Source organism: Rhincodon typus, chromosome 18 (genome assembly GCF_021869965.1).
Source record: "Rhincodon typus isolate 14 chromosome 18, sRhiTyp1.1, whole genome shotgun sequence".
NCBI classification, from domain to species: Eukaryota; Metazoa; Chordata; class Chondrichthyes; order Orectolobiformes; family Rhincodontidae; genus Rhincodon; species Rhincodon typus.
Window position 1 is genome coordinate 32,279,397 of NC_063349.1, and position 72,089 is coordinate 32,351,485.

The following is a 72,089-nucleotide window of genomic DNA, read 5'->3' on the forward strand; positions in this document are numbered from 1 at the left end:
AGGCTGAAATAGGGTGGGGCTATTTTCCCTGGAGCGTCAGAGGCTGACCTTATAGAATTTATAAAATCATGTGGGGCGTAAATAAGGTGAATAACCAAGGTCTTTTTCCCAGGGTAGGGGAGTTCAGAACCAGAAAGCATAGGTTTAAGGTGAAAAAGGAAAGATTTAAAAGGGACCTAAGGGGCAACTTTTTCACACAGAGTGTGGTGCATGTATGGAATGAGCTGCCAGAGGAAGTGGTGGAGGCTTGTACAATTACAACAATAAAAAAGCATCTGGATGGGTATATGAATAGGAAGGGTTTAGAGGGATATTGGCCAAATGCTGGCAAATGGGACTAGATTAATTTAGAATATCTGGTCAGAATAGATCAGTTGGGCTGAAAGGTCTGTTTCCATGCTATACAGCTCTATGACTGTTAAATGTGAATGCCATTTCTGCAGCATTGCTTTTGCAGTGAAATCATTTTCATCTCATGCCATCTGTATGTCTTTTAAGTACGGAAGAAGTGGAGTTCTAGTGTAATCATGTAACTGTCTCTTTTCAGTTAACCTTGGACAAAGTTACCTTTTCCCAGTTCAAAATATTTCACTTGGGAAAAACTGCCCCCGAAATGAGTAAAGGAAAATAAATTGGCTAAGTGTTTATTAATCTCCTTGTAGATGTTTTCTAATTAATCTGTAGGGACACTACCAGTACACAACAAGAGCCCCCTTCCATCCTCTTTGTATTGGGATTACACTAACTTTCAGCATGTGTGATGGAAATGATTGGGAGTATTCACTAAAGCATTTACAAACTATTGAGTGTTTCTACCAGCTTACTTGTTTGTTAATGCCTGTGTTGAGTTTAAACTATAGAACTCAAAGAAAATGCTTCATTTCTGAAGAAGGGTCATTGGACATAAAACTTTAACTCTGTTTCTCTCTCCACAGATGTTGCCGGACCTGTTGAGTTTCTCCAACAGTTTGTTTTCATTTGTTTTAGATCTCCTGCATCTGTAGTTCTTTGTTTTGTCTTTTTTTAAAATAATGCTTAGTTTGTTACTCGGGATGAATTAATGTGGGTCTAGCTCATTCACTGTGGTTTAAGGGGAAAGAACTGAAGAAATGTTGGAAACAGTGGACTCCCCAAAGATACCTCAAAATGAATCAAAATAGTTGCGTGTAATTATGCATTTTATATTTTTAAATGTAAAATTGTGCCTTCACCTGGACATCAGAAGCCTCCGATCAGAAGTTTTCCAGCCAGGAAAGATCATTCTGGGCAGGGGCTTGATCAACAAGTGATTAGGTTACCAGGCAGAAATATGATCTGCACAGCAATCGATTAAAGCAGAAGGGATGGTCTGAAAGCAAGGTTGCTCACGGCAGGGAGGGAATTGAAATCCGTGTGAGTGACCAACACTTTTTTACACTCCTTGGACAAGGTAATTACTGAGCAACATTCACAGCCTCCAGGGAACAGGTTGATTTATTTTTCACTGCTCCTAAATCATTATCCCCAGTTCAAGAGAGCACACATAAAATATATTAATTTTTTCTATAAAGCTGACACGGCAAAATAAAATCAGCTCAAAGCAGCTTCTTGAGAATGATATTTAAGCGAAGGCTAAGTGCCTACATCAGAAGCAAAAATAAATTGTCAATAACAGTGCAGGTTTCCATCGAAAGGCCATTTACAATTGTTTTTGAACAACAAATATAATAACTTTTTGACTCATCAAGTCCACTCCTCTTATACCATGTACAGCGTACCTTATATCAACTGTAGTATATTGTGAGAAAGTTCTCCACAACTACTCCATGATCTTGAAGGTAAATACTGGTTAACAGTTTCCCTTGAAGAAATACAGGGATAATGTGTTTGATGCATGGTCAGCAAGCTGACACAAGGATGAACTTCAGCTCCCAACCTAATGCCTGAGTTATGTCTTTCTCACAATGTGATGTTCCAACGTAAGTGGTTTAATTGGCCAAGATGAAAGAACAACATGTCTGACCATATTGGAAGCTCCTCAAGGTGATAGGTGGCAGAAAGTGGCCACGGACAAGAATGTGGCATAAAGGATTAATAGTTATTACACTAATATCCAGAATGCATCATCAGTAATGTCGCATCACATGGAACTGCAAATTCTTCTCCAAGTCACGCCGTCCTGTTTTGGCGCAAGATTGCTGACCTTCATTATGCCTTGGCAAAGCCTTTGAACTCTGTCCCTAACAACATTGTGGATTGCCTACAACACATTTGTATGCAGTGGTTCAAGAAGGCAGCTCACCACCACCTCCTCAAAAACAATTAGCATGGTCAATAAATACAGATCATAAAGAAGTATAAGTGGACATATGTCAAAAAACTAAAGCATTTTGATTACAGCTTTAAGACACAGTGCCACAGATTTGCAAATTCACCACCTAAATGGAGGATTCTTACAAGCTCCCTTTCCTTCCCGTATTAGTTGAGAAATCTGATAATGGTTTCTCCACAACTATCCACATCAATCCACCTTTGCTAGTCAGTATACACATTAGGATTCTTGCAGCTCAATGTGTTTAAAGATTGGCTTGATTGCCAATTGTGTAAATAGGACCAAGTCATTGTTCAGTGTACAAATTTATTGGTGAGAATACATCAAAGTCATCCTGCTGGAAAATTGCTACCTGGATCATATAATTGCTTAATTAAAAGAACTGCAGATTGTGGAGATCTAAAATAAAAAAAAAACAGAAATTGCTGGTGAAACTCAGCAGGGCTGGCAACATCGGTGGGAAGAAAGCAGAGTTAATGTTTCGATTCTGTGATTCTTCATCAGAATGGACTGAAAATGTTAACTCTGCTTTCTTCCCACAGATGCTGCCAGAGCTGCTGAGTTTCACCAGCAATTTCTGTTTTTGTTTCAAATAATTTCCTGTTGTGTATCACTCATACTCATGAATGGATCGAAGGCTGCCATTTTCAACACTGAAAAGTTTACAATCTACCTTAAGTTACCCTGTAAGTGTAAGGCATCTCAAAACATCAGGCAAAAGTTTGTGAAGCCGGCTATTTCACACTGCTGCTACATAGTAGCAACATGAAAGTTTCAACTGGAAAAGGACATTAGCCCTATTGCAAACAAGTAGTGCATAACTTTAATAATAATATTGTGATGTCATATTTTTATTAAAGTTTAAACTAAATCATGTTCACTTGAAATTAAGAATTCTAGAGGTATGTACAGAAAGATGGAATTAGCTTATTTTGAGGGGTGTAATGGTCATTAAAGCTGCGCAAAAATTATGTGAGCTTCTGCACATGCATTAATTTTCTAGATACCATGCTTTTTCCACAGAAGGACATTTAGTGAGAGAGGAATAGGAGTAGGTCACTCAGCCAGTCCAGTCTGTCATTATTTAGTCCAATCACGGCTCATCAAGCACTTCAGTGCCTTTAAGATACCCTAGTCCCATAACCCTGTGTGCCATTGGTAATCAGAAATCTATTAATCTCTACTATAAGTGTACTCAAAGACAGAGCTTTAACAGCCTTCTGTGGTTGAGAATTCCAAAGGATCACACACTCTGAGTAAAAGAATTTCTCCTCATCTCAGACCTAAGTAATATCCCCCTTAATTTTAAGTATTTTGCCTTAGACTCCCCAACCAGGGAAAACAGCTGACTTGCATCTAGCCAGTCTATCCCTTTAAGTAGAAGAAATTCGCTGTGGACTTCACTGCCGACTATGCCCCTGACTTTCATATCTGTTGTACGGCTTGCTGCAGGTTCTGCATGTTTGGCATGAATGCTGAGGACATATGGTACAGGTACTCGAGTGACGTGGCATAGTGATGTAAGACAAGATGTATGAGCCAGTGACTGACGGCTGCAGCACAACCTGCCCACTTGTTTGGATGTGTAACTACATCACTTGCTAATGCAAGGCCCAGCAAGGCAAGGCTTGCATGCTGTGGGCGTACTGGGAGGCACAAGGTGAATGCAAGCTGAGAAAGTGATAGAGCAGCCTCAGCAGGCAACCTCTGTCTGTGCAGTACCTAATGCACCCATACACTGCTGGTCATCAGTGTGACCTGCTAGACCAGTTTTCCATTGCAGGATGTAGTGCCATTCATTGGAGAATAGCAGAATGGTGGCAATGATTCCTTAAAAGTGGAGTGCCAGTGTCTGGTGTGGAAGGGTACATACATCCAGTGCTGATCGATCGTGCCCTGCACTGTAGTTTGCCCCTGGGTAACATGGAAGACTTTTGGAGCAAGTAGCAAGTTGAAACCACAATGTCAAGTTTTCCCAATGGTTAGATTCTATGATGAGTTTGGTAAGATTGCAGCCCATGGTGAGCTGGGCTGTTAACAAAACATTTAGCATGCAACAATGTGCATCAATTGGGAGAATTTCAGCATGTCACTTGAGAACAACAAACAAGATCTAACAAGATGATCACAATGTTGAGATCAGTACAGACTCAATGGGCCGAAGACCTCTGTGTATGATTCTATTGGCCTTGCCAAACATCTCACCCAATTCTACCTATCATCTCACCACAGCCCACACTGGTTGGACCTGGTGAGATTCCACCCATAATAACAACATATTCTGTACTTGTGTGATATATACGTTGATTCCTCAACATGGAAGAAAACCAGAAGTGGATCTTTCCATTCTATTTATGGGGCAACTTTTCTATGTCTGGTTGCCCTTGTGAGTGAACTTTCCAGGTTAATTTGGGGATTTCAGGGGTGGATCTACCTACAACTCCTGTGTATTGTGAGCACTGTCTCCCACTTTTAACATGGATACAAGGAGGATCTTTTTTTTGCATTGGTCATTAATCTCTAGCATACTAGAGCAGTCCATAGATTGACGAAACTGTTAATGGCAGTACCCTTAGGAACATTAACATACAGACGGATCTGGGTGTGCAGTTCCACAGTTCCATAAACGTGGCAACACAGGTGGCCAAAGTGATTAAGAAGGCATATGGCATGCTTGCCTTCATCGGCTGGGGCATGGAGTACAAGAGTTGGCAAAACATGTTGCAGCTATATAAAACCCTTGTTAGGCCACATTTGGAGTATTGTGTGCAGTTTTGATTGCCACATTACCAGAAGGAGGTGCAAGTTTTGGAGAGAGTGCAAAGAAGGTTCACCAGGATGTTGCCCAGTCTCCAGGGCATTGGCTATGAGGAAAGGTTAAAAAAGACTAGGATTGTTTTCAGTGGAAAGATGGCGACTGAGAGGAGACCTGATAGACGTCTACAAAATTATGAGAGGCATAGATAGGGTGGATAGTCAGATGCTTTTTCCCAGGGTTGAAGTTTCAATTACAAGGGGACACAGGTTCAAGGTGAGAGGATAAAAGTTTAAGGGAAATGTGCAAGGAAAGTTTTTCACAAAGAGAGTAGTAGGAGCTTAGAATGCACTGCCAGAGGAGGTGGTGGAAGCAGGCACGTTGGCGACATGTAAGAGTCATCTGGATGGTTATGCGAATAGGGAGGGAATAGAGGGATACAGATCAAATAAGGGCAGAAGGTTTGTTTCTTAGTTTAGTCAAGGCATGATGATCAGCACAAGCTTGGAGGACTGAAGGGCCTGTTCCTGTGCTGTACTTCTCTTTTGTCCTTTTTGTTCTTTTGTTCTTAACTTGCTTGACCAACTACTTTTTGAAAGGCATGGAACCAGATTTCAAGCTGCTGGTGACTCATATGAAGTACCATTATAGAAGGAGACCAAGAAATATGAGGGACACAATAAATTTAAAACTGTAAAGCCTTCCTTTCCAAGTTAGTCAGTACTGGTAGAAGTGGTTGGAAACATGTATCTCTGCATAGTGCTCCCTGTTCTCTTTTTTAACTCATTCTCCCTATTCCTTCTGCCCATACTCCCATTGAAAACAACCTCCACTTGTTTATCATGACCCAATCATATTGATTGGCTAAATTTAATTTGTGGTACCATTTATTTTTTCTTTACTGGTAGCATTGTATCATTTGTCAGTGCCGCTTTAAATATTTCAGAGGCATACGAGTCAAATTCAGAAGTGAAGGACATATAGAGCTAGGTCTCTTATTTCAAACCAATATTCCTGGGTGTTAATATCAATAGTGATCTGATCTGTCCATAGGAAGACAGGCATCATTCATCTTCTTTAATTTTACTCTGTAACTGCATAATTCAGGGCATTCTGTATTCTGATAGAAGTATTTCAGCTTTTATCATTAATGAAGACTTGAGGTAGCTTTGAAATCAAAGTTATGTTCATTCTTTTTGATATCTATTACATTTCTTTTGAAAGCAATAGACAAAATACAAGAGAAGGTAGTAGCAAGTTAAACAATGAACAGACACTGATAGTGTGATAGTTCTTAGGTTGATGCAGTATACCAAACTAAGCATAATCTGAAAAAGTATGGTTTAAAGGAAGTATTTTGCTATTCTTCTGGATAATCCAGTTTTAATCGTTTTTTTAATGAATATTGTAAACTTTAGATAATCCTAATAATGTTAGTGATTGACTTTGTAGTGAGATTCTAGCATTTGGCTGTAAATTCAAACCCTGTGGTCAAGCTCGTGGACATAAGAACATAAGAACTAGGAGCAGGAGTAGGCCGTCCGGCCCTTTGAGCCTGCTCCGCCATTCAATAAGATCATGGCTGATCTTTTTGTGGACTCAGATCCACTTACCCGCATTCTCACCCTATCCCTTAATTCCTTTATTGTTCAAAAAAAATCTACCTTATCTTTAAAAACGTTTACTGAAGTAGCGTCAACTACTTCACTGGGCAAGGAATTCCATAGATTAACAACCCTCTGGGTGAAGAAGTTCCTTCTCAATTCAGTCCTAAATCTGCTCCCTCTAATCTTGAGGCTATGCCCTCTTGTCCTAGCTTCACCTGCCAGTGGAAACATCCTTTCTACTTCTATCTTATCTATTCCCTTCATAATTTTATATGTTTCTATAAGATCTCCCCTCAATATTCTGAATTCCAATGAATATAATCCCAATCTATTCAGTCTCTTCTCATAAGCCAACCCCGTCAACTCCGGAATCAACCTAGTGAACCTCCTTTGCACCCCCTCCAGGGCCAATACATCCTTTCTCAAGTAAAGAGACCAAAACTGCACACAGTACTCCAGGTGTGGCCTCACCAGCACCTTGTACAGCTGCAACATAACCTCTCTGCTGTTAATCTCAATCCCTTTAGCAATGAAGGACAAAATTCCATTTGCCTTCCTAATTACTTGTTGTACCTGCAGACCTACCTTCCGTGATTCATGCACAAGGACACCCAGGTCCCTCTGCATAGCAGCATGCTGCAACTTTTTACCATTCAAGTAATAATCCTTTTTACTATTACTCCTACCAAAATGTATGACTTCACATTTATTTACATTGTATTCCATCTGCCAGACCTTTGCCCACTCACTCAATGTATCTATGTTCCTCTGCAAAGTTTCACAGTCCTCTGCACACTTTGCTCTGCCACTCATCTTAGTGTCATCTGCAAACTTTGACACCCTACATGTGGTCCCCAACTCCAAATCATCTATATAAGTTGTAAATAATTGCAGTCCCAACACCGATCCCTGAGGCACACCACTAGTCACTGACTGCCAGCTAGAATAGCACTCATTTATCCCCACTCTTTGCTTCCTGTTAGTCAACCAATCCTCTATCCATGCTAATACTTTACCCTTAACGCCATGCATCCTTAACTTATGCAGTAGCCTCTTGTGCGGCACCTTGTCGAAGGCCTTTTGGAAATCTAGGTACACCACAACCACTGGGTTCCCATTGTCCACCTGGCTCGTAATGTCTTCATAGAATTCCAAAAGATTTGTCAAGCATGACCTACCCTTCATGAGCCCATGCTGCATCTGCCCAACGGGACAATTCCTATCAAGATGCCTTGCTATTTCTTCCTTGATAATAGACTCAAGCATCTTCCCCACTACAGAGATTAAGCTAACCAGTCTATAATTCCCCATCTTTTGTCTACTTCCCTTTTTAAACAGTGGCGTCAGATTTGCTGTTTTCCAATCTGCTGGGACTGCCCCAGAGTCCAGCGAATTTTGGAAAATTACTGCCAGTGCACCTGCTATTTCTCCCGCCATCTCTTTTAGTACCCTGGGATGCATTCCATCAGGGCCAGGAGACTTATCAATCCTTAGCTCCATTAGCTTGCCCAACACTACCTCTTCCGTAATAATGATTGTTTCCAGGTCCTCACCTACCTTCGTCTCTTTGTCAATTACTGGCATGTTATTAGTGTCCTCCACTGTGAAGGCCGATACAAAATACCTGTTCAATGCCTCGGCCATTTCATCATATCCCATAACTAAATTCCCCTTCTCATCCTCTAAAGGGCCAACGTTTACTTTAGCCACTCTTTTTCGTTTTATATATTTATAGAAACTTTTGCTATCTGTCTTTATATTCTGTGCTAGTTTTTTCTCATGTTCTATCTTACTTTTCTTTATAACTCTTTTTGTGGCTTTCTATTGCATATAATCCAAACAGAAATTGTGAAAAAAATTAAGAAAGAAGGAAGTTTTGAATCACCATCTACGTTGGCAGAGACATGTGTTCTTTGAGATGTGACATAAGAATGAGACCATCCTGACTGTTCAGGTGGATGTTAAGGATCCCATGGTACTATCTGAAGAAGAACAAAGGAATTTTCTGTGAAGTAAAGCCACTTCAAGACATTCTCTGCCTATGATTAAATAGGCAAGTTTTGAACCAGGTGAAGTTGGTTCCATGTATCTAGACCACAGTAGCCTGTGTTTAATGAATCTGATTGCACTTTTGTTTTGAGAAGCTGTTGTAGCGCACAGGGGAATGTCTACTTATGCTATTTATTTGGAATTCCAGAAGGTACTTAACCATATTCCTCTTAAGAGACTGTTCACTAAAGTTGAAATTCATGGAATTGGAAGCAAATTATTGACCTTTTATTTCTATTCATTTGTGGGATGTGGGCGTCGCTGGCTGGCCAGTATTTTTTTCCCATCTCCAGTTGCCCTTGAGAAGGTGGTGGTGAGCTGCCTTCTTGAACCACTGCAGTCCACCAGCTGTAGGTTGACCCACGATGCCATTAGGGAGAGAATTCCAGGATTTTGACCCAGCAACAGTGAAGGAACAGGGATATATTTCTAAGTCAGGATGGTGAGTGGCTTGAAGGGGAACTTGGAGGTGATGGCGTTCCCATATGCTAACTATCAGGACATATAAGGGACATATAGAAACATAGAAGATTGGAGCATAAGGAGGCCATTCGGCCCTTTGAGCCTGCTCTGCCATTCATCGCAATCATGGCTGATCGTCCAACTCAATAGCCTAATCCTGTTTTCTTCCCATAACCTTTGATCCCATTCATCCTAAGTGCTATATTTGGCCACCTCTTGAATATGTTCAATGTTTTGGCATCAACGACTTCCTGTAGTAATGAATTCCACAGGCTCATCACTCTTAGGGTGAAGAAATATTTCTTCATCTACATCTTAAATGGTCTACCCCAAATCCTCAAACTGTGACCCCTGGTTCTGGACACACCCACCATCAGGAACATCCTCCCTGCATCTACCCTGTCTAGTCCTGTTAGAATTTTATAAGTTGCTGTGAGATCCCCCCTCATTCATCTGAACTTCAACGAAAACAATCCCAGCCTAGTCAATCTCTCCTAATATGTTAGTACTCCAATCCAGATTCAGCCTGGTAAACCTTCGCTGCACTCCCACAAGAGCAAGAGCATCCTTCCTCAGAAAAGGAGACCAAAACTGCACACAATATTCTAGGTGTGGCCTCACCAAGGTCCTGTACAACTGCAACAACACACCCCTGCTCCTCAACTCAAAACTTCTTACAATGACGGCCAACATACCATTTGCCTTCTTTACCATCTGCTGCACTTGCATGCTTACCTTCAGCGACTGGTGCACAAGGACACCCAGGCCCCGCTGCACACTCCCCTCTCCCAATTTACAGCCACTCAGGCAGTAATCTGCCTTCTTGTTTTTGCTTCCAAAGTGAATAACCTCATGTTTATCCAAATTATACTACATCTGCCATTGATTTGCCCACTCACCCATCCTATTGAGATCATGCTGAAGGATCTCTGCATCGTCGTCACAGTTCAACCTTCCACCCAACTTGGTATCATCTGCAAACTTGGAGATGTTACATTTTGTTCCCTCATCCAAATCATTAATATATATTGTGAATAGCTGGGGTCCCAGCACCAATCTCTGTGGCACCCCACTAGTTACTGCCTACCAATTTGAAAAGGACCCATTAATTCATACTCTTTGCTTCCTCTCTGCCAACCAGTTTTCTATCATTCTCAATGCACTCTCCCCAAAACTATGCACTTTTATCTTGCACAATAGTCTCGTATGTAGGACTTTGTCAAACGTTTACTGAAAGTCCAAATATACTACATTGACTGGCTCCCCCTTGTCAACTCTACGAGTTACATTTTCATAGAATTCTAACAGATTTGTCAAGGATGATTTCCCCTTCATAAATTCATGCTGACTCTGTCTGATCCTGCCACAGCTTTCTATAAAGTCCGCTATAAAATACTTGACAATGGATTTGAAAATTTTCTTCACTACTGATGTTGGGCTTACTGGTCTATAATTCCCTGTTTTCTCATTACCTCCCTTTTTGAATGTTGGAGTGACATTAGCTATCCTCCAATCTGCAGGGACTGTTCCAGAGTCTATAGAATCCTAGAAGATGACCACCAATGCATCCACTATCTCTAGAGCCACTTCCTTAAGTACTCTGGGATATAGAATATCAGGCCCTGGGGATTTACCCACCTTCAATCCCATCAATTTTCCCAGCACCATTTGTCTACTAATATTGACCTCCCTCAGTTCTTCCCTGTCACTAAATCTTGCATTCTCCAACATTTCTGGTATCTGATTTGTATCCGCTTTTGGGAAGGCAGAACAGAAGTATGTATTCACTTGCTCGGTCATTTCTTTGTCCCCCATTGTACATTCCTCCGTTTCTGTCTGTAAGGGGCCTACATTTGTCTTCACCAATCTTTTCTGTTTATGTGCCTATAGAAACTCTTAGTGTCAGTCTTTATGTTCTCTGCAAGCTTACCTTTGTACTGCATTTTGTCCTTCTTAATTAATCCCTTCGTCCTTCTTTTCTGAATTCTAAACTGCTCCCAATCCTCAAACATATTATTTTTCTTGGCCAATGTGTATGCTTCTTCCTTGGATCAGATCCTATCTCTTATTTCCTTTGTAAGCCATGAATTGATTCTCTTACCCATTTTGCTTTTGTGCCAGACGGGAATAAACTGTCGTTTCAGATCCCCCATGCATTCCTTGAATGTTTGCCACTGTCACCCCTTTAAGTAACTGTCCCCAATCTATCAAGGCCAACTCACACCTCATGTTTTCATAGTTTCCTTTATTAAGATTCAGCACCGTAGTCTCTGAATCAACAACCTCACTTTCCACCTTGATAAAAAATTCTATCATGTTATTGTCGCTCATCCTTAAGGGGTCTCACACATCTAGATTGACAATGATTCCCTTCTCATTACACAGCACCCAGTATAAGATGGCCTGCTCTCTAGTTGGTTCCTCCACATATTGGTCAAGAAAACTATCCCATATACACCCCAGGAATTCCTCCTCTACTGCATTGTGGCTAATTTGATTTGCCCAATCTATGTGCAGATTAAAATCACCCATGATCACTGATATTCCCTTAGCAGATGCATCTCTAATTTCCTGTTTATTGCCATTCCCAACATCACCAGGGCAGTTTGGGGGTCTATATATGACACCCACTAATGTTTTTTGCCACTTGGTATTTCTTAACTCTACCCATATAGGCTGCACATTGTCAGAAGTAATATCCTTTCTCACTATTGTGTTAATTTTCTCTTTAACCAACAATTCCACTCCACTACCTGTTCCTTTTTGCCTGTCCTTCCTAAATGCTGAATACCCTGGGACATTCAGTTCCCATCCCTGGTCACCCTGCAGCCATGTAATCCTAATTATATCATACCCATTTACATCTATCTGTGCAATTAGTTCATCCACTTTATTGCAAATGTTCTGCACATTAAGGCACAAAGGCTTTTAAGTTTGTCTTTTTAACATTTTTATCTGGCTCTTATTTTTCTCAAAGCCCCGTTTGAATTTTGACCTTGGTTTCTCTGCCTATCACTTTTCTTATTTCCTTTTCTAGTTTTTTTTCTTGTCCTTGCTCCCTTCTTCTCTGACTCCTGACCCCTGGCTTATTTGTTTATACTCAAATATAGTCAAGTTAACAGGCTGTGACTAGTGGTACCCCCTAAAAGATCTCTGTTGGATCTCAGTTAGTTACTACAATTATTAATGACATGGATGATGGGATGGACAAACCATATATCCAATATTCCGCTGACACAAAGATAGGTAGCACTATAAACAATGTGACTGGAGACATAAAATTACAAAAAGATATTAATAGATTAAGTAAATGGGCAAAGCCATGTCAAATGGATTATGATAGAAGATAAATATGAACTCATCCACTTTAGATGTATAATAGATGGAGCAGAGTACTTTCTAAAGAATGAAAATCTAGAAACAGCAGAGGTTCAAATGGACTTAGAGGCCCATGTAGATTATTAAAATGCCATGAACAGGTACATAAAATAATTAAAAATGTTTTTGGAATGCTGGCCTTTCTCACAAAAGGACTTGAATACATAGAGATGAAAGTCACGCCAAATCTATACAGTGCCTGAGCTAGACCATACTTGAAGCACCGTATGCAGTTCTGGCACCACATTTTAGGAAGGATGTATTTGCCTTGGAAGGAGAGTAACTTAGATTTACCAGACTGATACATAAATCCCAAGGATTACACAAATAAAGGTTATATTCCCTTAACTTTAGAAGATTATGGAGTGATTTGATTGAAGAATACATAATTAAAAACGGAACTGATGGGGTAGATGAGACAAGCCATTTCCATTAGTAATAACTGGAGGCAATTTTCAAGGAGCCCACATTCTTCCTGACCAGCCTGTGTTTCCTAATTTAATTATTTTTAAAACACTGTGTTAGTTTTGATATCCTTGAATATTTCTTTTTATCCTCCCTTTTTGCACTCTTGCTATCAGTTTTGTCACCCTTCCCTGTTTTTGTATCAGAGTTAACTAAATCAAGCTCATTGTTGAATCCAAATGGCCTATTCTCTTTTTAATTGCATTGTTGCAGGAAACTATCCTGAACACACTCCAGATATTCACTGCCTCTCTAAAATGGGCTAGGTTGCTTATCCAATGTATGTGAAAATTAAAATCTCCAATTATAGCCACCATGTCTTTGCTACATGTTGTCTAATCTTCGTACCACTCCATAGCTCCTACCTGGGACACATACACGAGTTCACTACATTTTTAAAACTTTATTTTCTTACTTCTAGCTACAAAGCCTCACTGCCAGCTAAGGTCTTATTACATCATATTTTATCATTTAAATGATTTTGAACTTAATTAGTAGAACTACTCTGCCACCTCTACATTTTCCCAGGCTTTCCTGTAGACTTTAGAACTTGGCATGCTTAGCTCCCAGCCCTGATCATCTTGTAGTGTCTCAGTATTAAAGTGACATTTGTACATGCAATTCATTTAGTTTGTTCTTTATACTTTGCCTGTTTTTATAAAGAATGTTTATTTAGGCCACACTTTGCAAACTTTTCCTGTGCATATTGACGCATTCCTTAGCTCCCTCTCCTACTTTAATTACTTTGCATCATTCAGTTTTCCATTTACTTTAGAGACTAAAGCATAATTTCTGACTCACACTCTTCCTTTTCATTTGTTTTCAAACTATTATTCATACAACCTTTTGCACCTTAACCCTACCCTTCCCTGCACCCATTTACTAGTTTAAAATCCTCATGACAATCCTATTTATCCTGCCAGGACTCTGCTCCCAGCCCAGTTGAAGTAGAGCCTGTCTCAACAGTAGAGTTCCTTCCTGTCTCGGTACAGGCGCCAATGCAGTCCCATGAAGTAGAAGCACTTTTTCCATACCACTCCTTCAGCCATGTGTTAACCTCTGTAACCTGATTACCTGATCTGTAAATCACATCCATTTGAATGTGGTTTGAGTAATAATCCAGAGATTATAACCCTGATGATTCAGTTCTTTAATTCGTCTCCTATTTCTTGGCACTCTCTAAACAGGGCGGCTTCTTGCGCATTCATCCCCATGTTGCTGGTCCCAACATGGATATTTTGACTAATTTCATACTATGTATAGCTTGGAAAAATTGCTTTTCAAAATAAGTGCTAATTATTTGTGCAATGAAGCAGTGATTAATTGTGACAGCTGTTTACCTATCTGAAAACTGATTCATCTTCAAGCAAATGTCTTCACGTCATTAGATGAAGTTCAACATTTAATTTTGGTAGAATCCTGCGAATATTAAAATGTTGTGATTTGATGTTTTTCTTTAAAACCGTATAATAAAGCAGACAGCGTTCTCAGTTTTATTAATAGGGAACTACAGTACAAATGCAAGGAAGTATTGCTGAACGTGCACAAGACACTTGTTAGACCTCAGCTGGAGTATTTTGTAAGTTGTGGACACCACATTATAGGAAAGACGCAAATGCATTGGAATGTGTGCAGAAGCTATTTATGAGAATGGTTGCAGGAATGAGTAACCAGCTATGAGGATAGATTAAAGAAGTTGAGACTGTTCTCCCTGGAGAGAAGAAAGCTGAGAGATCTGTTTGAGGTTTTCAAAATCATCCGTGGGCTGAACAGAGTAGATAGGGTAAAGCTGTTTCTGTTTCTAAAAGAAAGAAGAACAGGTGGGTACAGGTTTAAAGTGACATCCAAATGAAGCAAGGATGATGTGAGAAAATACATTTCCACACAGCGAGTAGTTAGGGTATGAAATGCATTGTCTGGAAATGTGGCAAAGTCAGCTTCAATTGAGCCATTCAAGAGGGCATTGGATGGGTTTTCAAATAGAAATGGTGTGCAGGGACATGGGGAAAAGGCAGGAGATTGGCACGAGATAATGAAGGTTGACTGGATAATATAGCTGATGCAGGCATGATGGGCCACATGGTCTGCTTCTGCACTAATAATTTTCATTCTGTGATAATAATAGCAAAATGCACAAAAATAGAACAAATGTAATTATTTATGACACTTTTTTGCAGTCACAGTCAACCAGCATCCAACAAGTAGATTAATATATTCATAAAACAGATTTTTTTAATCACATCAATTTCTAAGTTTCATACTAACCATAACAATTTTTATTTAGGAGGGAAGTTTTAAAGTCCTATGTCTTGTCATCATAAACTATCACCACAGCAAGAGAAAACTGAAAATGACAGAAGTGTTTTTAAATAATACAATATTGATAATGGTTTCTGCATTCCAGTAACATAATTCAGAGCAGCACTTATACACTTAATGGTAAGGTCCTGGGGAGTGTTGCTGAACAAAGAGACCTTGGAGCACAGGTTCATAGTTCCTTGAAAGTGGAGTCATAGGTAGAAAGGATAGTGAAGAAGGTGTTTGGTATGCTTGCCTTTATTGGTCAGTACATTTAATTATAGGAGTTGGAGGTCATGTTGCGACTGTACAAGACATTGTTTAGGCCACTTTTGGAATACTGCATTCAAGTCTGGTCTCCCTGCTATGGGAAGAATGTTGTGAAGTTTGAAAGGGTTCAGAAAAGATTTGCAAGGATGTTGCCAGGGCTGGAGTGTTTGAGCTATAGAGAGGGGCATGGATAGGGTGAATAGCCAATGTCTTTTCCCCAGGGTAGGGGAGTCCAAGACTAGAGGGCATAGTTTATGGTGAGAGGGCAAAGATATAGAGACCTAATGGGCAACATTTTCATGCAGAATATGATGCATGTATGGAATGAGCTTCCGGAGGAAGTGGTGGAGGCTGGTACAATTAGAACATTTAAAAGGTATCTGGATGGGTATATGAGTAGGTAGTGTTTAGATGGATATAGGCCAAATGCTGCCAATTGGGACTAGATTAATTTAGGATATCTAGTTGGCATGGACGTTAGACCAAAGGGTCTGTTTCCGTGCTGTACAGCTCTATGACTCACAATGTGTCTCTTTGCAATATTAACCCAATGATTTCAAATAAATTTAACCAAGTAAATTTGTGCTTTATTTTTTATGAATATTTTTCAACTCAAAGTACAGATTTCTGATGTGTAGAAGGTTTCCTTATTCAGCAATACAAAATAACATGACATTATATAAAGCAAAATTATCACTACAATTCCAAAAAAAAAATTTCATCTGAGGAAACAAAGCAATAACATTTACTTCAACAAAACTCATCAGTCTGACTTAACTGTGCTGGAGATCAACTGGTACCTGAGAAAATTTATTATCCTTATTAACCATGCCCTATCGATGTGGGTACTTATATTTGATGACAACAAATCATGCAGAAATCTTTAACTTATAGTAGTTTTTGAAATTATTTTTTAAAAAGTGAAATGCAGAAAAGCCTTTGTATTTTTCAAAGATAATTCTTCTTCCAAACGAATCTCCTAATTTACAGTGACAACAAGGTGCAGGGCTGGATGAACACAGCAGGCCAAGCAGCATCATAGGAGCAGAGAGGCTGATGTTTCGGGCCTAGACCCTTCTCCTAATTTACAGTATCCATTTGGAACATTGCATTTAAAAAAATCCTACTCAATGCAATGATTTCCTGAGTGTGTGTTTGTGAGTTTTGCATTCATGTATGTTGAATATATGGCACCTACTGGAGTGGTCTAATGATGAACAGCTCCTCCAACACTAGTAATATTGAGGGCACATGAATGTCAGAAATTATCCTTTTCTAGATTAACTTATTGCTTCTCTGTTTCTGTCAATAAAATACACAGATTCAAATTTCTTAAATTCTGAATATGACATTCAGCCTTGCAAACATAGATCTTGGCACTACTACTTTAAATGTCAACAAAATTGATTCTATTATTCTGATTTAGGTTTGTGCAGTGATCAGAATTTGTGAAATTATTTTTTAAAAATTGCTCCCTTTCCTGGGATTGTGATTGAGGTTAGTAATGGTTCCATGGACAGTGACAGGTTTCCTGAATAATGACTGCTCTTCCTGTACTAGCTAACACAGTGAATGGGACTAAGCTACTTGATTGCCTTGGGAAGAGGAAGAGTTGGACCCTCATCTCATGTCTGCGCCGATGGCCAGGAGCTAAACAAGCAGAAAAATATTGAGGGAATACAGAGGATGGTTTACTCATTGCCTTCCCACTGCTATAGTATTTTGCCAATGACAGGGGAGATAGCAGACAACCCAACCTCCTCAGAGGCCAACTGAGCAGTTTAAGTTGACAATCAAGGTGCAGTTTACTAGCAGTTTGTGGCCCTGTGCTATGTTGGGCTATCACCTGGTGAACTCTGGTAGTCTCTCTACGGGTATTTCTGATTGGATACTGTGACAGCAACATTCATCCTCTGCCCTCAAATAACACCATATCCTCTCCCTCATGGGCATGCCTGAATGGGCGTAGGACCCCGAACCACTTACCTTATACTAAGGGAGGCCCACACACTGACTGTGCTAGGCCTGAATGGCTACAATCCCTCTGATTGACTGGCATCACTTAAAGGTGAGACCACCATTTCTAAAGAATGGGAACTCTGATGTCAGTTTGAAGTTCCCGGTTAATGGCTGTGGAGCATTGGCCCCTAATTTTCCAGCTTGCCATTGCAGCCATCACCATTCTGCCAAAACTCCAGGCTCTCCTTTCCAACATTTGTCACTGGACAGCAATCAATAACAAGAAGCCTTAATGATTTTTACCTCTCCCTGGGCCAGGAACATTGGGGATAATGAATTTGTCCCCACCATTGCCCTGACAGAAATCGATAGATTGGAGTGGATCAGTATGTTTATCCTATGAGCTACTTGGCAAGCGATGTATGCATCTGCCTGCCCACTGGAGGACTGTCTATTTAGCCAGCCCTCAAGCATCTGGTGGAATGACATTTGGTTAAATACCAGGTGGGGGAATGTCCTCTGTGCTTTTAGAACCTCCCTGCAATCCAAATTCAGTCTAGGACCATTGTCTCTCTCTCACACACACACACACACACACACACACACACACACACCGTGATGAGCTGCCCAGCAGCATGGCTCAATGATCAATGCTACTTTATCAGCCTTTGCCCCAGCTCCAAGCCGTTGCCTCAGCTCCTGATCTTTGTCCTGCTTCCAGATGATCAGTACCAGGCTCCCCTGGACCTGCAGAAATTCTGCTTCAAAAGTGGAATCTGCATATACATAGACAGTGATGTTAATACAAGTGGAAGGTAGCAACATTAGCAGGGTTGGGTTGATAGCTCAGTTGGCTGAATAGTTGGTGTTTAGTGCAGAATGATACTAACAGCATGGGTTCAATTCCCACACTAGCTGAGGTTACAATGAAGGACTCTCCTTCTCAACCTCTCCCCTTACCTGATGCATGGTGACTCTCAGGTTAAATCACCAGCAGTCATCTCTGTCTAATAGCCCTATGATCTCACATGTGATAACTTTATCTTTCATGACATTGACACATTCTAGTGTCAGGACGTCTGCTGCCTGTCACCAGTCACCAGTCATCTGAATGTGTGGAAATGGCTATTTTGACAGGCCAAATTGTTCAGGCCAATGACTGTTAAACTAATTGGTCAGCAGGCCACCCGAACTATGAACAGGCTGCTTTAGGATATGAAGAGCTTTGCTATAAATTTAGTTTGCTTACTGAAGTCTTCCTAAACTAATACAGAAAACTATCAAAACTAAAACTATGATTTCACCGTTGAATAAATGGTTGGGGAACATATATGTTTCTAGCAAGAATTATGGAAATAGATCATGGTAGGGAACAAAGACATACTGATTATTCTAACACAAGGCTGAAATATCTTATGGATGATATCGAAAACATTTACCTGCATTGAGATACCAACAAAATAAAACTTTCCATTTTTAATTTCTAAGGTTGGAGCAATTTGCTGTTTTCAAACTCTTTTGACTTCACAACCTGACTTTACATCCTGAATACATTTCATTACAATTTAATAGCAAAGGGCTTATCAGTTACTAAGAACAATAGGCTGCATTTCTGGGAAGGAAAGGGATATATCCTACTTAATCCTTTCATAACAAACACCCTGTTTGTACAGAAAACAACATAAATTTTCAATATTTAAATAATTTAGGATACAAGGAAAAGTAGGAGCAGCTCTAAATGCAGAAGAAAGAATTAAAATTGAAGATGGTTTTGCATTAGTCAATAATGAGAAGAAAGGTGAGTGTTGACTGTCCCATGGTCCATGTCCGAACTGACCCTTGCTGTTCATGTATGATCAAGCCAATCAGCATTCTTAGGAGCTTTGCACGTGTGCACATCCGTCATTTCATGGCATTCCTTACAGCGGACCACACAACACCAATGAAATTTACATTCACATTTCGTCACTCGCATGACACGGGATGTGTCATAGCCACGTCCACAACACATCACTTCACATCCATCCATTCCTCGAGAGGTCCTGTTACACACTCTGCCTGCTGTACCCAAAGAACCTGGTAAATAAGGATAAATATCACAGTTCTTTACAACAGTGAAAACATGTAACTGATAGTTGACATAACATTTGCTTTTCACATGAAGAACCTACAGTGCGTTTAAAATGCTGAACTATATGAACCATGATAAAGATTATATTTCTGCTGTTTCTTAGGCCAGTTTTCAGTATCTGATTAGCATGCAGCTGTCTGATACATGATAGCACAAAAAGAACATCAAACTGTGACCTGTTATTCTATGTGGTTGTGAATGATTAATGAGGCAATTTATCTCTACTTTGCACTGTAATGTTAAAGTTGACAGGTGATCCATTATAGAAGCTGAACATTTACTGAGCTTATTATAAAGTAAAATGGTACCTTCTCTGATCGAAAACAATGCACAATTTAATTGTATAGGAAAGCAAGGGCTTTGATCAGTTAACAAAAATGTGCTCAAGGGCAACTGAGTTCAATGTTTCCTTGAGTATATGTATATTTTCCCTGTTCAATTGTTCCCCTCCTCCCTGAAGTCATTGCCTCCTGCTGGATTGTACATCTGTGTTCTCCAGAGCCCTCTGGAACCTTAGCCATCTAGTTATTCTTCACCCAGGTGCCTAACCAGTGACTTACAGCAAGCTCATTATCCATTGAAATTTGAGACCCATCTTTCTCTTCACTGAACACATCACATGTGCTTTCCAGCAGTAGTCATTGGATGGTAATTGGAAGTGGCAATCCTGACTGGTCAGATTAGAATAACCCTATTCCCTGAGGCTGAGATTCACAAACACAAGACAAACAGAAAGGACAGCCAGCAACTTCCCTGGCTTGCATGGAAATGCCTTTAACACAAATTCAGAAAGTCATATGAACTAGTTTAAAATTCTAGGTACCACAGAGTTTTAATTTGTATTTAATTAATTATTTAAATTTATACACAAGAGCGTCATAACCTTTTTGTGTCTTCACTCAAAATTCAGCAAAATTGTCATTCTGTTATAGTCTTGGATATTTTATTCATGGAGTGTGAAATTGATCGACTCCAGCAGTGTGAAATGGGCTCAAAATAAATTGACAGATAGTTTTCACTGCTATGGCTTTGACTTTAATTTGGCAACGATTTTTAATTTCAACCCAAGTAAATATGACAGCACACTAGGAAATGCCTCCAAAAAGAGTTTAAACTATCATTTTGTGAACTTCAGTGGAAAAGAATCAGACGCAGCAAATAATCGACTGCCAATTTACTGTGTGCCCATTTTGCACTGCTGGCATAGATCAACTGCACTCCCAATATCTTATTACCTGCTTGACTCTGCATTTCTGAATGATAGATACTGAGGCGGGTACTACTGATAACACAGCAGGACAAGAAGGCTTACAAAACTACTTTCAGTTGGTGATGAATCCATAATTCACAATTATGTCATCCCGATAGATTAGTGGAGAATATCTTATAAAGGCATCATGTACGTTATCATGTTAAATCTCTAGTAGAGGATTCGTTCTCAAATTTTACAAATATTTTTAATGTTAGCTGTTAATTATAGTTGACTGATATTCACTGGGACCTGGAAAATGGTTAAATACATTCAGTTGGAACCTTTACATTAGAATTTGACAATAAACAGCTCTTTTTGGGCTGATTTTAACTCATCAGTTAAGGATGCCTAAAACTTTTTCTTTCAATTTGTGTCTATTTTATAACTTTGTGATTTTTTCTTCATTACTTCATTGATCTTTTTGATCACTCAGCTAATGTCTCAAATTCGACAGAGTCCACTGTTAAAGGAGAGGGTTACTCTAGCTTTATTCTTATGCACAACACTTCCACATACTGTCATGTGTTAATTTAATACAATATGTTATCAACTGAGAAATAAATCAACAGAGATCTATGAAAACTGGGGTGTGAGAAGAATGTGTTTCTAGTCCATAGCAGCGCATCTAAGCCACTTGTACATAATTGAATGACATGAGTGATACAAACAATTTAAAATGCATCGAACTCTAAGAACAGAAAATTAGATTCCTCTTGAGACTTATACTGCACACAAGAATCAATTCAAAACAAGAACTGAAGGTGGAATGTGTAAGAGGTCAATGGCATCAGAAACTGATTTTGGAAAAGATACATTACTGATTGGACGGTTTATTTTCACCAGAATCCAAGGTTGAAGGTTATTAGGATTAGAGTTAACTGAAGCAGAGCTCATTTCAGAAAATGTGTATTTTCTGCTGTAAATATGCAAACATTTAAAGATAATTTGAGTTGACTTGCAAGCCTCCATTAACAAAATGATTTAGTACCACCAGAAACTAAAAGCCTATTGGGATTCATATATGAAAACACAAGATTATTGGCAGAGGCAGAGATGTGTCTATGTAAGGAATGCTGAAATGATCAATCTGAGCACATGTCATATAAGATGGCAGTTGAAGCACTTGACTAGAATCAATGGATCTTCTGAGCAGAGAAATTTGCAGGACTTCATCTCTGAGATCCAAGCTATTTTTTGAACAGCTTTTAAAGTGTTAGATATCCTCTCAAAGAAACAATTAGACTCTGTGATCAGAGGAGCTCAAAAATATACAGAAACTGGTGTTTGTGTAACTGATCTATGTGAAATAATGATTAATATAAACCTGGATGAAGTGCAAAATGGTCTTAGATGGCTGAACAATGCATAAACGGAATTCAGATTTCCTGTTTCTTTTACAAATATTCCACTGTAATGATTATTATTATTCTTGTAAACTAAAAGGAAAATGCCATAGATGCTGGAAATCTGAAATAAAAATAGAAAGTGCTGGAGAAACTCCACAGGTCTGGCAGATTCGTTGAAGAGAGAAGCACAATTAATGTTTTAAATCCAACATGCCTTTTTTCAGGACTGAATGGGATCGGAAAAATTGTACTTCTTAGGCTGTAGACAGAGGGGTAGGAGGAACAAGTGAAACAGATTGAGAGGATGATCAGAGCAAAAGACAAAGGAGTAGCTCATGGCGGTGAAGCTCAGAGCCCTGCTTTAAAAGGGGTGTAATTGAAGATGTTAAAAGGACAAAATGGGTCTGCTCTGCCAAGACATACAGTAACTGTGTGTGTGCGTGTGCGTGTGAGTGTGCGTTCGTGTTTGTGTGCGCGCGCGCGCGTGTGTGTATGTGGTGGTTGGTGGGTGCCCAGCGGTGATCGGGTATAGTTGGAGGACGTAAGAAAAATCAAGGATACAGAGGTGTCATGTTCTGACATTTAGAAATTCAACATTGAGTCATAAAGGTTTTAAAGTATCTAAGCAGGAAATGAAGTGTTGCTCCTTGAGCTGGTTTTATGCTCTGTTGGAACATTGCAGCAGGTCCAAGGCAGAACTATTTGCTTGGCTTATTGAAATGGCAAACAAATGGAAGGTTGGGTCACTCCTACAGACAGGGTAGAGGTGTTCTGCAAGGCGGTCACCCAGTCTGCATTTGGTGTCGCCAATGTAAAGGAGACCGCACTATGAGCAGCAAATATAATAGGCTAGATCAAAAGAAGTACAAGTAAAAATCTGCTTCACCTGGAAAGTGTGTTTGGGCCTTGGACAGTAAGGAGGATGGAGGTGAATAGGTAAGTGTTATACCCTCTGCGGTACATAAGAAGGTGCCATGGGTGAGTGAGGCAGTATTAAGAATGATGGAGGAGTTGACCAGAGGGAATGGTCCCTGTGGAATGCTGACAGTGGAGGGAAGGAGAAGATTTGCTGCTCATATCCTGCTGGAGGTGATGGAATTTATACCCTTTATACATTTCTATTTTCCAATTGCCACCATTTGCAACATCTTTGTCCTAGTTTCTGAGCACCTTATGAGCACAATCTGTTCCACTTGCTCCTATTCCTCTTCTCCACCAGAACCCACCCCCCCGAACTCTGTGTACTGCTGTAAAGAGACAATTTTTCAACCCTTTCAGTTCTGAAGAAGTCATACTAGCCTTAAACATTAACAGTTCCATTCTTTCAATTTTGCTGCCAGACCTGCTGTGTGTCTCCAGCACTCTCTGTTTTTACATATAGTATTCTTGGTTGGTTTTTGCCTGTCCTGATCAGATGCAGCATCACTTCTACAGTTTGTAAATGAAAACAGTCATTGTGGCACCGAGATTCGTTGTGGTCTTCCTGCACTGGGAGACAGAGGGGTACTAACAAATTAGTCACGCTACTAAAATGCAATAATTCAAGTTTCAACCAAGCAAAACAAAAAAAAAGTGATAAATGCTGGAGCCTAGAGTAAATACATGAAGGAAACTGTGGACTGTGGAACCTTTAGGACTGTGTAAGTACTGGCTGCCTGCAAAACTCTCACCAAGCTAAGTCAAAGGTAAATGTTCAGGTTTTACAATTTAGACAGGGAACCAACCCAAGGCGCTTTCTCTGGGAACTGATTTCTGAAGCAACTAGGATTGATTTTTAAACTATACAGCCATGAAGCAGATTACTGTATTAAACTAAAGCTTTTTAAAAAGTCAAATATTTTGATTAAATTACAGAATGGAAACATTGAATGTAACTCTTGTAATTTTGATTAAAGCCTCTGACACAAAAAGCCTCAAAAATGATATCTTTCATAAATCTGCCAATACTGAGTATGTTGGCAGTAGCTGTGAAAATGTGGTGTCTGATTGGCTGTAGTATCTGAGTTTTGTTGTCAGAACCTGTCACAGAATTAGCACTTTACTATCATCCTTATACAGTTAATCACCACTTGTAACTTCAGACTACAGAATTACTCAGATTCCAAAATAAATGGTCAGGTGTGTGAACTCCATAAAATTAATGCTGCATTTTTTAGGACTAATCATAGTGTGAAAACATCAATTAAAAAAATGCAGCAAATAAAATGTTAAGCATCAGTGGAAAAGGACTGTTGGCTTCTCCTCTGAAGTGATTTTAGGAGCGTACAAAAACCTGACCAATGATAGATATTCCATTGGCATTTCAAAGCAATAAAAGATGAGACAGATACCAGAGAAAGAGTGTTTGAAAACTCAGCAAAGTAAATCATATAGATAAAATGACTCAAGTCTAACAAGCTATATGCTAGCACATTTCAAACATGCATTGAGGTGAAAATCATCATCTGAACGGAGAATCAGTTTGGTGATCTTATTGCACAGTCCAGTATGAGAAGAGGTACCTCAACAGTCACATTGCCTGAAATTAACTATTTCAGTCAGTACCGACCAGAAGTTGAACTTGAGATTTTGTGATTTGCATGGCTTAGTCCTCTTTAATGCATTCTGTTTTTTTCCCTGTAAGTTTTGATGCTAGTGGAGAGTGAATGGGCCTGCCAGTTCTGCCCTAATAATAAATACAGAGAAGTGCTGTCTTCAAGCAGATCACAACCTGGGAGCTGGTTATATAAAGTTGAGATCTGTAGGTACTACCCAGGGACTACTACTGCAGTGTGTAAATGATATTACTATTACATTCATAAATCTGAATTATCAAAATCAGTCCTGGGCTCAAAGGTCCATATTGACCCTCCAAAGAGCATCCCACCCAGATCCACACCCTCACTCTATCCCTGTAACCCTGCATTTCCCAATCCATCCAGCCTGCACATCCCTGGACACTATGGGCAATTTTGCATGGCCAATCCACCTAACTTGCACATCTTTCGATTGTGGGAGCAAACCAGAGCACCCAGAGGAAACCCACACAGTCATGGGAAGAATGAGCAAATTCCACACAGACAATTGCCCAGGAGTGGATCAAATCTGGGTCCTTAGCCTTAGCACTGTGAGGCAGCAGTGCTAACCACTCAACCAATATGCCATCCCATAGGTTTGTCAGGATGGTGCTGGGTTTCCTCGTGGGGACACAATGGAAGCACCAGGGATGGCAGAAAGAGTTTGAGGGTGGGAGCAGTGTGGAGTTTGTAATGGTAAAGTCAGGCATAGAGAGAGCACTCAGCGGGGGACAGACCTTGGGAGTAGGTGTAGCTGACTTGGAAATGGCTGTGTGTGATGAATTTCCTTGTTCTACAGATGATCTACAGGTTTCTGCACACCACTGCCACCATCCACTACTCCATCATCCCTTAGCTCCTCACGCTGGCTGAGAAGTTGAAGCTGGGTGGAATGTGATCCAAAACCGGACTATAATCATAGAATCCTTACAGTGTAGAAACAGGCCACTCGCCCCAACAAGTCCACACTGACCCTTCGAAGGGCATCCCACCCAGACCCATCTCCCTACAACTCCATATTTCCCATCCCTGAACACTATGGACAATTTAGCATGGCTAATCCACCTAAATTGCACATCTTTGGACTGTGGAAGGAAACTGGCGCACCCGGCAGAAACCCACGCAGAGACGGGGAGAATGTGTAAACTCCACACAGACAGTCACCCGAGGGTGGAACCAAACCCAGGTCCCTGGTGCTGTGAGGCAGCAGTGCTGACCACTGAGCCACCGTGCCGCCCTATAGTAATAGACCACTTGATGTTTTATTTAGAGTGAGGTTGCCCTAGGTCCTGTAAAGTTGCAAACAGGTCAGGGTGAACGGGAATATGATGGCAAGGACAGAATTTTTAAAATCCCCCCACCCCCAAATCCACAAATCCACTGGCAGGGGACTGTAAAACTCTGCCCTTTGATGTGTACTCACCACTAGAATGTCAGAACAGCAGTCAGTTTGGTGAAGCAATCTCCTGCAAAGCTCCTATGTGACAATGATTACAGAATCTTGTTTTCTCCTTAAGGATCTCAATTAAGAGATAAATATTGTCCAGGAAGTCAGGCATACTTCTCCTGCTTTTCTTCAATTGAGTGCCATGGAATCTTTTACATCCATCTAAGAGGGATGATGGAACTTCAATTTAACATCATATCTAAATGATGGTAGCTCTGACAATGTAGACATACAGTCAGACAGTGCTCTGACATGTTTCCCTCAATGCTGCACTGAGTGTCAGTCTTTGTTCTTATGCTCAAGTCCTGGAGTGGCACCTGAGCCCACAACTTTCTGACTTAAAGGCAAACAGTCTTCCAGTTAACTCATGACTGAAATAACTATTATACAATAGCTATAAATAAACACAATATATTATTCATGGAAGTTATAGGGTTTAAGTGCCAATACAAAGTGTTATCTATGGCGCATTTGTACATGCTTCAGCTTCAGAAGTGTTTTTTGCCTTTGAATTAAAGCTAAACATGTACAGCATAAACTGAATATCACAACATGAACTGACATAGAAGTAGAGTCAAGATTACATGTCAGAGTTTCTCACAACAGCTTTAAACAGCTCTAGATCAAGTCCTGATTCTGGGATCAGCTTGCAAGTATATAATAGCCATAGGGTTAATGACCAGTGAAAGTTGCTTTCTCCGTTGTTATATTTGTAACAAAGAAGAATAATTACAGTGGGCTGGATCCTCAAAGAGGTTTCCCACCTTGTAAACATTTAGACACAGCCTGGAAACATTTCCTCGCCCCTCATTTTTAACAATTCACTTTCATATTCAGAAATTATGGCATGTCCAAATGTCTGCCAGTGATATTATTCAGTCTCTAGCTGAACATTCTCATAATAGGATATTGTATCATTTATTGTCATGAGTTATTTATTCAGGGAAGGATTCTATATCTTATCTTATCTTATTCTCTTCAGTGTAGAGGTTGGCAATCATTTGATGTGGAGGAATGGGTGGACATTTTACGGACATTGGAATGTTCAGTATTAAAGTTGACCATATTCTTAAAGTAAATAGGTTTTCACTGACCACACTGTGCAACCATTAGACATTCATTTTTTATTATAATTCTACCCATCTGTGCTCAGGAATGATCAAAACTCTTGATTTCTGGTGCTTCTATCATGAGGTAGAATGCTAAATTATACTTAGTAATTTGACATCCAGCTATTACTAGTCATAAAACCTTGGAAAATCATACTCACTCTTAGGACAGAAGGCTGAAAGATTTGTACTATCTATCCTGTGCTATATTCAATTGCAATGCTGAAGGCTAACGCTGAGAAGAGTTGAAAACATTAGAACTTCCCAACATTAACATTTCTCATTTTCACCACAAGTTTCAATCTGATTTTTTAAATATTGAACGTGAATGTAATTTGACACCACATTGTAGACTTTTTCTGATATTTCAGTAGTTCATTAGATTATGAAGCAAGATGACAGAACTTTTTAAAGTTATGAAAGAATGGGACATGGTAGATTGAAGCAGACACTGTCCTAGCAATTGAGGGGTCGAGAATGAGGGTGTCATAGATTTAAGATTCGATGTAAGAGAATCCAAACAGAAAACAAGAGAAACATCTTCACACATGCAATTATAATGCTGTAGGATTCACTTCTTGGAACAATATTTGAAATAGAGCGATATCAACATTCAAGATTAGAATGAGACAACCAAGTTGTCTAAATTGTTAGACAAACTAAATTGTTGCCTCATGCACAATACTTGGGGTAGGGGAAGAGCAGAAATCTGCGTAATGGATTCTTGAAATTCAGGCATAGAAAACTTCCACCAAATAGCAGATTTCCAGCATTGGAAGTTCAGAAATCTGTTATCAGCATCTTTCTTTCTGACCTTCAGACCCAAAAGACGAGCTTTAAAATTAATTGAAACTGTGAGATCTTCCACTATGTCATGGACTGTGAGTTTTTTTTAATGAATGTTGACTGTTAGTAAAACTGAGAGTTGCTGAGAGCATGAACTGACTGCAGAGCAGTCAGAAAAGGAAACATGGAACTGCTCCTGTAATCAGAGGTTCCCTTTTCTCTTGGCCTTTCTGCTGTTCCTCAGGCGGGATCTATAAGTGGAGGAACATCAAGGGCAGGTACCTGCAAATTGAAAGTTGGTGGTGGACCACAGGGTTGTTCTCTCCTTTAGAGAAAGAGATGATTTGTGGTGGTTTAACCTGATGGTTATCATGTCTCAGGCAAGGCATGAAGTTGAAAAAGCAGGGCCTTCATGGTAGCCTCAGTTGCTAGAGGAATTAATCCCATGGTACTAACATCACTCAGCATCAAAATCAACCAACCACCAACTGAGCTAACCAGACTCAGGGAAAGACTCTGCAATTGGAAGTTTCTGAGTAGTTATTTTGGCCTGTCTTGATGTTAGTATTCACAAGATATCCAGTTATGCCATCATCCACCACTTTGACAAAATGCTGAAAGTCCATTCAAATCCATTCGACATCCTCCAGAATGCTGCAGTCAAGAAGTTGAATAAGAAAAAAAAGAAGGCCGAAACCTAAAGAGAGTGCTTGTGGGAGCCTGTATCAGGCCAGCTGTTATCCTCAATGCACAAGGTTCTCTGTATTCAAGAGTGGGAACCCATCTTGGATTGTCATGGCAACACTCTAGGACTCTTCTCTGGTTTTAATAAAATCCTGTGCACAGTCTTTTAAGTGGGGATCTATGATAGGCATAATCATATTTATGATTGTAAATGAGGGATCTACTGTTGGAGAACATGGTCACCTTCAATCCCACGATGTGGTATCAAACCGAAACTTGAATATGTTGATTCTTGGCACAGCATATAATTAAAAATTCAGAATTTTTTTCATTCATATGTACAATATTCATCTTTGAAAGCTATGCGTGCGTGCATGTGTGTGTGTGTGTGGTGTGTGTGTGTTGGTGGGGAAGAGTATGGTTGAAGTTTCACCTAGGATATCTGACACTCTTACACTGGCCCTGTGGATAGCTGGACAACAGAATATGGGAACTGGTGAGTAAATTTAATTACCGTATATAATAGTACTGACTTAGTTTGAGGCAAATGAACTGTTTTATAATGTGTCATCTATATATAGCTAAAATCATCATTTTTAACTGGTTTGCACAAACACTAATATACATTTTGGTCGAGCATAGGGTTAAACCTATGATGTTTCATTTTACAATTACAGTTTTCAGGACATATGCAGTTTCTGGGGTTACACCAGTAGAACCTTTCATTTTATACCCACAACACATTGTTGCCAATTCTTGACAGTTCTTTGCATTTCATGGTTCACTGGTTTGGTGTCTAGCAGATCTGACTGTGAAATCTGACTTTGACACATTAGTGTTATGTCAGGTCAAGTGTAAGTATAAAGGAAAGGAAAATCATCAGCAGATGTTGTGGTGGAAATATTCCACAGACATTCTTCATTTTCAACACATTTACTGCTATTTGTAGGTAATGAAGCTAACAGATGTCACAAAAATACACTCAATATGAAGACCATGACTATCAAATGCTCGTAAATGTCATAAATTTCCCTTCAATCTTGTCACTATAATTTTTATACCCTTATCCATATTTGCATTATCATGTACTACTTAAAAGTCTCAATACATTTTAACCTAACCAACTGTTACCTGTATCACTGAATAATTAAAGCTCTGGCAGTGCTGTAAAACACATAAAGTGTACATTTTAGTGTCAGCTAACCTTGGCAACACATACTATTGCAGAAAAAGAAAAAAAAATTGTTGAGTGAAAAACTTCTCTAATGAAGTAATATTTTCCTGCTATTCCTAAACTTGCAGCTGCATTCTGGCACAGTAGACAGAAGATTGTAATATATTCTGATGGATTACCACATGGACTTTAAAGAAAGCATGTGGGTGCCAACAAAAAGTGTGAGTAAAACAAAAGCATGAATTTGTAAGATGTTATGCAAACATTTCCAGGGAACACCAATGTTTGCTTTAAGACTGTAAAATTTGCAGAGAGGATTGAACAGTGTATGTTTGCCAGGAATTATGTAGATGTAACCTAGCGTTAGAAGTACTGCTCCCACTGTCAAAAGACTGCCACCCACAGCCATTTAGGGCAATACATGATTAAAATGCAAACCAATTCTCCTTTTTTTTAAGCATTCACTATGTTTAAAATATTTAAAAGATGGAATTTTAGAAGGAGCAATAAAATGCCCTGGAAGCATCTGGTCAAGTTCAATAACTACTTAGTTTGTCTACAAGAAAATGTTCTTTAGTGATAATGTGAAAGCTCGTAACTGACACAGCATAGTATGATTGCTGAATCCAAATTCGTGGCAAAATATTTACTAATGTATTTTGAGATTGAAAGGACTATGCTTGGGCCATTGTTTGATCTTCATTTTCTATGTAACTCTTTCCTGTCCACCCCAAATGATCTTACATCTCCCATATTGGCATAATATTATGGAAGTATAGTATATGCTTTTATAACAATAAGATTAAAGATTTCAATGCTTCTAGTCTGTTAACTTATTTCAAGAGAATTGAGTACAATCAAAATTTGTGGAATTCCCTTCCAACCAGCATTGTGGGAGTACCTACACCCTGAAGATTGTAGCATTTCAAAAAGACAGCTCACAACCATCTTCTCAAGGATAATTAGGGATGGCCTAGACAGTGATCACCACATCCCATTGACAAACGATATATATACTATAACGTATGGCCTGTCTCCTGTCTTAATTATTTTATGTGATATCATGAAAGTTAACTTTGCAGCTTGTTTTCTTTAAGGAAGCCAGAGGTCGCATTCTTTGAACCAAAAGCACATCACCATTGCTACTAAATTTTTTCTGTCTGCTTCACCCAATAGACAGTTTTGCCAATTAAGTCCAAAAAGCAAATCTGTAGTGAATGTTGTGATGTTCTCTTATTTTCTAGTAAATCCTGCAATCACAGGAGAAATATTAGTGCTAAAGAATGGAATGGCTTCTTACTAATGGTACTTTCTATTAGTTTCAATGCTCCTTGTTTGGGTATAGCATAGTTTAAATGCAGTGTGAAATGTCTTTTACTTTGTGTAATAGCACCCATTACTCCTATCTCAGAGATCACCATTAGTGCACCAATGTCATTTTTCAGTTAGTGCTCTGGAACTACAATGAATTAATATTAAATTGAAAGTCACAAAGCCATCAACTTTTATATATTGTTCTACTACCCTGCCAATTTGAGTTATATTCAAAACTAAGTCCCACAGGGAAATCAAATCGTTGAAGAAATTCTGGTACAAAAGGCAACATCTATGGAAGGATATGTACTGTAATGTAAAAACAATGTTATGTTTTCATGATGGATACATATAAATGTCCAGTCTAGGTTTGCACTGTGATAGCAGCAAACAGAATGCGTTTATATTCAGTGAAATATAATACAAATAGTGTAGCGATGGATTACCTGCTTCTCTGTCCATGACACAATAATCTGGTGAGTTCTCAAAATATACTAGGTCATTCTTTGTTGGCTTTTTAAAGTTCTTGTTTGCTACAGTGAAACCAGTCCCATCTTGGTTCATGATCACCTGGATAGCTCCATTGTATTTCCTCCGCAGGAAATCACCAGTTTTTTGAAAGTCTGCCATGGCAAGCCAGCAAGTTCGCAATGTACATGATCCACTAACTCCATGGCATTTGCATTCAAGTTTCAGAAAACGTTTTACAGCCTGCCAACGAAATAACACAGTGTCTTCAGTTCTCGCCAACAATATCATTGAAACATCAGTTCACTGGAGACATCAGCAGCAATTATTGAGCTGTAATAAATAAATAATTGCCACCAGGTGAATCTGACTGCAAATTAGGCAGTATATAACTTAATTGCTCAAAACTGTTGTGATTTTATTCCTGCCAAATCTCAAGACAAAATCAAGGTAGAATGTTGTTCAATTCCTATTGATTGTGAATGCATGTGTGAGAATTACAGTTTCATCTACTCTTATAAAGAGCTTAAAGTATAGTATATATTTTTTCTATGTCTGGTTCTCATTGGAATCCTGAAAATATTGAGTTAGAGAAACAGGATGGTTACCACCAAGAATTGCTACTTCCGCTGTGCTGATGTTCACAGGGTTGTCAGCAACTTTCCTACCCACAAGATTGAAAGATAATTTATTTCAATAAACTGATCTCTTCTCTAACCTATGGGTGGAGAATTCATTGATTGTTATACTTGGCGCATGTCCTAAAAGTCAGTCACACATTCCCCGCAAGAGCTCAGAGCACACTAATTCTGTTTTTGACACCAGAGTGTGATTTTAGCACTATATGGATTTTAAACAAAACAGTTGATATATTGAGTAAAACAGATAACAGTTTATTAACATCAAAAAAGATATAAGTAATTAACTTATCAAGGTTCGACCTTTCATGTAAACTGATAAAGGGGCTGCAATTAAAATAACCTTTGTCTTTTCAGCTGTTAGCTTATTTCTTGTATTTAATGCTTTCATTTCAGATTTATAGTGTTTTAAGTTCACCCTTCCCCTCTGTTTTTAATTTGTGTTGCTAATTTACAAAGCTACTTTCAGCGAGGAAATGAAGTGGGGCAACTGGATTAAGAACCAACTTTCAATCTTTTTGAGTTTATGTAAAAGCTATTTTAAAACCTTTTACTGCAGCAAACTCAAATGGGGATATAGAAGAGAACATAAAGGATCAGTTGGACTGAAAAAGTAACAAATGAAGAAGCACTGTAGAGTAAATGAACAAAGAAATTTGCTGAACACAATAATGAAAAGACAGAGACTGGACAGGTCACATATTAAGAGAAAATGGATTTGTAAGAAGTATTATCAAGAAACGATTTCAATGAAAACAATAGGATGAAGGACTATGAATTCAGGGCAGTTTGAAAATTAAAGCAAGTTATTGGCAAATGAAAAGACTGACATAGCATAGACAGCCATGGAAAGACTACTATGAGCCAAGCTCCTGCTTTCAGGCAAGCACACACATGATGATAATTACTGCAGTAAATGTATTTTTCTGCCTAGTGCAGAATATTTACATGTTGCTGTCAATGTGATTAATGTGGGCTAATGTACATCCTGAGGAGTACCTTGCCAATCATTGGCAATCACGCCCTGACCGACCACAAATGTGGCTGGTAGAGAACTTAGTCAAGGTGTATGGTTTGAATAAAGAAGGGGAAGCTTTACTTTTAATTTAACCTTTTTAAACCTAACATTGGATATATGATACAGAGATAGTAGGAATTGCCAGTGCTGGAGAATCTGAGATAACAAGGGTAGAACTGGATGAACACAGCAGGCCAAGCAGCATCAGAGGAGCAGGAAAGTTGACGTTTCGGGTCTAGACCCTTCTTCAGAAAATGATATTCGATATTTGATGTTGACTTTGGATGCCTGGAATAGGGAAGATTCTGTTAAGCAATCAATTCTCAAACATTCTTTAAAATCACTTCATTTTTATAACATCAAGAATGTGTTGCATACCTTTTAGGAATTGAAATTAAAAGACATTTGCAAATATTTTTGATTATGAAGAAATCACCCCATTACCAAAACAAGCATACAGTCTCTCTTTAAAAGAAGCGGAAGCGGAAGAATAAACAAACCTTTCTACCAGCCCGGTTATTATGGAGGTTCATCAGTGCCCTGGCATCCTTTCCTTTCTTTTCCTTGGCATCCACAAATGCTTTAGCAAAACTAATACCATAGTCAATATTATCACTGCATCCTCCCCAGTCAAAAGTTCCTTTGTTGTCCTTGGATCTGCCTTTCTTCTGAGGATCACAGGAACAGGAACTGAGTTCTCCCTGACTACAGGCTCTCGTTATGGCAAACACAACTCCGGCAGAGGAGATGGCATAAACAAAGGCGACTTCTCTGCTACCTGTACCAGAATAACACAAGATGATTGGTTAAAATGTCTACTGATACAAGACAAGCCCACATAAACATAGATGAATACCTCCATAAAAGATTTTCTTTAACCATCAGTATCCCTTTCAAATTAGGATATGATTCCATTCTACATTAATATTCTTATTTTCTAAAATGGAGTTGAAATTGATCCTGTATTCAAAATAACTATATCTTCAAAAGAACAAATACTTGGTATGGGAGATAAAGATTTTAAATACGGTTCAAATATGAAAATAGAGTGAACGCAAAACCAGGTTGTATTTTTGTGTTTAATTGTTCTTCAAGTTGGGACCCAGGTTCTCTCAATTATCTAATTTTTCTTAATTGAAAAATTTCATAATTCATTATTTTGAGAAGGTAGTCCTTAGTGGCTTATGATTGCAAATGCACCCATTTACAACTTTAATGAAGGCATAGCAATAAGTTAGGATGTGATTCAAGTCTGCATTTTATGCAGTTCTGAGGAAGGGTCACCGGACCCGAAAAGTTAACTCTGTTTTTTCCTTCACAGATGCTGCCAGACCTGCTGAGTTTTTCCAGCAACTTTGTTTGTGTTCTGCATTTTATAAACAGAGTTGAATTAATATTTTATACTGTAATCATTATTGGTTAAATAAAAATGATCAACAACTCGTATTGTCACAAGAACACAAATTATAGGAGTGGAAGTACACCATACAGCTCAATGAGCCTGCTCAGGCATTCAATATGCTCATAGCTGATCTTGGGCTTCAACTCTTTTTTCTGCCCACTCACCATATCCCTCGATTCCCTGAAATGTCAAAAATCTGTCTATCACAGCTTTAAATGTTTCCAGTAGAGAGTACCAATGATTGGCAATACTTTTATTAAAGTATTTTCTCCTCATCTCAGACCTAAAACAGTCCTCATGTTCCCTGACATTGCAGATTGTTAGCCTAATGAATCAATTTCTGTTCACACACCTACCTATATGAACATGTGTTCATTTATGGTTGACCTCACTATGACCTAGGAAGATTCACAGCTAACTGTATACTTTTGACCTGCCAGTTCTTCACATTGCTCAGCCACCATTGTAATGCCTATTGTTGGCAAATAAAATATAACTGCAGCCTAAAAACATCAACAAACTGAGTAGAACAATTTCAGCAGTTGTGAAGATAATCACATCTCAGGACACAGTGTGCCTTTAAGTTTCATATTTTACGTACTTCGAAGTATGACTCTACCAAAAAGTGTGTGATCTCGATCCAAGGTGTTGCAATTCCAGCGGTGATGGCGGAATTGATGCTGACATTCTGCAATCCACTCTTTGGCGCCATCTCCAATTGACTGCATTGTATCGGGATGTTTGTGACAAAGTTGTCGCTGTTTGCTCACTAAGCCTGGGATATTGTCGCAAATCACTCGAGTTCCAAGGGCACCCATATACCTGTCAGAATTGGTAGAAATGGTAAAAGAACGCCATATTCGAGATACATTTAAAAGGATAACACTGATAGAAAATAAAATCTTTTTGCAAGTTGCAACCAAATATGATTTAATGCTGTCAAACCACATATTCAAATCACCTCTCCACTCCTCTCCGTCTCATACCCACCCTGTTTCTTATTTTCACCTCTATTTCACAACGACTGCCTGATATGCAACCTCTCCACTAAATGAAAAGTAACCAAGTCTCAAAGTATCAATGTAAATATGTAAATATCTAATGTGGCTTATTAAATTCAGAGTCAGAAATTCTGTTGTTGTGATATGTACTCACTGTAGCACCTCTTGTCTATATCATATGGAAAGCATGTTGGTTGAAGTTGAAATATTGTTACCTGTGCTGCATTCTAGACAATGGCAAGAAATTCTGAGGAAACGTCACCGGACCCAAAACGTTAACTCTGTTTTCTCCTTCACAGATGCTGCCAGACCTGCTGAGCTTTTCCAGCAACTTTGTTTTTGTTCCTGATTTACAGCATCCGCAGTTCTTTTGGTTTTTATGGCAAGAAATCATTTGACCTGATCATTCAAAAAACTCCTAACAATTACATGCAGCTACCACAATTTATTGGCAAATAGAAATATTATTTCTACGAACCTGCAGTTATATAGGAGAAAAATGTCACTTTTTATTTCTACTGTTAAATGAGGGATGGTATAATAGTCTCCATATTTTCTAGACAGGAAAATAGGGCTTAACAATACTTCAACAATGATTGCTGCTATATTTAGATAGAACCTTGGAAATCATTGATATATCTTTGGCATTTATTACCTGTGGTTCTCATAGAACCTTGCCAATGGTAGTTAATGATGGGTGATAAATGCCCCAAACCAAGAATGCATATATTAAAAAATGACCCCATCACATCCAGCTGGGTCCCAAGAGTTTCAATCCTTCATGCTCCTGATGTGGAAAAACGTAGACAGGTTGATAGCTGGACTATAGTAGTACTAGTGCCTCAATATTTGGCTTTGTAGTAATCATTTAGGAACTGGTGCACTTAAAGAGATTCACTGTAAGACAGATGGTGCCATTCAGTTTCCTGACAACTCATTTAATCTTTTCTCCAGAGCAGCCAGGTTGCTAATTAGCAGAACTTAAAAGTAACTCCATGTTGTTGTCTTCGAGAAAAACCCCAACTTCAAATTTGAACATTGAATCTGATGAGACAGCTATTTGCAGGTCACTATTCCATATGGGAATGAAAAGGTGATAATTTGAGGTTTGAGCTTTGAAAATCTTCACTTCAGCAGCTAATGGCCTGATAATTTGAAGATAACAGAATCTGTTCTCTTAAATCATAGTCCAGGAATTTCTGCAACAAAACCTTAAATTAAAAATAAATTGATCTCTTCCATCAATAAACAGAGAATGTAAGAATACAATCTTGAGAACCTATTTTTCTAACACGTTCAATGAGCCTAGATAAAATGATTTGATCCATTTTAATTTGGTACTAGGAGTGCTCTCCTGAGGTGGAGCACGGGAATACGCAGAAAAAGCTTATCATTGGATGAGTTTGAGATCTCTCTTCTGCATCTAACTATACTGTAACTAAGCTGAGTGGAACCACCATGACTCTGTTACTGGGCTCTCAATTGTCCCATTCTCCAGTATCGATTCTCACTTCCTTCACAAGTAGAAAACAATGCAAACATGCCCTAAAAATATTCTTAAAGCAGAAATTGTTCTCACAGCCAGAGTAAATGTTTGGGACAGACCAAATTGTACTATTGCATTTGGCTATATCTTACCGTATTGTCCTCCAACAAACAAAAAAAATCTATGCTATTATAAAATTCACGGTTTATTGAAAGAAACATAAAGTGAAAATCTACTGATGGACAGTACAGCATATTTATCCTGGTACTTTGATGAAGAACAGTAAAACTCCTCCCAAGGCAAGTTCCTGAACCTGATCATTACATTATAGAGAGGTTACTGTCCTTCCTAGAAGATATGGAGAAGCTGGTGTTGGGCTGGGGTGGACAAAGTCAGAAGTCACATGACACCAGGTTATAGTCCAACAGTTTATTTGAAATCATGAGACTTAATCTGACAAAGGAGCAGCGCTCCAAAAGTTTGTGATTTCAAATAAACCTGTTAGAATATAACCTGGTGTCGTGTGACTTTGTCTTCCTAGAAGAAGCAGGGAAATCGGAGATGCAGTGGCCAAGTGTATAATGGCCGGACTATTAATCCAAAGATTGAGGTAATATTCTGGGGAACTGGATATGAATCCCATCACTGTAGATGGTGGAATTTGACTTTAAAATTTTGTAGGAGTTTGGAATTAAGAGCCAAATGTTTACATTGTTGTTGATTGTCAGAATAAACTATCTGGTTCAGTAATGTCCTTTAGGGAAGGAAACTGCATTCCTTACCTGGTCTGCCTTACATGTGACTCCAGACCCATATTAATGTGGTTGTCTCTTAATTGCCCTCAGCCAGCAACACCCATATATAAAGGGTGGAGAAATTAATGTGTTAACATTTATATAATGAAACAAGATGCTGTGAGTTATGAAATAAAGCTTCTTTCTGCAGTTATTTGGTTAACATATTAGTCATTGATATCAGCATTCTTACTATCAGCAACATACAAGTCATTCATGCTGATAGTAAGAAGAAAAACAAAAATACCGTGTGAGTGCATTCGTGTATGGTTGGGTCAGGAAGAGCCTTTCACATCAAAATAAACATTTGGAAAGCCATCCCTGAAATTGCTGGTTGCAAGCTAACCTTGCTTCTGACATAAAGAAGATAGAAAATGAAAATGAGGAGTGCAGAATGTCAGCTTTGGTGCTGTGAAATACTACTTTCATCTTTCTTCTTTTTTTTTTAGTTTTCTATCTTGCACATTTTGAGGCCCGTATTAAGGACTGATACAGAAAGTATTTTATTAAAAGGAAAAAATCAAACAAAATGCCAATGATACTTGATGGATAAATAAAGGCATAAAAGAAGATGGAGGATTAGTAAAGAAATATGTATTAAGTACAAAAACCACAAAGGAGTGCATGATATTATTTAGGAACATGGGAACAGGAGCAGGCTATTCAGCTCCCTCAAGTCCACTATGCTATACAATATGATCGTGGCTGATTGAACACATTGATGTCTTTTACTCACTGCATGCCATAACCCTATTTGCCATGGATAATCAGAAATCTATCAACTTCCACATTAAATAGGTAGAACCCCTACAGTATGGAAAAGGGTCATTCAGCCCATTGAGTCCACACTGACTCTCTAAAGATCATTCCACCCAGACCCACCCCCTACCCTACCCCTACATTTCCCCATAGCTAATCCACCTAATCTACACATCTCTGGACACTATGGGCAATTTAGTACAGCCAATCCATCTAACCTGCAGAACTTTGTGACTGGGACGCAACTCACATTGACACAGGGAGAATGTGCAAACTCCACATAGACTGTCACCTGAGGGTGGAATTAAACCCAGGTCCCTGGTGCTGTGAGGCAGTGTTAACCGCTGAGCCACCATGCCACCCCAAGAGTAAAAAGGAAAACTCAATATGCATAATTTTGAGTCTTCAGTATATCATAATGCATACTACTGGCATACTCAAAGACTGAACCTCCACAGCACAGAACAGGTAGAGACTTCCAAAAGTTCACAACCATCTGAGTAAAAGATTTTCTCCTCAGCTCAGACCTAAGTGGTATTCCCTTATTTTTAAATGATAACCCTGGTTTTACATTTCGTAACTTGCCTCTTTGCCTAATCTCTTGTTAGGACAGTATTACCATCAAGGGAAAAATTCTCATGAACCTTCATTGTACTGAAGCTATATTGATAATATTTTTCCTCAGATAAGGAGACCAAAAGTGTACAAAGTACTCAGGTGCAGTCTAACCAGGCTCTTTTACAATGAAGGAATATGTCACTATTCCTGTATTCAAATCCTCTTGCAATAAAGTCTTAACATTCTATTAACCTTCCAAATAGCTTGCTGCATTTTCAGTGCCTTAATGACAAGGACATCTAGGTTATTTTGGAAATCTATACTTTCCAACCTGTTAGCATTTAAGAAATATTTTGCATGTCAGTTTCTCCTACCAAAATGGACATCCTCACATTTTTTTCCACATTATATTCTATCAGCCATGTTATTGCCCATTCACTAAGTCTGTCCAAATTCTCCTGAAGCCGCTTTACTTCTTCCTCTCATCATACATTCTCACATAGAATGTCTCATCAGAATGAGAGGTGATCTCATTGAGACTTACAAAATACTTAAAGGGATAGACAGGACAGACAGGGATACAAAATATTTAAAGGGGTAGACAGTTTTGCCTAGTTAGGAAGTCTATAACCAGGGGCCATCATTTAAAAAAAAATGAAAGAACTGTGGATGCTGTAAATCAGAAATAAATCAGTGTGCTGAGGATGGGTCATCAGAACCGAAACGTTAATTCTGATTTCTCTTCACAGATGCTGCCAGATCTGCTGAGCTTTTCCAGCAATCTCTGTTTTTGGCATTGTTTAAAAATAAGCCAATTAACAACAGGGAATGGAACAAAGAGCCATGCTGGTAAATTTAGATGAGAAAAGTTAGGAGGTTGCTTCATAAACACCAGCACGGGTTGGTTTGGCTGAAACACCTGTTTCCATGTAATTTTCCCTATGTCCTCCCATTTTTACACATAGCTTTGTATCATCAGCAAATGTGAAAAAATTATATTTGGTCCCTGTCTCTAAATCATTGATATATGTTATTAACAGCTGGCACCCAAATACTGATGCTTCCAGTACCTCACTTAGTTACAGCCTGTCTACGTGAGAATAACCCATTTAGAGTCATTGACTCATACAGCGTGGTAACAGACTGTTCGGTCCAATCAGTCCATGCTGACCATAATCCCAAACTAAACTAGTCTCACCTGCCTGTTCCTGGCCTATATCCCTCCAAGCCTTTCCTATTCATGTACTTATCAAAATGTCTTTTAAATGTTGTAATTGTACCTGCATCCACCACTTCCTCTGGAAGTTCATTTCACACACAAACCACACTGTGTAAAAAAATTTCCCCTCATGTCTTTTTTAAAATCTTTCTCCTTTCACCTTAAATATGTGCTCCCTAGTCTTGAAATCCCCCATCCTAGGGAAAAGACAACTAACCCCTCATTGTTTTATAAACTTCTATAAGGTCGCTTCTCAACCTCCTACACTCCAGTGAAAAAAGTCCCAGCCTAACCAGCCTTTCTTTATAATTCAAGCCTTCGATACCCGGCAACATTGTGGTAAATCTCTTCTGAACCCTCTCCAGCTTAATAATATCCTTTCTATAAGTGGGCGATGAGAATTGGACACAGTATTCCAGAAAAGTCCGTACCAATGTCCAGTAGAACCTCAACATGACTTCCCAACTCCTATACTCAAAGGACTGAGCAATGAAGGCAAGTATGCCAAATGCCTTTTTAAACCCCCTGTCTGTATGTGACACAAACTTTAAAGAACTACGCACCTGAATCCCGAGGTCCCTCAGTTCTACAACATTACCCAAGGCCCTACTATTAACTGTATAAGATCTATCCTTGTTTGTTGTACCAAAATTCAATACCTTGCATTTATCCAGATTGAACTCCATCTGCCACTTTTCAGCTCATTGATCCATTTCATAAGATCCCTTTGTAATCTTAGAAAACCTTCTTCACTGTCTACTATGCCACCAGTTTTATAAGTCTGCACACTTGCTAACCATGCCTTCTACATTCACCTCCAAATCATTAATATAAATGACAAACAAAAGAGGACCCAGAACTGATCCCTTTGGGACACAACTGGTCACAAGCCTCCAGTCTGAAAAGCAACCCTCCACCATAATTCTTTGTATTCTGCCATTAAGCCAATTATGTATCCAATTGGCAAGCTCACCTTGAATCTCATGTGACCTAACTTTGCTAATTAGTCTACCATGCAGATCCTTGTCATAGGCTTTACTAACGTCCAAATAAACAACATCTACTACTCTACCATCATCAATCTTTTGGATAACTTCCTCAAAAAACTCAATCAAGTTTGTGAGACACACAAAACCATGTTGACTACCCCTGATCAATTTTTGCCTCTCAAAATGTCCATTAAACCTGTACTTTAAGATCACCTCCAACAATTTACCCATAACCGAAGTCAGACTCACAGGTGTATAGTTCCCCAATTTCTCCTTACAACCTTTCTTAAACAAAGGTACAACATTAGCCACCCTCCAGTCATCAGGCACCTCACCCATAGTTATAGCTGATATGAATATTTCTGCAAGGGGTCTTGTAATTTCCTCCCTTACTACCTACAACATTCTGGGATACATTAGATCAGATCCTGGAGATTTATCCACCTTTTTCTATTTTCTAAAACTTCCCAAACTTCCTCTTCAGTGATGTGAACTGTTTTTAAAACATCAAAGTTTATTTCTCTGCATTCTCTAGCCTCCATTTCTTTCTCCACAGTAAAAACTGACATGAATTATTCATTTAGTATCTCTTCCATCTCCTTTATTCTTCTGTTTTATATTTGTTACCCAATCATTAGTCAATACCAGTAAATTACCTCCTATATAGAGGGATAAAATTGAACAATTGGGAAGTTATGCCAAACCTGTATGAAACATTAGTCAGACCACATTAGAGTATTGATTGCATTTCTGGTTACTGTATAATAAAAAGGTTATCCAGGCACTGGGGACAGTATAAAGAAAATTCATAAGGATGAACGCCAGAAATTGACAGGCAAACTGCTCTCTTTCCTCTTAGAAAGAGGATGGGATGGGGGGGTGGGGAGAGGTGGTGACCACATAAAGAACTTTAAAATAATGAAAAGTTTTGATGGAGAGGATCCAAAGAGAATGACTCTTCTTGTGGGGAAGAAAACAGCTAGGGGCCATCATCACCAGGTAGTCACCAAGAAATCCAATAGACATCCAGAAAATAAACTTTCTTTACCCTAAGAGTGGTGCGAATGTGGAACCTGCTACCACAGGAAGTGTTGAAGTCAATACTACAGAGATATTTAAGGGGGAACCAGTCAATTATCAAGAGAGAACGGAATAAAGAACTATGCTGGTAAATTTAGATGCGGAAATTTAGGAGTGACTCCAGTGGAACATAAACCCCGGCATGGGTTAGTTGGGCCGAATCACGTGTTTCTGTGCCCTATGCAATCCTGTGTAATACCAAGTAGCGTATTTAAAATATCAAAACATTCTTAAATTCCGGTGCATAAAGATTGGTCTATTTAGCTGCTTGAAATGTTCTTTACAATTAGCTGTTCCCAATATTGATGAGCTAAAGTCTTGAGTTCGGACAGACAAAAATAAATCAGATCAATTTAAAATATTTCTTAGAAGATTTTAGAAGTTTCCAACTTTGTTTTATACCAGGTACTTGTAAAAATTTTTTACAGTTTGCTGATTTTTTTTGAGAAATCGAAGATTTGTTTCCTGACACATTTGCAAAGGCAAAGGGGTTATGCTTACACATTGAATGGGTTTACTTCTGACATTGCTATCAGTTTGTGGTTTGAACCAGCCTGTTGCTTGTTGCTTTGGATGGGGCGAAACATTTGCCATTGAGAATGACACCGTCCGAGCGCAACACTAAATTAGGATCACAGAATATTTCGTATACATTTTATTTTCAGATTTACCTCCCATGTATCTGCCAGCGTTTTTCTTTCAGAATCCCAAATGATCCATATTTAATTTGACAGATTCAAGTGAGCGTTTCAGGGGTTGGATTTGGATCTATCAGTTTTCAGCTCCGTTTATGTTGGCGGGGAGGTGAGGGAGCTGTTGCAAACAAGTTGAAAAACAGCAGGACAAAGAATAGTGGAGATTTGAAGAAGTTCTTTGACGTGTAAATCCTCTCCTTCATAATTCACAATATCAGAGTAGGGGCAAAAATTCACTCATTTATTTCTGTCTGGGGAATATTTTCTTAGGGGCTTTTGTACAGTCTTGAAGTCCAGTCTGTTCAAGTTGTCTATTCTGACCCGTGAAACGCGTCGTCTTTCTCCATATGTTCACTAAGACATATTGCTAACATGTTGCCACTGGTGTCCCATACCAGTGTATAACTCCCACCTCAATCCCCAAACCTTCTGCTTGGAGAGGAGAGATAGTGGTGGAAGAGACAGTCCGTGACATTGCTGTACTTTCGGAATGTGGACACATGAACCAGCATTCGTGTTCCACAACGCGCACCCAGCAGGTTTGGAAGCTAAATGGAATGTGGAAGTTTGAACTGGCTCTTATTCAGAAACTGAGACAAATCATTGACTTTTCAAATAAAGAGTGGGGGAGATCGTAAAATGAGCTTTAAATACAGGAAGAGGTGGCATTTTGCAGGCTATTTCTGTTCTCTAGTTATTTTCGCTCTCAGCGCTCTCCAAATCGGAGAGCATTAGGACCGCGAGGAAGTCGAGTGTGTTACAAAAAAAAGGCGTAAAAACATCAGGCTCCCTCAGATTACTGGGCAGGGACGGGGGGGGGGGGGGGGCGAGGGATCGCGATGTTTTGGGATTTTATCTGCACTTCTTCAAACACAAACCCACTAAAAGTGAGGGACTTACCACCATGACGAGCAGATCCGAGGTGTGAACCACACGCAGATCAGAAACAGGGACCGCCAGAGCCCCCAGAGCAGGGAGTTCATATTAAAACGCTGAAAATCTGAGCCCGTTCAGACCACACATGGTTTGAAGAAGATGTTCCATCAATTGGCGTTTTCAGATGAATAAGCGCCAGGAGCCAAGACTGGGCGAGTGTCAGTTCCCCCAGTCCTGGTCTAAGTTCACCAACGTTACAAACAGGACAAGGCAATACGGACGGACCGTTGTAGTGTTGTCAATAAGAGCATTTGGTAAAGCCTTGTGCCTGGTGCACTTTACAGATACAGTACTTGTGTGTGCTTGTTGTGAGACATAGCTGTGTTAATTTTTGTTGGGGTGGCAGAGGTTAGGGGTGGTGTGGGGCTAGATTATGAAGGCTGCTTCTAGTCCTGTGATTCCAAACGGGGTGGGGCAAGCATGTCTTGATGGATGAAATGATTTAGCGGTAAAACCTCCCTAATCAGAGGCGTCAGCACTTCATCATTTTCATAGGAGGGACCAAGCCCATCATCCTTCAACTGGACTGGACAGTCAGTCGGTGCACATCACATAAAAGCCTTCCAACCAAAGCCAGGAATCAATAATATATTGGAGACGCTTGTCCGAATGCGATTGGGAAAACGGAATTTCTGATGGGTCTGATCGGGTGCGACAGACTGCAATGTATACAGTGTATGGGGCAAAGGGTCAGTGTGCTCTTGAAGTTTTTTCGGGAGAGCTCACTGTAAACTCTTTGATCGGAGTAAACGGTTAAATGCTCACTCAGTTTTATGGGCTAGACTATCGTACAGATAATAATGTGTACTTCCAACTAACGGGGATTTATCAGTCCCTAAACTCGCGGGTGTTACATGAATTAAGATAACACAACGACTGGATTACTAAACAGGACATATATTAGCGGAGCACCCACAAATGAAGTAATTGCGTGCATTTGTAATACTCGCATTGTTAACATTGATTTTTACCAACTCAGAGATGGTGTGTGTGTTTGTGTGTAAACCAGCTTGTCAGTGGTTGTCAAGTCCTTTGATCTTGAGGAATATCCCGAGGTTTTGTTGCAACTGATTCGATCAGTGACCGCGATTTTGGAAAGAAAGGCCAACATTCTGGGTTCTGGCGATGCGGTTCTTTGGTGCTGAGGGAAACCTGCGATATAGGGGTGGGTTAGCAGCCCTGCTGAACAGCCCGGTCAGTCAGTGCCCACTTCTTCCCAATCCAACAAAACCTACAGAGCAGATGCCGGAATCAGCAACATGACATCCACGACCATCCCAAACCACTTTCATGTAATGGCAGAACAATTGTGTCAAGAGGTGATTTATTCAACTCCGTGAACAAGGATAGCAACAACCTCCACATCAAGGATAGCAACATCAGAGAGATTTTTAAAAAAAAATCACACGCAAGTGCCATATTCGATTAGTATTTATTTACTAACATTAGGATACTGTCACTCCTCCTCACCAAATAGGACGCATTTTACAATCGTCCATTTAGCACCAATAACATTATTAAATCCTGGGGCTCTGATGTAATTTCTTCCCCGTTGCAATGTCTTAATCCGAAGCTAGTAAATCAACATTAGAACAAACAGACATTCTAGAACCAGACCTGTTCCTTCGAAAACACTCATCTCTTTTCCATGTATTTGTAAGGGTATCACCGCAGACGGACCTGTGAATTCTTCCGTTCTGTTGTGACTTATGACCCTCAGCAACAGTATACACCACAAAGCTTAAGAGGCTCGTATGTATTTTAACCAACCTGCTCAGGCACCCATCTGGAACAGGTGAGACTTGAACCCGAGTCTCTTATGGGAACACTGCCACAAGAACGTCCGGGGGGGTTTGGGGGGGAGCCTTTTTTATGCGCAACAAATCGCAGATAAACCAGACAAAGGAGCCTGTATAAGAATAACTGAATCGGCGTCTCAGTGCCAAAACCAAAGCAATCTACAGCCTTTCTAATGGAGTTCATACAAGCATGGATTGTATGGCGGGTTTTCAACATGCATGAATAGAATATTTTAAACCCTATCTGCACCACTTGTACATCTCACTCGTATTATATAGTGTAAGGTGTAGAGGTTAAATATGTTCTTAGGAGTGCATAGCTGCGTACTACATATACCATTCTGAAAATATGGATCGGGTAAACTTTACCACCAAATTGAATAGGAGACCGAATCGAATTATTTTGTACATGGTATTTCTTTCAAACAATCCTATCAATTTCTTCAAACTGGAAGATTTGCTTGTTCTTATAATCTAGATGCTGTTAACATGAAACTAAAAACAAACTAATGTTGTTCGAGCGGTAACAATCAACGCAGCTCCTCAGTTCCTCACTTGTGTATTACTTTATAATTGTTACATTCGAGATGCTTCCAGTCAGTCAGTGGAAAATAATCAAACTCTGCCCCTCAAATTACCACGCTGTTATCTACATTGACGTTGGGCCGGTAGCAAAATTCTTCGAGTTAGATTTGCTGGCTAACTTATTTACATTTTTAAAGTGCCACATTAGGTCTCCAGTGTTTTCCTATGTTTCCTTTGCGATTCCTAGCAGTTCATGAAGAGGAAGTGAACCAAAATGCTGTTATAAACTCTTCAAGTGCCGTATTTCAGGCGCAAATCTCTATACACCTTGCCTATGTAAAGGCGAAGTGAAATCAATATTAGAATAAGACTTGAGCTTCAAAATGTATAGCCTCGTTTTTCAGGGTGAGCCACCAATTTCACATCCTTTTTCGTTAAACACTCATGTAAGCAAATGAAAGGTACATAAGTATGAATTTTGAGCCCTGATTTTTCGACACTTCAATGTTCGACCATTGATGTTACACCTGCAGCGATTGTGTCTACAGTGCTCTACTTAAATTCCTGGTGAACATACCAGACAGCGAATTGTAAAAATAAGTCTACATTCAGGTATCTTCCAAATAGCACTAAGGAAAGCAACTGATACAAAACTCAACGAAAACAAAAAAAAGACACACATCATTTCAATTTCAGTTGTAAATTGTGCCGTAACTTCTTCCTGGAGATCCAATCACTTTGTTTGTAAGGTCAGTTGTATTCTGTTTAGAACAAAAACAAAGTTGCTGGAAAAGCTCAGCAGGTCTGGCAGCATCTGTGGAGGAGAAAACAGAGTTAACGTTTCGGGTCCCGTGACCCTTCCTCAGAACTGATGGTGGCCTGAAACTTCAGTTGGAATCCACGTGGTGTGAGTCTGAGCCGGAAGCAGTTACTGAGGAATGTGATATGGCTGTGGAAACGAGTTTTAGCAAATACCTGGTCAAAACACCAGGAGTGACAGTGAAATTAAAGTCGGTGGGCAAGAAGAGAGATTGGAACGGAAATCCCGTCGGAGAGAGGAGCAGAACTTCTTCAAGGTGGGCATGCCTGGAAGAGATGTGGCAGTGAGTTAAATACTAAATAAAAACCAAAAGAACTGCAGATGCTGTAAATCAGGAACAAAAACAAAGTTGCTGGAAAAGGTCAGCAGATCTGGCAGCATCTGTGAAGGAGAAAACAGAGTTAACGTTTCGGGTCCGGTGACCCTTCCTTAGAACTGGTGGTGTATTCTGTTTAGATCCTGGTTTCACTTTTCGTTGGGTTAGTGGTAAATGCATAGTGGGGCCCTTTTCCGACTGGAAGGTCGTTGTTTTGCGCGCAAACAAAAACATTGGACGCAGGGCGGTAATGAAGCTGAATGTATTGGTTTTCAAGCGTCTAGTCCATGAAAATGATTGGGTCGAGAGCACGGTCACATTTCGGATAGGGGGACATGGTTTCAAGGAAAGCAACAGTTTGTCACTTACACTAGATCTTAGAACAGTTCTCAACCCCTGAAAATGAAGGGTAGGGCTTTGACAAGGAGCCACGCAGAAACGTGGACAGGGCGAGCTCATTTGAGTCGGACGATGCATGAAGCGATTAACACTGAGTGGGAACTGGGCAGGTTTTACCTTCCAAGCAGCCTCCAGAACTCCTAACCCCTCTGTGGACAATCGAAACACCAGAAACAACTTAACACGTTTGCAAATGCAAATCCTTTTAAAAAAAGTCAGCACGTTACGTATTTGGTAAGAAAAAATATAGTTAATAACGACAAAAACAACCGTTCTGTATTTGAACAAATTTTACGTTCATAAAGGTCTGCTTATACATATTACACCATGAAGTTAAATAATTAGGTGGATAAGTAATTGTTTCATGGAAAGGAATGCGCTCAACATTAAATGCTGCCCCTTTTGGTTTGTTTAATTTTCACTAAGAACATGTCCCCCGATCACTAACTGGGCGGATTGTCAGATTAAATAGCAGGAGAAAGTACTTGTCAAGAACTCCATTTGGTAAAGGATTAAAGTGTTAAAATCTTAGTAAGTATTTGGTCCTGACAAGAACAGATGAGGTTTGTGCCAACACCGGGGCTAATTAAGGCTATTTAAATCCCCCTGTCTGATCCAGCCGGACACACACCTCACACACAGATCGTCCGGCACATCTTTAATTCTGCTATTCGCCCTCCCAGTTCCTAGGTTCCACTAACAGTACAACACAAAATGTGCATTTTAGCGAAATAATCAAACGCACTATAAACAGATGCAAGCACATTCAGAAAGTTTGCTGTAAGCGGGAAGGATAAATTCAACAAGAAGATTCCATTTTGCACATAACCGCATTGTGATATTAAACTTGAAACGTGAGGGAGAGTGAACGCTCTCATGCTAACCTTCGCTTTCAAGCTCCTATCTACTTTATGACAATGATATTCTGTCATGGGCTCAACAAGGTGACGCTAACAAGGCTACCTAATGAGTACGTTATTTGAAAAAAATGTTGATAGAATTTTCTGATGACATGGGTTTGCAGTTGTGTTCCATCCTTGTTAGCGTCACCTTGTTGAGCCCATGACAGAATATCATAAAATAGATAGGAGCTTGAAAGCGAAGGTTAGCATGAGAGCGTTCACTCTCCCTCACGTTTCAAGTTTAATATCACAATGCGGTTATGTGCAAAATGGAATCTTCTTGTTGAATTTATCCTTCCCGCTTACAGCAAACTTTCTGAATGTGCTTGCATCTGTTTATAGTGCGTTTGATTATTTCGCTAAAATGCACATTTTGTGTTGTACTGTTAGTGGAACCTAGGAACTGGGAGGGCGAACAGCAGAATTAAAGTGTTCATCCAGCCCTTCACCTTGTTGTCTCTCATTAGGTAGAGGATTCGGATGTAAGTGAACATTGTTCTCATTGTAGACATTAGAGCCAGCTTGTCTATTGAACTGAACAGTCTTCGAAAAGTACATTTTCGCTCATTGTCAATGCTTTTCCGGTTTCTCATCTTTTAAACGCAAGCCAATGCCAAATTATAGTATGAGTTTGTTGTGAGGCCAATTCATATTGGATCCATTAAGCAGGATCAAAATGGGTCAATTTCTCTGATCTTACAGCTACTAATCTCCCAAAACGTTTCTCTCTCCTAATTCGCGTAAATCTCTTTCACCTCTCGGGTTCTATTCCTTGATCGAATTTGGCATCCAGTTAAGAAACGCTTGGATTCTAAAACACTCATCTTGTTTTCAATTGATTCACGATCTTGACCCTCCAGTAGCCATACAGCCCTCCGTACACGACTCCCTCTATTTAGCCTTCACTACCAGTCTGCTACCCTGCAGGGTCCTTTTTAAAGATTGGCGAACACACGCGCTTCTTGAAGGAGTGAGAACCAAATAGAATTCAACCAGAAAAGGGACGTAAGGAGGTGCGGGCATGGGGCACAGAAGTAGTGACCCTATTTCTGAGCCATAAGGTCCAGGTTCAAGTCCCATCCGCTCCAGCAGTGTGCAATTACATCTCTGAACTTGTTGATTAGTAAATTAGAAATAAGGTATGGACTAACAAGGCAAGGGATTGCACTATGATTGGTAGGATCCTGAAAAGAAGATTTCTGAAGATCAGACAGAATTTGGAGTGTGTGAGGCCTGTAGGAATACTTGCCTTATTAGCCAAGGTGTAGAATACAAGAGCAAATAGGTCACAATGGAACTGGGGAGAAGGCTGGTTGGCCACAACTACAGTACTGTGTGCAATTCTGGACACTATGTTATAGCAGAAATGTGATTGCACTAGAGAGGGTGGACGGGAGATTTACAGGATCCTGCCTGGACTGGAGAGTCTGAGCTATAAGGAAAGATTGGAGACACTGGATTGTTTTCCATGGAGCAGTGAAGGATGAGAGGGGACCTCGTACAGGTGTATAGATCATGACGGTCAATAACAAGGGGTATAACTTTAAGGTAAGAAGTAGAAGGTTGCATATTTTCACTCAGTTGGTGGCGGGACTCTGGAACTCACTGCCTGAAAGTGTGATTGACTCAAACTTTTGTACCAATAAGTAACATTTGGATATTCACTTGTTTTACCATATTCTCCAGGCTATGGGCCTGAAGCTGGAATTGGGATTAGTGTAATCCAATGGTTTTTGAGTGGTGTGAACATATTTGGCTGACCAGCCCCATTCTGTGCTGTAAACATCTATGGGAATGGGTGATGACAGTTAGACCTCTTCAACTTAACAGGAATACAGCCTCCAAAACATTTGACTCTTCAATCAGATCACTTCAGCACACCTGGTTTCAACCCCCCCACTCCCGCTGCCTAAACCTTAAACTCTAGAGTTCTGCCTTCCCCAACTTCTATCTCTCTACATTTCTTTCCTCCTTTGAGAGCTTCTTAAAACCTACTTCTATGACGAAGCTTTTGGTTAGCTTACCTGATATCATAGTTGGCTGAGTATCAACTTTTGCTTGGTAACATGCCTACAAAGCAATTTGCATTTTGCACCTCCATCATTGAGTTGATGTGGAAATGTTGTGAAGTCTTTTTGCACTGCAACTATCAATGATACTGTACAACCAAGTCAATGCAAGAGCCTAAATATGGAACAGTGGAAATGATTATTCTTGGTATTGCATGGAGAAATAGGATAGTTCACACTCTGGGACTAGAAACCCGCTAATGTTGGGATGTTGAATTAAGAATCAACTACTTTCAATCCTCCCATTGTCTCATCTAAGATGCACCATAATCTAGGCTTTGCCTTAAGCAAGGAGAGGGGAATGATATAATCAAAACAGAAAATGTGGTAACATTCAGTAGATCTAGAACCACCTATGGAGAGATGTAATAGGGTGAGTATTCTTGGGACTAATTGCAAATAACAAACCCAAAAATAGTCTGTGTGCCTATTGGATCAATTATACAAAGCACTGACCAATTGTCTTTTTTCCCATTCACTGCCTGATTAACAATAGCATATAAGTTCACTATATAGGCTCTTGGGGTGCATTGATAGCATTCCTACATCTGGGCCAGAAGGCCTCGTTTCAAGTCCCACCTGCTCCAGGTGTCATAACATGCTGGAACAAATTGTTTAATAACATCTACAAGCTCACAATAGGGCTCTTGTGAAACAGTGGTAGTGTCCCTGCCACTAAGTCAGTAAACTTTGTCATCAAGCCTGCCGATAACGGTGGTGCTGTTGTTGTCTGGCGTACTGACCTCTACCTTGCAGAGACTGAGTGCCAGCTCTCAGATACCTCCTCCTACCTTCCCCTGGACCATGACCCCACCATGGCACATCAGGCCATTGTATCCACTGCGGTTATGGATCTCATTTCATCTGGTGATCTCCCCCCATCCGCTTCCAAGCTAATAGTTCCCCAACCCCACACAGCTCGTTTCTACCTCCTGCCAAAAATCCACAAACACGACTGTCCAGGTAGACCCATTGTTTCAGCCTGCTCATGCCCCACAGAACTCGTCTCTTCCTACCTTGACTCAGTCTTCTCCCCCCGGTCCAATCCCTACCCACATACATCTATGATTCATCTGACGCCTTACGCCGGTTTCAAAGCTTCCAGTCTACTGGCTCCAGCCACCTCCTCTTTACCATGGATGTGCAATCCCTTTACGCATCCATTCCCCACCAGGAGGGTCATAGGCTCTCCACTTCTTCCTGGAGCAAAGACCTGAACTATCCCCACCCACCACCACTCTCCTCCACTTGGCTGAGCTTGTCCTCACCCTCAACAACTTCTATTTCAACTCCTCTCATTTTCTTCAGGTAAGAGGGGTTGCCATGGGTACCCGCATGGGCCCTAGTTATGCCTGTCTCTTTGTGGGGTACGTGGAACATTCCTTGTTCCAGTCCTATTCCGGCCCCCACCCACAACTCTTTCTCCGATACATCAATGATATCATCGGTGCTGCTTCCCTCTCTCGTCTAGAATTGGAAAACTTCATCAATTTTGCCTCCAATTTCCACCCTGCCCTCACTTTCACCTGGTCTATCTCTGACTCCTCCCTTCCCTTCCTCGGCATTTCTGTTTCCATTTCTGGGGATAGACTGGCCACTAATATCCATTACAAACCCACTGACTCCCACAGCTATCTGGACTATACATCCTCAAACCTCACTTTCTGTAAAGACTCCATCCCATTCTCTCAGTTCCTCCGTCTCCGTCGCATATGTTCAGATGAGGTGAACTTCGACAAGGGAGTCTCCGAAATGTCCACATTCTTCCTCAACCGAGGATTCCCCAGTTCTGTTGTCGACAGGGCCCTCAATCGGGTCCGACCGATCTCCCGCACTTCTGCCCTCACCCCTTCTCTTCCCTCCCACAACAGCGATAGGGTTCCCCTTATCCTCACCTACCATCCCACCAGCATCCACATCCAGAAGATCATCCGACACCAGCTCCGCCACCACCAGACACATATTCTCCTCCCCTCCCTTGTCTGCCTTCTGCAGGGACCGTTCCCTCCAGGACACCCTGGTCCACACTTCCTTCACCCCCAACACCTCCCCACAGCCCTACGGCACCTTCTCCTGTAACCAGCAAAGGTGCAACATCTGCACATTTACCTCCTCCCTCCCCAGAATCCAAGGGCCCAAACATACCTTCCAGGTGAAGCAACAATTCACCTGCACTTCCAAGAATCTAGTCTACTGCATTCGCTGCTCACAATGTGGTCTCCTCTACATTGGGGAAACGAAGCGTAGACTTGGCGACCGGTTCACAGAACATCTACGTTCTGCTCACAAAAAAGACCCTGAACTACCCGTTGCCTCCCACTTCAATGCACCACCCTGCTCCCTGGCCAACATCTCTGTCTCCAGCTTGCTACAGTGTTCCAGTGAAGCCCAATGCAAGCTGGAGGAACAACAACTCATTTTCCGCTTGGGGACCCTACAGCCCTCCAGACTCAATATTGAGTTCAATAATTTTAGGGCCTAAACTCTCCCATGTCCCAGCCCCCCACCCCACACACCAGGCCTTGTTACCACATAGCCTGCCACTACACACACACTGTTATTAGTCACTAACAGTCCCCATTAACAACTATTCACCCTCCCAGCCTGATCGTTAGCAACTCCTTTGTCAGTCCAACTGTCTTGCTCTCTCTTTGGGCTCTATCCTATCGTTTACTCCCTACCCCACCCACCTCCCTATTTTCTGCATATAAACGGACATTTTCCCAGCCACCATCAGTTCTGAGGAAGGGTCACCAGACCCGAAATGTTAACTCTGTTTTCTCCTCCACAGATGCTGCCAGACCTGCTGAGCTTTTCCAGCAACTTTGTTTTTGTTCCTGATTTACAGCATCCACAGTTCTTTTGGTTTTTACTAAGTCAGTAGAGCTGGATTCCAATCCCACTTCCCCAGTGTCATAACACAGCTGAAGAATCTGAAGTATTTAGGGGCTCCTGTAGAGCTTGGATTCAAGTCCCAACTTTGCCAGATGTATACTATGCATCATAACAAAGCTGAACAGGTTGACTGAAAATATCTGCAAGAACACAAAATGGCAAGTTGTGGAAAGCAGTGGACAACTTCAGCTGGAGAAATAGATTACCGCTGAGGGTGATGCTTCAAACAGAGGTTAACCTTCAAAAAAGTACTGTCCTCAGAGACTGGTATCAATTCTGGGTATGGAGAGGTTGAGTAGCTTAGGCCAGTACTCAGATTTTAGAAGAATGAGAGACCACCCTATTAAAACATACAAGATTGCTCAGTTTGACAGCGTACATGTGTGGAGGTTGTTTCCGTATATATTAGAGTCTAGGACTACAGGGCATAATCTCAGAATAAGGGTTCACCCATTTAAGACAGAGATGAGGAGAAATTTCTACTGTCAGGAGGGTGGAGTTCTTTACTGTAGATAGCTGTAAAGGCTGTTATTAAGCATGCTCATGGCTGAGATAGACAGATTTTTAATCAGTAAGGAAATCAAGGGTTGAGGGCAAAAAGGAAGGTAGGGTTGAGGATTATCAGGTCAGCCATGATCTCATTAAATGGCAGAGCTGATATAATGGACCAAATGGCTCACTTTCACTCTATATCTTATGATCTTAGGCTACTACTTTTCTTGATATATATTGATGACCCAGTCTTTTGGAAGTCATGGCTCTGTGGTCGAACCTTCCTTGGGCAGAGATCTTGAAGATGATAACAGAGAAATCACTTTTTATATTCTATAACCAAGTATTTGAAATCCAAGTATTTTAACAAAATTACCTTTGATAATCAAGATGAAAACAACTTCAACTGGACCTGAAGATGCTTTCCCCTTGTCCATCAGAGAATTCCTTCAGAAAGTTACATAAATCAATCTTACATAGCTAGAAAAACAATTACATTTATATTTGACCCTCCCAGACCAAATAAGGTCCCAATATTAAGAAAAATCTGAATTAGTCATTGGTATTTTTATCAGCTATCACATATTGAACAACATGATGCATCAAATTTGACAACCCTGTATCAAGTATTTATTGACAATACACTAAACTATCTGATTAAAGGTCCATTACCTCTATTATATCTAATCCCCAGATACAAAGATGCCCAAATTGTAACCAGAAATCTGTAAGCCTATCAAAATTACTGTTGAATTACTTGCACATATTGTTTATGGCTGTAATCTAATAATAATATTTTGGAATGACAAGTTTTCTTTTTGATATCTAACACTGATTTAACTTCTGAATGAAAAAGTGTCACACGGGGGTCTCATCATTTGAAGGCTCATGTAGAAAAGTATGAAAAACCTCCTGGGCAAGAAAATATATTGAGTATACGCAGCTTGTTTTAATATAAGAACAATGTGGTATTCAGAATAACAACAATTATTTACAAGTATTTCCATCTCAGATACAGTATCAGTAATTCAAGTGTTCTTTTAAATGGCACCATTGTTTTAACTTCAACAAAAATACAGTTATTGGAAAATAGTAGCACTCTTCTATAAGCAGATTGATGCCAAGAAACAAAAATCTTTCAAATAAGTAAAACCAAAAATCAAAGAAAACTTTAATTTCCAGCTTAATTTCTCAGAACACGTAGTTTTATGAGGGAATAAATAAATCCAGTTCCAAAGAGCCCAATTGCTACTTTCTTCAAGAATTGATTGGGACGGAAGTAACTTTGCAATGCTGGTACCCGACTGGGAGCTTGCTCTTGGTCATTCTGCAACTAAAATGGAAAAATACGATTAAAACAGTGTTTTTAAGAATTGTGTATATACAAATCTCCTTGAAAAACCTGAATGTTAAGGTTTAATATTAAATCAGCATGAGCTCAGGAGGTTGATCAAAGATTTTTCAATTGAATTAATTTCATGAAATGCATTATAATTTCATTAGAGACTGATAAATACTTTGAATTCTTTTTTCTGAAGTTAACTGAAAGACTGACTCAAGATTTCACATTTTCAGACTTTTACTGTAGCATGTGACAAAATTATATTTTTGTGGATAACGATACTTTAAAATTACAGAAAAGAAAATTGCCCTTTGATAACCATTACACTCTCAGTGGAATTACTGCCCTTACAGCAATGGCCCACAGTTGCTCTCGCTTCAAGTGGGTTGCTGTACCTTCACTTCACTAGATAGTAACCATAAGTGATGAGATACTTTCATCTGGCTTGACAGCTTCTTAAATTCACCATCGACAGTAAAGCTTATTCCAATGACACTTCTTCTCTGGCATTTCTGACAGGTGATCATTGCCCTCCTACATCCATTTGAGGAGCTGAAACCCCTGCAACCTCACCTCTCTGTTGACCACACGGAAATCTTAGTCCATTTATGGTATTCATTAATTTGTAGGGAAGTCTGTAACCTGATCTCAAAAATGACTGCCACGGAGAAGAATTCAAAGGAAATGTAAAACACATTAACTTTGCATTCAGACAGGAGTGCAGATTAGCTATTCCTGACCAACATCCTTTCATCTTTGATGTTACAATCTGACTGTTACAGTCTGATATCTACACTACCATTATAGGATTTGGGAGGCTCAGTTTATTCATTATGAACTCAGACTCCTGGCATTGTCTCCAAATGTGAATACCATTCATCACCTTCTGAGTAAAACAATCTAAGCCTTCCTTTGATTTCAACAATCAGACCACCCAGGTTTGCTGTCAGGCAAACTGCAGAACAGGTCACTTGACTCCTTTATTTAGCTTTAATGTAAAGACACAGTCCCAAAATATAATCTCAATCATGATAATTGCGACAAATGTAACTATATGATAAATATGCTCCAAGTATTCATTTGCTGATCCATAAAGTGCAGTGAATATAAATGAAGTAGAATTCTGTTATCTTTGAAGTGGACAGCTAATTGCATTGAGTCATACTGTATTAACAGGTGATTACTCAAATCAATGTCAATTGCAAAGAAATAATAAGCTATGGTTCAGCCTGCTGTCACACATTAAGAATCTCTCCATCATGTAAGAAATTGAATCATTTTAATTTATGTAAATTATTTTAATGTGAAGTGAACAGTTAATTTACTTGGATGTCAAATTAGAAGTCAATAGCTAAAAGCAAACCAACTTAGAAGATTTTCACCCTCATCATCAAAATTTTATGATGAATAAAGCATGAGAATAGCAGAAGGTCAAAAACCAACTTGTCAAATTCTAAAAATAATGTTTAGTCACTGTCAGTGATTTTTGAACGTTACAATACATTTATGTTTATTACCATAATCTGACCAAAATAAAAAATAACTCCTTAGGATTATGAGCGGAAGAAATTATTGAAAAAAATTCATCCTTGGAACATAGGGTTGGTAGTAATACTAACACGTGAGTCATAGTACAACTTGAACACTTTTGGCTTTGAACACTGCAGATCTCGCCTCAATTCTATTTTCTCATCTGCTCACAATATCCCTCAATTTCAAGAGAACAAAAATCTGGCTTCTTCATCCTTAAATAGATTGAATGATGGAGAATGGAATTCTCTACCTCAGAGGATAACAAAGATACAGAACACTAATAAATTTGTCAAATATGATTTTCCTCTTGTAAAACCATGTTGAACCTATTGAATCATATCATGATTGTTTTAACTGCATCACAAGTTCAATAACGGATTTCAGAATTTTCTAGACAATTGATGTCAGGCTGACTCACTTGCAGCCACTACAGTTGTTAACTTTCATTTTAGTCTGCTGAGACCATTCAAGAATCCAGGAAATTTTGGAAAATCATAATCACTGTATTCACTATCTCTGCAGCTCCAGCTTTCCAACCTGGGAACATAGACAATCAAATGCTAGGAATTTGGTGGTTTTAAATGATTTAGGGTTTGCCAATACATCTTCTCAATTGCTATTAAGTTTGACACCTTATTAGCCTCTTTGTTACCTTCTATTTCTGCTAAGTAATTTGTACTTCCAACTTTGAAGACTGACAAAATATTTGTACAATACTTCTGCCATTTCCTCATGATAACTACACCTGTCTCTGTGACTAAGGGACCAACATTTCCTTTAGCTATATATTTGTAAAAGCTCTAATAATCTAGTTTTATGTTCATTTATAGTTTGCTGTCATATTCCAACTTTCTTCCGTTATTAACTTGATTGTCTTTGCTCGTTTTAAAACTTTCCCAATTCTCTTAGCAATTATTAGGCATAGATCTCTTCTTTACAATATTATAATCCTCTTCTAACATAATACCGTACTGAACTTGCCCACCAATCCATGGAGGGATCCTTCTTGTTGAGATTTTTTTTAATAGAATATGGTGAATTACTTCTTTAAATGTTTCCCACTGTTCATTTATCACAATGCTACATTTACCTTTTAATCTATTTATCCAACCAACTTCAACCAGCTCACCCCTTACATTGACATAATTAGCTTTACGATTTTTGTTTGGGAGTGGAGCTAACCATTATCAAACCTAATATAGAATGGAATATTATAATCACATGTCTTCAGAGAATCTTTTACTATCAGGTTACTAATTAAAACACAGTACAACACTAGATACAAAGGCATTCTTAAATAAAAGGCTTTCTGACTAATTTTGCAATTCGATTTGTTCTGTCTAGAAGAAGAATAATAAGGTCCTTCATCCTTACCACATTGTGTTTCTCATAAGCTCCAAATGCCTGATGCTCAATGCCCATCCAGTGGTATAACTATTGTTAGTGGGGGCTATAAACTGTTACGAGCAGCTTTTTTTCTGATTACCAACTATACCGAATGTACACTCCAATCTTGAGCTGATTTTTTTTCCTCATTATTATACTTCCCATCCTTTTCTATCAGGGCTAACATTCCCTTTTCCACCCTGTCTAAATGCTACGCATCCTGGAATTATTTAGCCAATGGACAGATGTTTTTAAAAAACAATGAATACTTCTTTCCTGCTCATCACTGGAACTAAGAAAGAATGGTGAAAATGTCAAAATTTCACAACAGAACTCTTCAGCATTGATAGCTTGCCTAACTGCTCGACCGATTTATCCACATGAATCATCAATGGTATGTGCATACTGCCCAGCAGTTAGAAATAAACAAAAATTTGGATCCTGGGAATAGTAGTTAAAATACATGATGCACAGCTAAGAAATTACATTAACGGTGCAAATGCTTTCCTGCTTGTAGCCATTTGATTTCCCACCATTGGTAACTGATTGCAATTTGATGATTCAACATCTGTAGCAGTATTCCTCTCCTGTGCTACTGCCTGCCAATTGAACTAACTTAGCTGTCTGTTCATTAACTTTTTAATCTATATGGATTAATTGTAGTTCCATACTGTGCTCTGAAACCTCTCTCAGATTGGCAGTCATTAAAACTCATTTTAAATTTAAAGGCACAGAAATGTAGCCTAAGTACAAAATGAAGCATATTATTTTGAAAAATCTTGCAGGTGTTAGCCATGGCTCAACTTTTGTTCCAGTCAAAATCACAATAGAGAGATTTAATCAGAAAAATGTAAGTGGAGTTGCCACTGCAGTAATGCATTGTTGGAGGTGCCATCCTTTTGAAAATGCATTAATCCAGAGCTCCATTTGCTTTTTCAGGTGGGTGTAAGAGATCCTAAGGCAATGTTTTAAAGATGCAGAGAGGAGTTTATTCCTGATCCTAGCCCATATTTATACCTCAATCAAATTCACTAAAAATAAATCATGTGGCCTTGAGGCTTGAGGCAACTGACTTATGTTCATGTTAGCTGTTGTATTTTTAAATTTTTTTATTCACAGGACATCAGTGTTGCTGACAGGGCTGGGAAATATTTCAACCTGGTTTTTTTACACTCTCATGCTGGTCTCTCTGCCATCATTGAGGATCTGGATGTTCATAGAACCTCCTCCCAATATTGGTCATTTAATCATTCACCACCATCCACATTTGAATATGATGGTGGGAGAACTTTGATCTGATCTGCTGATTATGGGTCACTCCGATTTGTTGATTATGGGATCACTTAGATCTGTCAATAACATGCTGGTTCTGTTAATTAGCATGCAGTATCACCAGATTGGAATCTCACTTTTGGTTGCTTCTGGCCAATGTCTCTGATCTGCATAGGTCTGTTGTCACACAACAATGTGAAATGTGCTTCACAGGAAACAAACAGGCCTTATTAATGACTATTTTCCTTAAGATGTGTGCACACATAGCTACACAGCAATCTAAAAGGGACAATGCAGCAAACAAGCTGTTCACAGCAAAGAGAAATTTGAGAAAACATTGCTCCTGGCATGCATCAGGGATACTTGCTTGATTAAATAGGAATGGTAAAGTCAGGGATATGGTAGGCTATGAAATTACAGATTCTGGTGGAATACAATTCTGCACCTGAAGATGACCTAGAGTGTCTCCTAAATGCCCAGATTTGAGCTGCTAAACCTATTCTAGATTAATTCCATTTTGTGCAGTGGTAGCGCCAGACAACAAAATAGAGACAAAGCAAGAGGATGAAACTTTGGGCTGGATTTTCCAAGGAGGTGGCAATATCACAGATTGCCACTTCAGCCTTGCTGCTATGAAAGAGGGGAACTCCATATACATGAGAAGAAATTTCAAATCAAAACCCCCAAATGATCCTGGTCTGGAATCCATTTGGACCTTTATTCTTGTGTCTGTTCTCAGTTCAGGGACTACAAAATACCATTGTACAAATTTACACATTGCTTTTGTCAAATTTATTTTGATGCAGAAAGCCTATTTACAATTTAAATAATTGAACTAATTTGATTTTGGGATGAAATTAATTTTGAATTCAATCAGCAACCACCATCCAAAACCAAAATGATAATAACTCCTAGCTTTTAACAGAAGAACTAAATTACTGATTTTAAGCTTAAAAAAATGAAAATTCTCAGAGAACCACAGTCAAAGCTATAATGCCTGTAAAGGTGTGTTTATTAACTCATGTTGATATTTTGTAACCCACATGGTGTAAAGAAGCTTAGGAAGAGGTAAAGCTTCAAGAAAGTTACTCTGCCGCAAATTCCTGTTCAACTGTTGAAAGTGATGCGGTGCTCCTTCAAAGGTATGCCTGAAGATGACGGACATTCAGCTTAGAAAACGTAACTTCAACAATTTATAATCAGAATGACCATTTCAAAAGACTTATCCACTGGGAAGGAGGAAGATCCTCATACAAGCAATGTCTGGAAAGGAGTGGTAATAGAAAACATACCTCTCTTCTCACTTCAGTTTAAGCATGGAAATGTGAGATATGTTGAAACCATGTAGCCAAATAATATTTTCACAATCACTAATAGAACAGCAACCTTAAATTTGGAGCATCTGAAATGCCATGTTCTTGATTTGACTAAAGCATTGATACTTATTCTTCCCAGTGGATTCCTATTGGTAAGCCAGTGAATGTGCTTGCGTATAGCTCAGGATTCCTGATAGCAGCTTCCAGTTCCATTGCCCAGGTGATATGCTGAGTGCTTTAGTGATCTCCAATATCTGATTTAAAAATCCCAAGTGTCCCCATTATTTTCAGAAGTGAAAGGAGAGAATAGGGCAATCCATGGTTCAGCCTTGGATCATTTCAAACATTTTTAATATTTACTATCTTCCATCTGACTCATTAGCCTTACTAGTACTATGAAGGCTGATCAGGATAATTATTGATGGAAAGTGAAAGAACTATTGATGCTGGAAATCAGAAACAAAAATAGAACTTGCTGTAATAGCTCAGCAGGTCTGACAGAATCTGTGGAGAGAAATCAGAGTTAATGTTTCGGGTCCAGTGACCCTTCCTCAGAACTGGGGAACTTCCTCAGTTCTGAGGAAGGATCACTGGATCCGAAACACTAACTCTGATTTCTCTTCACAGAAACTGCCAGACTTGCTGAGCCTTTATGACAATTTCTGTTTTTGTTTCTAATTACTGATGGATCTTGATTTTATACTTAACAACTAGCAAAAACATTCCCTCACAATGTATTGTCCTGCACTGCTCAACCCCTTTGGATGACTAATTTTAAACAGCAGAGGTGACATTAGCAGTGCATCGCTGATATTTTCTAATTTACACAGGTGATCTTAAGTTCTACTCAACTAGGTTTGCCAACTTGAGTTGTCTTTTTGAGTACTGTAATGGAAACATAATATTACAATTAAACAAAAATGCCTGTATGGCTAAATTAAAAGACTTTTCAAGAGTTGATAGTGAGGCGATGGCCTAGTGGTATTATCACTGATCTGTTAATCCAGAGACCCAGATAACATTCTGAGGACCCGGGTTCAAATCCTGCCGCGGCAGATGGTGGAACTTGAACTCAATTTAAAAAAAAATCTGGAATTAAGAATCTACTGATGACCATGAATCCATTGTCGATTGTCAGGAAAAACCCATCGGGTTCACTAATGTCCTTTAGGGAAGTTAACTGCCATCCTTACCTAGTCTGGCCTACATGTGAATCCAGACCCACAGCGATGTGGTTGACTCTTAACTGCCCTCTGAGCAATCAGGGATGGGCAATAAATGCTGCCTAGCCAGTGATGCCCTCACCCCATGAATGAATAAAGAAAAAGAAGTTTTCAAGCAAGTAACTTATAAATTTTACATAAAATATTTCATATATATGGCCCCTTTAAATGTCAGGATGTTTGCACATGTAACGTTATATATTAAAGGTAAATATTAACTCTTTGTCAGGTTTTTTTTCATATTAATTACTAGATCTCCACATGGCTTCATTCAGTAACAGATTCTCTGCTGACACTAATACTCCATTTGCTGCATCTCTAAATTTATTCCCACTCCAACAGTCAATTACTTTCAAGTGACACTTTCTGCCAAATGCCTGTCAATATGTTGTTAGTTCCTAAATGACTGATGTGGTGTTAACATACAGCCTTGACCTCTCTACCCTCGCATCTCTGTCACCACTCAAGTGTTATTCACATTATATCTGATCTACAGTCTTTTACAAGGACGTAGGGAAAATTCTACTTAAAAAAATGTTTTATAAGCACTGTTAAAATCTACTGATTTAAAACTGCACAAGTGCCTTATCATGTTCCTTTACCTTCAGAAGAAGATTTCTCAACCTTTGCACTTCTTTATCCAGATCCTGAATACATTTAACCAGGTCATCACAGGCCAAAGCAGACTTTTGGTCAGGGTCCACATCCAGTACTCTCTGAAAACAGGTAGATAAACATAGATGCAAACTGAAATTACTGGTACAAAATAACCAGTGGAAAAAGTATCAAATCTTTGGCTTGTTCTTCAAGTTGAGTGCCAAGAAATCTGATATCATACCAACAAAATGAAAGTTTTCCTCAGAGAAACATTTAACACTAGCTATTTTGCAATAGGCTCACTAGTTACTTTTTGTGTAAGTTTTACAGAATATTGTTACAAGTTGCCAAGTGCTGCCATAAATTTTTATGTAATTATCAAGATCTTTAATTTTTGGACCAAAGACAAGTCTTCAGGTTTTGATCAACAAACTATGGCAAAACGTGATGGTTTTTCCAACTCGTAGGACAAGGAAGCAGGTCCTGAATTTACCTCAGCCAGAACATGGATTGAATCCCAGATTCTTTCTAACTAATCTGTTCAGAGGCATTATGACACAGCTGTGGAGCAGGTGGGACTTGAATGCGGGCCTCCCGGTTCAGAGGCAAGTAGCAGAAGCTAAGGATCCTCGGCACCAATCTGAACCACATGCTAGCTATCCAGCCACTTGGGCTAACCAGCTAACCCATTATTGAGATGCCAAATGAGTAATAAGTTAATTTCTGTACATTTTTAAGAACTCAACCCAGATGGGTAGTTGATGGGGTGGGGGGGGGATGGGGGAGAAATCCAGAAGATCCATTCAGTGATTTTGACAATAATTTGTGTACAGATGATGGAAAAAAATGAGATTGGGGTTCAGCTATGGAATAGCCAAGGTGGAATATCCAACCAGCCCGAACATGATCCCTTTGGCTAGGAACCACAGACTGCTGATGTTCATGGGCTATAAATTAGCTTGAGTTGCCTTCCATCTTCAGAAGAAGAGGATTAAGAATTGGATGAAAAAAACTTGATATAGTGGAACAATATTAACCTTTTCAGCATTAATGTAAAGCTGTGAACATAAAGTCTGAGTTCTTTCCTAAAAATTAAAAAGTTTTAAGTATTTTAACATTAGTCAACGTATTGAAAAAGGTATATTTAGTTGGCAACATAGAGTTGTTCAGTTTTCTGAAATATCAAAATAATGTAGATTTTACGGTGGTAAAGGAGAATAGAATATTTCCTCTGAAACATACCAGTTCTGAATTGGTTGATAATTGGTTAGCCACATTCTGAACTGTTAACTTTAAATGACCACAGTGTTTCTTCAGCTTTATCAAAAATTTTGTAAGTTCTTCACTGCTTGAAAAGAAAAAAAGAAGAAGTTTATGACATAAATTATCTAAAACATAAACCAACAGACAATCTATGTCATGATCTTGGTAGAGACCAGTTGATCTGCGACTGGGCAATTCAGCTGAGGGTAAGTTCCTGGAGATGTTGAAAATGGATTAGGGAGCTATGCACTTGCATTTAATTGAAATTGCAATATTGACTTCACTTTTAGCGTTTCTCAAAATAAATACAGGCTCAATTCACATTGTAATTTTCTTAATAAGACATTTGATTTCCAATTATACTCTCTATATTTTGATCAAGTTTCCTAACACCCTAAGAAAATCACTTAATCCACTGATAATCACCGTTTTACATCAGTGGGCCTCCGCAATGCATTAGCTATATATTACATGTGTGAATTATGCTTGCAATTATTGAACACAAATTTTAAGGGAATACAGATATGGAAAGGCCAAGAAAAGGAAAGACACGTGTGTTATTTAGATGCACCCAAATTGATCAACCACAAGCATCTAAAGCTGCTTCTATTCTCTTAGTGAGTGGTGCCAAACTGACCTCTGAATTATTACAAACTGTCTTTGCTTGCTATAGAGATACACTCAAAGTACAAATATTTTACTTCTAATTCTTCTTTCTCCCAACAAGGAAAATATGATTATGGAGTTGATGACGAACTCGCTCAGTACATAATCTGTATTCAGCATGAAAAGAGAGGACTCGATTGCCATTGGCTGTGAAGAACCCAACAAATTCACGTTTGCCGATGTTTTCACTATGTAACACCCACATATTGGAAGTCACAGACATTATAATATCAGAATATTTTAACATGCCTAACATGCCATTTAGGTTACTGGTAATCTTGTTAAATATGAAGTTTGTTTTGTAGCCAATCCCAAGTGATTTGAACTTTGGAAATAAAGACTCATGTTTTTAAACTTGTGGCTGACACCAAGTTTTGAGGGAGAGTGAAGGAATAGTCAGTAAAAAAAAAAGAGACTTGCAACAAATTAATGAAGGACATTAATAAACCTGCAGAATGGGCAGTGAACTTTACTTGCCAATTTTTTGAACTGCTTGCATTTTATAAAAGGGATATACAGGCACTGGAGAATGAGCAGGGAAGATTTACAAGAATGATACCAGAAACTCATGGGCATACATATCAGGAAAGGATCGACAGACTGTGTCTCTTTTGAGAAAAAGACAGCTGGTGGTTGATCTAATATAGGTCTTTAAAAATTATGAAAACTTTAGATTTAAATAGAATGGATAGACAGGGAAGGTTTCCACTTGGGAGAACGAACATACCCAGAAGACCTGGATATAAGATGGGCACTAAAATATCCGAAACAGAATTCAGAAGAAACTTATTTTACCTATAGAGTGGTAAGAATGTGGCATGTTGTACTATGAGGAATAGGTGAAATACCTAGTTTATATACATTTAAGGGGAAGCTAGATGAGCGTTTGAGGGTAAGAGATTGGAGGGTTACAGTGGTAGATTTAGGTGAGGAAAGATTGACGGAGGCAAACAGCTTAATGACCCATTTCGGTATTCAATTCTGTTCCATTCTGGTAAGTGGACAAGGTAGATGGGGCTCTTTTGTGCTCAATGGCAGTATCACTACCTTTTGGCCAGAAGGTCTGGGTTCAAATCCCAACTGTCAGGAAGTGTGTTATAGCGTGTCTGAACAGGTTGATTAAAAATAAATTGACAGGGTACATCCTAAGAGGCTATTTTCCTTGGCAGGAGAGTCCTTAACTCAGAGTCTCAAGGTCAGAAGTCACATGACACCAGATTATATTCCAATAAGTTTATTTGAAATCACAAGCTTTCAGAGTGCTGCTCCTTTGTCAGGTGAAGTGACTTCACCTGACAAAGGAACAGCATTCGGAAAGCTTGTGATTTCAAATAAACCTGTTGGAATATAATCTGGTGTCGTGTGACTTCTGACCTTGTCCAACCCAGTCCAACACCAGCACCTCCACAGCAGGAGCTCAATATAAGGGGTTGGCCATTTCAGGTTAACAGATAATTATATATGAGAATTTTAAAAAAATGTTAAAGAACAAAAGAAGTAGGAGTTAGGATAGGCTTAACTGTCTATTCCAGATCCAAGGTCAAGGCCCTGATGAAGGGTCTAGGCCCGAAACGTCAGCCTTTCTGCTCCCATGATGCTGCTTCGCCTGCTGTGTTCATCCAGCTCTGCACCTTGTTGTCCAAGGTCAAGGCTGTTCTTTTTGCACCATTTTCAAAGACGAAGGGAAAAATGCGTAAATGTGGAATAAAGTACGGAGAGATTGATCTATTACTGCATTGGGAAATGCGAATAGTTCATTTGAAATTTAATTTATGATGGGACACTTGAATGTATCGCGTAACTAAATGGAATATTACTGATGGTAAAGAGCAGACAATCGCCTAGTGGTATTATCGCTAGAGTATTAATGTGGAGACGCTGGTAATGTCCTGATGACCTGGGTTCAAAACTGGAATTTGAATTCAATAAATATCTAGAATTAAGAATCTAATGATGACCATGAAACCATTGCTGGTTGTCAAGGAAAAGCCAGTCTAGTTCACTAATCTCCTTTATGGAAGGAATCTGCTGTCCTTACCTGTTCTGGCCTACATACGACTCCAGACCCACAGCAATGTGGTTAACACTTTTCTGGGCAAGTAGTAATGGGTAATAAATGCTGGCCCAACCAGCGCAACCCACATCCCATGAATGAATTAAAAAATCCAGGCACAAATCTTTCACCACTTAAAAGCAGCAGTGCACAATGCATATATAAATGAAACAGATTTCTAAATACAAAATAGATTGATCTATATTTACTAAATCAAATTGTGTATTTTATATTTCAAAATCATTTGTATGGGTTCAGATAGAGGAACAAATCTTGGAACTGCAGTTGCATGCAATCGGTTTCAAAAATCAGATTCTTGACCTGTAATTGACTGCATCAAAAGGTTGTGATCCGGAGACTGATTGTTTACTGAAATTTGAACTACCAGCTTTTTCATCACATTGTCAGGTCGTAATGCTCAATCAGCCACTTCTAAAATGGGGAACTCCTGATTTAGCAACATTTTGGAGAGGTTTAAAAGTCAATCAACATTTCAGTTTTTTGAAGTAACACTTCTTTAAGTCATCAGATTATACTCGCAAATGGTCCTCTATCATTGTTCTATTGAGCTTTTTTTGAAAGTTTATGATTATTTTCACTGAACCATCTTTTCGATACGATGACAACACATAGTTGGTTCTGATGGATAGCTATAATAGTTATCAAAACAGCTATTACTTTCAGCATTGCCACAACCACTACCTGTGTAAAATTTAACAGCTTGAAGTCACCTATTGTCGTAGTTTAATGTGTTATAAATCATTATGAAAAAAGTGTTCCAATAAATTGAACTCCAGAAATTTACTTTGTTTTTATATTTCTGCTCCTAAAATGATTGAATTCCTGAAAAAATTCCTGAAGAGCTGCACTGAAACTAAATACCTGCCAACATGACACTTCTTATACTTTTTGGAAGTGCATTAAATAAAGTAAATGTTTTGAAATAAAAAACATTTTTAGAAGTATTTCATCAATTAAAAACCTGATTTCACCCTCACTTATATATAACAAAACTCTGATTTGGACCTGGAAGAGCCGAAAATGGATGACAGAACTTCAACCAATACACAGAAAATGCAATTCATCACTGGCAAAGCAAATGATATCTTTCTCATTCATCACTAGTGCAACAGTACATATTTTAGCTGCATCATTAAACAACTTTACAGCAAGGGCTTTGCAGAGTTGGACTTAATGTCAATCAATATTTAATATTTGCTGTGAGAGGAACTGTTTGTACACCAATCATCCTAATAGTCTCAAGAAAAAGTGTGTCTGTGAAAGCAAATGGCAATGCATCAATCCTAAATAGTTTAACTGCAATGAGCTTCAGCACTCCTTCAACTAACGTCATGTTGTTTGTCCATGGGATAAGCTGATACTGATATTCCAGCACTTTAACAGCAATAAAGTAATCCTTCATATAATCTAAATCAGACCGATAACTTCTAAACTTCAAGAGTCGAGATAACTTTCAGAACAAACTCCAAGCTGTTATTAAGTACAAGTCTGTACTGCAACAGTCCTGCTAATTCTGTGCTATACATTGAATATGACTGTGTCATACCAAGCTCACCCACTTTCTTGAACTGCCTACAAAAGCTTCTGAGGGTGAGATGGCAGACAAAATACTAGACACTGAGATACTCACTCAAGCTGACATACCACCATCCACACTCTGTTGAGGCAGTCACAACTGAACTGGGCTATTCATGTAACTAGAATGCTCTACACTTCCTCACCAAAACAAATCTTTGTGGAGAACTTGAGTCTGGGGTGTGCTCTCATGGAGATCACACAGTTAAGACAGACTGATGGTTTCATCAGGAGTTCTGATGCTGACTCAGTGTCCTCGGAGAAGCTTGTTCAGGACCACTACATCTGCTGGAACAAAATAAAAACTGATGTGGTCTCTGTCAAAAGCAAATGCCGAATCAGAGGCAGAGAGAAAATCCCAACCCAGAAACTTGTACAAAATTCATTGTTATATATTACCCCTGTTCTATTTGCAACATAACCTTCAGAGCACAAATTGGCTTTAGCAGTCACCTACATTCCCCAGAACCCTACCAAATACCCCAGATTATGAATGTCATCTTCACCTTGAAGCATGAACAATTAGTAATGAATATTTTCCATCTAGTACCTTCAATCAGCTAAATTAGCACAGTTGACATGAAGAGTAGGGTGGGATAAGGTAACAACTGAAACATTGTTTCAGTTCAGTTCAGTCAAATTAATGGCAATCCTAAACCAATGTGAGTAATTCATATTACTGTCAATAGGGTATTCCTTTTTTAGTTTGGGGAAAACAAGTTATACTCCTTTATTTGGAAACATAGAGACATAATTTCTCTCATGGATTTTTAATCACATTTACTGCAAATGCATTCAGAAACAAAGCTGTTTAAAATTGGGAGACCTAAAGTTTATTCTGCTTGGTGAATAATCTACTTGCTTCTAGATATTTTCTAATCAACCTGTTTAGAGATGTCAGCGTACACCTCTGGAGCAGGTGGGACTATCTCCCGATTTCAAATTTGACTAGTGCTCAAATTCTGTTACAGTAAATTCTGCACCAAGTAAATGTGCCCACCTTGTGGTGGCTATAGATTAATATTAGTAATTAGTAATGAAACAAATCCTGTCTGCATAATACATTTTAGTATTACTTGGAAGAAATTGAACTGCCGGGTCATTAGATGGATCTCCACAAAAATCTAAACAAAGTAATTTTAACTCAAGGAGAAATGTAACGTAATAGAATAGAATAGAATAGCCTTTGTCACGTGCGCTCGAATGAGGGCAGTGAAAGTTTATAATGTCACCCCTCGGCGCCATCTTAGGTAGAGGGTACCTAGGTACAGATACTTTAAGGGTTATTAGAGAATTGAAATAGTGGAAAAAAAAAGACAAGTTTGGGAATACAGAGTTTTAAAAAGTCCAGAATGAGAATAAGAAGTATCTTTAAACTACTCAAGTTATAGTCCTTGTTCATTGAGTTCATGCCCATCAGGCTTCAGAACACAGGCCACGACTCAACTCCCAGCTTGGCCCGCGCTCGTGCTGCTCCCATTCTAGCTGTGGCTCGCTTCCAGGATTTGGCCTGTGCTCGCTCTGCTCCCGCTCTGGACTCTGGCCGTATCTCGCTTCTGGGACTCGGCCTATGCTCGCTCTACTCCCACTCTGGCCGCGACTCACTTCCGGGACTCAGCCCTCACAAGCTCTGCTTCCGCTCCGGACTGAGGACATGACTCATCTCCGGGTTCATCCTGGACTCCACTCTCCATTCCTTCCAGGTAGGGTACTTGGAGACGTTAAAAGTTGGGGTGCGGGGTGGGGTGGGGGCGTGTTGGTGGGGAACACTGAAGCAAGAAGAAAAAAAGAAGAAAGGGATAGGAGCTGGTGAGGAGAGGAGCTCCGGTTGGAGCATCTTACTCTGCCGCCATCATAACCAGAAGCTCAGCACTTTTCTACTGCCCTAAAAATTACAAAGCAATAACAATTTCCATTTATGTTGTGCCAGAGACTAAAATAAAGGCCATAAATGCCTCAAGATGTGTAAGAGATATAGAATAGCCTCTTCATCTGGTCACTCAAGAGAATTCTATAATTATTTCATGAGTGTATATTTGTTCTTTACAAAACTGATGCCATAAATCTGCTAATGAACCAGAAGCTCAGCACTCAACGGAGTATGAGTAGGAGTACTCAGAGGAGTATGAGAAGAGATGTTAACAGTTATATGTCAAACTTTAAAACCATTACAACAGGGTCCAAAAGGGCTAACAATCTTTATACAGCCTTCAGGAGCACTTGTTGGGAACTTCTATTGTATTTATTAACTTCTTAAAATGGAGATATTCCCTACCAGGTACACAACAGATTAAGTAGTTACCAAAATGGGCTTTTTGGAAGATTATTACAAACATTTGCATCCCTCAAGTGTCTCGCGAAGACTGTTGCCAACTAGAGGAAAAGAATCTAATCATCTTCCCTTGACCTCGGTGGCATGTTGTCACTGAATTCCCTGCTATCCATCAAAACCATCTCAACCTAGAACTATATCACCATTCCTTTACTGGTGGGCTAAAAATTGGGAACTTTCTTCTAAACAGAGCTATGTGTGTACGTACCCCAGATGGACTGCTGCAGTTCAAGACCACCATGTCAAGGATAATTAGCAACAGACAACAAATGCTGGCCTTGTCAAGAACAATCACATTTAAGGAAGGCAATTAAAAAGAATTATGATAAACATATTTGAAATTTCATCATGTATTTCTCCTAGGGTTGAAACCATTTGGCCCTGGAGATCTCTGTCTTAAGTTCCTCTTCTTTTTCCCTCTATAGCCGTCCTTTCTTTTAATGACATCTACAAATTTCACCCAACTCAGTTTTAGTTTACTTGTTTCACTAATTCTTCTCCGCTGCTATGGTTGTCAAAATCGACACATTAATAAAAACAAAATGTGCCATATCCTTACTGTTTATTAAATACAACATTGTAATTTGCCTTCACCTCCCTTTAACCACTCCCTCTTTCTTTGTAAAAGCTTTCTTCCTAATAAGTATCAGTCATTGATTTAAAATTGAAGGTAATCCTAGACTGATTACATGCAATTTGTGATTTTTGAAGTTGAACTAATGACTATGCACAAGGATCGATATAAGACTCTTGGAGAATGACTGGACAGAAATTTTAAGTTTCTGAAGTTTTTATAGGGCACATTGACTGAAGGTGCCTTGAACATGGATGAAAAGGAATAGTGGAAAATGTTGGATGATAGAGAAGAATTAAACCCCTCCCTCCTTATCAAGTCATC

General features: G+C 39.3%; 2 protein-coding genes across 2 annotated transcripts in view; both read right to left on the minus strand.

Moving 5' to 3' along the window:
• Window positions 1-19,400: 19,400 nt before the first annotated feature.
• wnt2 (wingless-type MMTV integration site family member 2) lies at window positions 19,401-44,442 on the minus strand. Its single transcript, XM_020517569.2, has 5 exons — window positions 44,360-44,442; window positions 35,480-35,700; window positions 33,977-34,254; window positions 31,799-32,063; window positions 19,401-19,630 (listed from the first exon to the last, which is right to left on the minus strand). Exons 1-5 carry the CDS (start codon window positions 44,440-44,442, stop codon window positions 19,401-19,403), a joined length of 1,077 nt encoding a protein of 358 aa, XP_020373158.1.
• Window positions 44,443-55,585: 11,143 nt separating this feature from the next.
• The window catches only part of LOC109917719 (ankyrin repeat, SAM and basic leucine zipper domain-containing protein 1), a 108,936-nt gene continuing 92,432 nt past the window's right edge, over window positions 55,586-72,089 (minus strand). Inside the window, exons 6-8 of the mRNA XM_048607905.1 lie at window positions 64,524-64,629; window positions 63,287-63,400; window positions 55,586-55,945 (exon numbers count right to left, since the gene is read on the minus strand). Of these exons, the coding sequence (XP_048463862.1) occupies window positions 55,796-55,945; window positions 63,287-63,400; window positions 64,524-64,629 (370 nt within the window). The 3' untranslated portion in view covers window positions 55,586-55,795. The remainder of the gene's footprint in view (window positions 55,946-63,286; window positions 63,401-64,523; window positions 64,630-72,089) is intronic.

What these genes read in the sequence shown, in the direction of transcription:
- wnt2 (XM_020517569.2), bottom strand. Translation starts at nt 44,442, where the DNA reads ATGAACTCCCTGCTCTGGGGGCTCTGGCGGTCCCTGTTTCTGATCTGC. An exon ending in CGGATCTGCTCGTCATGGTG is followed by an intron (nt 35,701 to 44,359) that starts GTAAGTCCCTCA and finishes CAATTCTGACAG; the next exon opens with GTATATGGGTGCCCTTGGAA. An exon ending in TGGTAGAGTCATACTTCGAA is followed by an intron (nt 34,255 to 35,479) that starts GTACGTAAAATA and finishes ATTCTGGTACAG; the next exon opens with GTAGCAGAGAAGTCGCCTTT.